Raw genomic sequence first — 72,089 nt, 5'->3', positions numbered from 1 at the left:
TGCTCCCAGGGGCTAACCCCGCCTCTGTCCATGGCTAGGCAATCTCATGGCTAACTATTCCTTTTGCATGGCCAGCTGTGGCCACATATATGGCTAGCCCCACCTCCTTGTGAAGCCACTCCCCACAGAGGGAGATCTCTGGGTGATGGCTGTAGGTACTCCCTGGAAGGAGGTTCGCATTGGACCCAGCTGGCCTAATAAACTCCGGGCAGATACATAGTCCTTTAATATTTATGGGGAAAACATTTCCTCCACTTCTACTGATCGGGGTCCTCTTATTATTGGGACAGGAGAGTTTGCTGAGGTTTACCCTGCCTTACAACTCTAGGCTATCTGGGACTAGACTCGCCCACGCTAAGCCGCTGTCTCGGAAGAGATCCAGATGGGGGAGGTTCCCAGGTACGGTTATGAAGAGCCAAACCAGCCCAGGGAGCTTCTACTGCAGGAAGAGCCAGACTGGCCCTGTATAATGTATAACTTAATTGTGTCTCCTCACACACCAAGCATTATACTGGTTCAGCTCAGAAACCAGCCAGTATAGGCCCTTGATAATGAACAGTGGCACGAGAGAGCTTAAACCCCAACTCTCCTTTTAGTAAATGTTTCTCCAGTATTCAAAGGGTTAAAACAACACAATGTGTTTTGTTAATTCATTTATCGCATCCCCAATCCTCAAGTTTTTTTCCATGCATATTGGAGTCCATCTTGCACGGAATCTAATGCAATTCTTGCATGTTATAGTAACTTACTACTTGGATCTGTCTTGCATGAACCATTTCATTTACAGGAAGCCCAATGAAATTAATAAGGACAAGCTGTACATTATATCATTCTGCTGTCAGCTCGGAGCAACGTGTAAACCCAACAAATTCCAATACATGCTTACTTTGGGGGAACCCACAGACTTAAGATTAACATAGAAGAAATGTTATAGTGCTATTAAAACATTAATTGTTTAGTGCCAATCAAGTATGATTGCTGATATAAAAGTACAAGTCAATAATAGGAATTCATTAAATGGAGCAATTATGTGACCAAACCTTAAAAAAAAAAAAAAAAAAAGAAAACGAATATACTCTTTCTATATGTTTTTTTATGAATCAACCCTTAAAAATGTATTTTTTTCGAGTAAATGAGAATTACGTACGGGGAGGATGATTTGTTTAAATAATGAAAGAAACTAGAGTTTCTATTCAGTTAGTCTTACTGTTCCTGGCGGTTCTTCAGAGCTTAAACATGCCAAAATATGTGAGGCCGGGGCTGTAATTGATGTAAGATGAATCTGTCACATTGACGAAGAGTTGATCGTTTTGCTTGAGAGTAAACACAGCTCCCTGTTGAAGTGAATGCAGAGAGCAGTCTCCCGTCTGAGAAGTTACTGCCTTTGCTCCTTTGAGCAGTAACTTGTCCATTTCATGTTGTCTGTGTAAATAAATGTATTGCAGGAACGGAGCTCGAGACGACCGTTTTGTATTCACACAAAAACTGACTTGTGAATACACATAATAAACCCCAGGTATTTCCACTTTTAATTTGCCATTGGAATAGGCTATCTGTTGGCGCATCGTTGCATATCCCTTCGACATCCATTGTAGAACTGTGAAAACAAATAAGAAATGACATCATTTTTCCATTAGAATAAGTGTATATATGGAAAAAAATCCCATTACTCTGTGGAATATACTGGTTTATGGCCATAGGGGTGATTAGGCTCCCCATTGTAGGGCTTCTTAAATTACCATTTGTATTTATGTCCATATGGACAACAAGGTGATTTGAGATTAAAGAATAACAATAACAACAACTGAAGCCTAAGCAAACCTCCATACTTTGCTAAAAGCCCTCAAAGCCTGCAATACACTCCTCCATCTTCCCCACAACAACTGAAGCCTAAGCAAACCTCCATACTTTGCTAAAAGCCCTCAAAGCCTGCAATACACTCCTCCATCTTCCCCACAACAACTGAAGCCTAAGCAAACCTCCATACTTTGCTGAAAGCCCTCAAAGCCTGCAATACACTCCTCCATCTTCCCCACAACAACTGAAGCCTAAGCAAACCTCCATACTTTGCTGAAAGCCCTCAAAGCCTGCAATACACTCCTCCATCTTCCCCACAACAACTGAAGCCTAAGCAAACCTCCATACTTTGCTGAAAGCCCTCAAAGCCTGCAATGCACTCCTCCATCTTTCCCACAACAACTGAAGCCTAAGCAAACCTCCATACTTTGCTGAAAGCCCTCAAAGCCTGCAATACACTCCTCCGTCTTCCCCACAACAACTGAAGCCTAAGCAAACCTCCATACTTTGCTGAAAGCCCTCAAAGCCTGCAATACACTCCTCCGTTTTCCCCACAACAACTGAAGCCTAAGCAAACCTCCATACTTTGCTAAAAGCCCTCAAAGCCTGCAATACACTCCTCCGTCTTCCCCACAACAACTGAAGCCTAAGCAAACCTCCATACTTTGCTAAAAGGTATACAGACTGGACCAAGAGATCTCCATAATTATCTGTTATTTGTTTTCTGTATTGTTATTATAATTTTCCTGTTTCTATACCCTTTTCTGTCTATCTGTGCTTGATAGCCTAGGAATGCCCATACTCCTCCATCTTCCCCACAACAACTGAATTTTTGCTCTCCCACCCGCCCCGTGTTGTCCTAATATATAGACAGTTAATTACCAGATCTATTTAAACATGCCAGTAGAGGGCACCAACTCTTTGGATCCCTTTAGTACCCACTTCTCCCCATTAAACCATTCCAAATACCATCCCTCTCCATCCCTCTGCCATCACAGCTATCCCAGTACCTCTGCTCTGCTACTTCTGTCCCCCACATATTCCTCCCTATTCCTATCACTCGCAACCACCAAACTTAACCAACATGGTCAACCTAACCAATTTTATTCCCATCATCTCCAACCATAAACTCCCTCCAGTCCTTAACTGTTTCCTAACAAAGGCTCTCCTCCTCACTTATCACCTCTTCCTTTTCCCGTCTACAAGATTTCACTCAAGCTGCCCCATATCTCTGGAATCTACTTCTACTGAACTTTCAGCTTTCACCCTCCCTCCCAACAGTCAACAAAAATCCCAAAACCCACTTCTTCAGAGAAGCATTCCACCTTAGCTGCTAAAACTTCCTTGTCATTGAGACAACCACCACACTACCTCTCACCCTTTCTCTGTGCCTTATACCCCCACACTACCTCTCACCCGTCACTGATAACCCCGCACTACCTCTCACCCTTTCTCTGTGCCTTATACCCCCCACACTACCTCTCACCCGTCACTGATACCCCCCGCACTACCTCTCACCCTTTCTCTGTGCCTTAGTTTGTCACCCATTTCCCTCTAGATTGTAAGCTTGCGAGCAGGGCTCTCTCCACCTAATGTATCGGTTTGTCTTAGTCTGTCAATTCTCGTCTTGTCATATCCCTTGAACTTATGTATTGTATTAAGCGCTGCGTAAATTGTTGGCGCTATATAAATAAAAGATAATAATAATAATAATAAACTCAAATCTAAGGAGCGGTTTTAAATAGTTAAATAATATCTTTTTTTATAGTATTATTTTAACTTTCTACGTTTTAAGCTGTAATCCGTGTATTCTCTGCCAATACTGATTATATCTCATAGGGACCTGAACTACACATCACATATTAAACTTTCTTGTTAGAAATATTATATTAGAATTTTCACAGTCCTCAAATGTCACTGAAATATTCATAACCGCAGGATTCCCGTACACAAAAAAATGTTTACTCAACAAACCACACAAAATGTCTGATCTGAGGTAGGAAGTCGGTATCATGCCATCATCTCAGGAAACAGAGCAAGCTTCTTAATTACCAGTAACTCAAGTTGTTGATTTCATTTTCACAAACAATGCTAACTGTACAATTCTTGGGGGTTTTTTTGTCCATAGACTCCTGAATGTCTTAAACCCAACAATAAGTTGAGACTGATGAGAAAGATGACTATCCTGCTTACTTAATTTTTCATTAATATACAAGATACCCCATAGTTCTTCATCAATAAAATATCATGTATACCTTCTGTATTGTTGCTTCTTTCTCCCACGAGGTGTATAGCAACCGAGACCTTCTCTGTCTCTGTAAACAACAAAATAATGAATGGTTAGCATTTTATATACACAGCATACATTATAGTGTACTAGCAATGGAATGGATAAAAGATGTTTGGCAGTCACTGGGTTCGGCCACCGATGGCTCATACGCCATGAGGTCTAATGCATGCTTCAGAGCAGAAGTAAACCTCAAGCTGATGTCTTTCAAGCTCAGCCTTCTCCAAGATGTTCCTAAATGGAACCGGGCTATCAATTCGGCTGGAAACTGCTGATAATCAGCCCTGGTATTTGGGGGGTTTCATAAAAAGCTGAAGTGAAATCAAGTCTGATAATGTAATGCACGTTCACACCACAAACAATATAGTGATCATACAACGCTCTACAAACGGAGGTGGTGAAGCACCATGGAGGCTTTCAAAAATACACTGGATTGGGTTTAGTTAAAAAAGGTAGTTGAGTAAACATCGTAATTTAAACTCTGTGAATTTTAAGATTATTCTAACTGCCCACAGAGTTATGAAGTTTTATTTTCTTTTCTGAGTAAAACCTGCACGCTTCTACAAGGGGTTTAAGCCTTTCATTGGATCAGTGCGAGAAGCGATATAGTAATTGCCACCCTCTTCTAGAGCGGGGCTACCTGAACATAGAAGTGGGGTTATCCCCGCTAAGACTTGAGTGGGTGGGAAGTAAGTGGAACCTGAGAAGCAGCATGTACAGGCACATTCATAAGTTCATGCATAACTAACATGTTTTTAATAAGATGTGTCACTTTAAATGACTGTGCGGCAGCGTTGTATGCTGTACTATATTTTAATAGACAGGATGCTATTTAAAATAACTTTTACCCTTCATCAAGTTTAGAAGGTTGCAAATCTGCACCACGGTTTCCTGTAGTTAAGTTTCAGCGGCACTTGCACTATTCGCAAAACACACTTTGCTTTTTATAGCTTAATCCTTACAGTCTGCTAGGCTTTCCACCTACTTTGAACTTGGTGATTTGTGTTTTGCTGCAACAAACAGGATGTTAGAACAAAATGGTAGTTAGAACCTATTACATTGCATTCCATCCAACTTCTGTGCACCTCTTGAAAGGAAACCAGCTTTTTCATGTTTTTATTTAAAGGTTCTGTTTTACATACCAATAATATCTTGGCTAGACTTTTCTCCAACTTGTTGAGCTGTTAATGTCATTTTTCCAGGTATGTTAGTTTCTGTGACCTAAACCAAAAAAAAAAAAAAATATCTGAATTAATGAACAGGAAAATATGTTTCTCCTTGGGCATAAAATGAAATGCCGTATATAATAGATTAAAATTGATTGACTGATGTGGAGCTCAGACCTTAATCAGTCCTTGTTCTTGCCTTAGATTCAGAATAACTTTATGTCTATCTCATGCATGTTTAGATTCTCTCGCTGTATTAACCTCTACCACTTCCGATGGGAGACTGTTCCATTTATCTGCCACCCTCTTGGTAAAGTATAACTTCCTACATTACATCTAAGACCCAGACCCTCCAGTTTTAGACTATGGCATTTTGTTGTCATCTGAAGTAAACCTCCCTCCTGTTAAATCCCTTTAAATATTTAAATGTTTCCATCACATCTCCCCTCTCTCTTTTCTCCAAGCTAAACATATTAAGATCCCTTAGTCTTTCCTGACGATTTGAATCCAACATGCCATTTATCACTATCATAGACTGCTCCTATTATTTTAGTTACCCTGTCAAACAAATTAAAAACACTATGAAAATATTTACCAGTATTTTAATTTACCATGGTTTCCGTTAATTTCCTAACTACTGATGTAAGACTTAATGGTCTGTAGTTGACTAAGTCTTCCCTGTTAGCTTTTTTGTAAGTGGTACTACAAATACCAACTTCCGGTCTTCTGGAAGTACTCCTAATAATAGTACCCGGTTAAAAAACTCTGCCCAAGGTTTTGCCAGGACATTTCTTTTAATAACGTTGGGTATCCCATCAAGTCTCATGGTTTTGTCTGTTTTTACTCTGGAGAGTTCAAGAAGGACATACTTTATAAGTTTCCAAGTTTCTCATTTCTGAGGTTCCCTCCTTTCCCTAGTCAGATTGTCTGACTGTGTGATTAAGGCTCAGCCATTCTACTGTTTCCAACAGGCGATATCATTAGGAATCAAAGTGTGTGTCTAGTAGATTAGGCTTGTAGGCTTGTAGGCCCTACGATTTCTGATGGTGGCCTTGCTCATACTAACATACTTTCCTGTAATAAACATGCCCCCAAAGTGCCACACGCCCATGTTTTCCAAAAAAAAAAAAAATGTAGTCGTATTTGCTATGTTTTCTAGTATTTTTATTATAAAACGATATTTTTTTCTCATTTTAAACTTCTATGATCTATAAAGGATTACAAGCACAATTATGTCATGTTTCATTTATCTAACATCTAAGAATGATAACTTCTGCAGGTTTATTTCTTAAACTATTTTTACATCCGAGGAAAGTGCGACAAAAAAATGTGTTTCAGCTTTTTTTCCACTTTCTTTCTTTCTTGTCTTTTATTTTTGAAGCTTTGTCCTTTTATGACAACGTTACGCTCGAGATGAAAGTTAAAATCTGTTGGAGTCGGAACTTCCACCTGAGAGGCTTTTTCTGTCAAATGCACTGGTTTGATTCTTTCCTAATAAGGTTGATATTTTTTTTTTGTGTTTCATGGAATGTTCCAGATTTTCAAAAGAAAAAGTTTTCCAGTGTTAATCACAAACCTGAAGAGATTCTATCACAGAATCAGCAATCAGGTTTGTAACAACGGTTATCTAAGGCCATTGTCCTAAAGGCATTGAAAAATGTATAAATTATACACTTACATCTGCGAAAAGTAATGTTAAAGTTAAATTGTGACAAAATCGTCTGTTTTTCCCCATGTTGTGCTGGGAACCTGCCCGATTATATTCTTTATCTTATTATGTACTGTTTGCACTCTACGCTAAATTTCGACTAATCCTTGGCTGATTACAAAGGGTTAATCCCCTGAGCAATTGAGTTTTCAGCGACAAAGTAATATCTCTACGACGGGAGCTACCCAGTCGGGTATGAGTCTCTGTCACATAACTTCTGTATATCCCACATCTTTTCTAGTTTGTTCAAACAGCTCAGAAAAAAATCAGTTACAGAGGTTTCTAGAATTTCTTGGGTACAAATGTATTAAAACTAGCCTGTTTCAGGAAAACTAAAACATCCCATACTTGCCATTTCTTTCTTTTAGAACCTTTTTTTCATTTTATAAGTTATTTTTACTTTATGTGTATATACTTTCTAATTTCCCTTAAAATTACCAATTTCAAGAAAAATCTCTAATTATTGGGCATGTTGAATAAATCTAATTTGCATATACAGGTAAAATTCAGTAATAGTTAAAAACAAAATTCAATAGTCTGGTTTAGAACTGTGGTTTCTAAAGTTACATTATATGACATGGATCCCCCCATCCGAATATCGAAGAATCCATCCTACACTCTTTCATTTAGACATCTAATCATTGGTTATTATAACTAAAATATGAATACTTGAGGAAAAATGTAAGCCAGCATTTATCTTTTTCTGTAGGAGAAACAGGAGAACACTGTGAAACGTGTTGGACGTACTTATTACAAACAATAATACAAAAATGGACACCGGGGTCTAGTAAATATATTCTTTGTGCACTTAGGTATTTGTTACACTAGAAGCACCCATTCACCCTTGGCTAAGGTGCTTTAACCACATTTTCATACCTGGAAACTACCAAGAGTTCTCCATCTTCTAGGGGATTGGTTTTAGGAGCCACATGTGAAGGTGTGGGTAGCCACACACCAGGGCAGGGCTAGCCCCAGATAGCCTTAAATCAAACCCACAGATGCCAATTTCTGGTTGCAAAACCCAGAGACACTTAGCATACTGGAGAATTTTCTACATGGGCTCATTCTGAAACTCTTGAATTAAAAAACCTCCATTAGTAGATACAAAAAATCTACTGTAGTGATTCCTCAATAATAAAATAGTTCTAATGGTTCTAGTAACATAGAACATACATTAATGAACATTATTACTTGTCATGATTTAAGGTACTTATATTCCAGCAGGGATTTCAGCTATGGTACACTACTCAGACTACAAAATGACATAGCTGGTCTCAAGAGAGGTTTGTTTTAGTACTTTAATATAACACAAGCTCTTTTTGGGATGAGATTGTCCCCGAGTGTATTTGTATTATACCAAAGAGTTAAGGAAAGGCTAATGAATGTTAGTAACATATGATGTCATTTTAGTAGCATGATTCTGAAGCAAAGTACTGAAACACTTCTTGGCCTTTTCAAAAGACACAAAAAATGTGAAAAGCCTAGAGAGTTAAATGATGGAATGTAATAGAGGAGCAAACTCATACTACTTTGCAGTACTTCATGAGCAAGAAAGAGCCAGCGACACATTCCCAATGGCTACGTTCCCAGAGGATAAACTAGTAAAATATTATGAAAATATCTCACACTTTACTCAGCTTTTCTCTTTCACTTGTCCTAATGCATGTTGTCATATATGTTACGATCTCTAAATGGGTTGCCCGAAAGGTCTTAATCATTAATACCCTGCATTGTAAAATATGTCTCTTGAAAGAGGCACATCTAAACCATCAAAGGCACCTCTATACCAGGGCATTAAGTGGAGGTTGTGTTGAGATGAGGCACCCAAATGCATTAACCTATATGCCTCCAGCAGTTTTAATTAAGAGTTTTCCATATGTGTGTAGTTGGAAAGCACTACTACTAAAGTCACAGGATTATTATACTGTCCACTGAAATCAAAATCTGAGTCACTCAAGAGAACACACAAAGAAGAATCAGTAGGAAGGTAAAGACTCCGTATGCCTCTTTACCTAAGATACTGCTAATGTACCGGGAACAACCGACAATCTCTAATGTTCGATTGATTTGATAACGCTATATTAACTAATACTCTAATTTTGAAGTAGATTCAGCAAATACAACAAACATTTTATGCCTAGTGCGAAGTCCATCTGTGTGACGTGATTCATAATGTGATGAAAACATTCAGAACCAGATCCTTCATAAGGCAAGGTGGTCATGCGTTTTCATAGCTCAGTGAGTGGAATCTGCTCTCAATTAGGCTTTTGCATTTTGACCATACTCTGTGTAGGCTCACATGACATATTTTTAGTGTGTTACACCCACATAGAATCTATACATTGGAAATAAAAGATGGGGGCGTTTTATTGTTGCTGTCAGTTACGCCCACCTTAAGTAATCTCGGTATGTTTTAGTTCATTGAGAGGTTTTGTTGGGCACAGAGAACTTCATAGTTACAGATGAAGGAAATCGCCACTTGCTGCCTACCTCCAACAGTAGTTCTTAGGGCTTGTTATTTGTATCCCCAACCCCCTCTATGGCTTTTACACCCCATCATTTTGAGACATTTTTATTTCTATATTTAATTCTCTCTTTTTTTTTTTTATTAATTCTTTGCCTTATATGGATTTTTGTCTCTTATTGTAACTCTGGCTACACTATACAATTTACACAAACTGTTAAACCCACAAGTGACACTATGAGCTTTGATCCTGCTGATGGGAACAATTCTTAAATAATGGCAACTTTGAGGGATGTTTGTGAATCTCTAGACAGTACATTTGCTTAAAGGGGGTACTAAGGGCCACATATTTTAAAAAAATAGTAAAGCAAACCGTATTTGTTGCAACATCCCTGTCTCTCTACTGCCTACCACCTAACAATACTTCCATGAAGCCTGGACCAGGCAAGGCTTAGCTGCTTAAAGTCTTTGTCATTTGCTTCTTCGTAGCTGCAACTATAAGTTCCAATTTATACAATTTTTGGGCACACAAATCAATAAATTGAAACAAACGCTCAGCAATCAAGACAGTGTACAAAGGAGGTGTTTATTGCAACACAGGTGGCAATGTTCCAACTCACCAGGAGCCTTTGTCAAGTCAAAGAAGAGGTGAAAAAGGCAAATGTTCTTATATGCAGACACATACATGACATCTTATAAGAATAGAGTCATGCCACCAATTAATTATAATTATGGATACAAGCAGCATCTCATAATAATACATTATATAATTAGCAATAATGTGCCAAAAATCATATATCAATTGTACATCTCACACTAAGATATTTTATAGTGAATAAAAATGTAACGCAAAAATATATTATCATATATCAAATACCAATAAAGCAACGTGTGAAAAGCCATGCTGCAGTGATTATTTTAAACTAGTCTCCTGGTGATTTGAAACATCGCCATCTGTGTAGCAATAAACACCTGCTTTCTACACTATCTGGAGCGCTGAGAGTACATTGTACTGGGGAACAGGTGGAGCCCCCGCGACGGCACCTAACTTGCAGGAAATGGGGACCCATATTCCAACGGGCATAATTTCCACCTATAACAGCCCAAGCCTACATATACATATAAGTTATATCACAGTCTCTAAATTAGAGAAACATTATTTTGCGAGAGGCAGCCATATTTTTTTTCCAGAAAATCTCACCAGAGTTCACAAAAGCACGGTATGCAATGTAAGCAGAAGAGAGAAAACAGGGATATGAACTAAAGCAGATAAAATGAAACAAATTAATAAAATAAATACATATAAAACACTTTAACTCATTAATTCATTATAAAACGCCAAACAATATAGCATCTACTTAACGGGACCCACCATGTTGATATGTTAATGCATACCGGTCAGCTCCAGGGTTGGCTCAGTGAGGGTGCAACCAATAGGCACACTTTCCTACAACTAATTGGCTGCGTGAAGCAACCAATCAGTGAGGCAAACACTGGACCATGCTGTGGAGCTGCAACATCCCCTAAAGATCATTGTCATCGTTTTAATGTTTCAAAAGATAATTACGCAATTATGAAGTGCCTTATTCGTCATTGAAACGCATGTGACTCTGGGGTATCCTTTTTGATCACATTGCCCAAAACGTCACATTTTCGTACTCTTTTCAAATCAACAAATTCAACTCGTCTACATTTACGCTAGGCTTAAGGATCTTCTAACTGGCTGCTAACATCTGCCTGGCTTAGGGTAGTGGAGTCTGCCTTACGGCAGGAGAATTACATTCCATGAAATAGCAGCTGCGACTTTAGAAAACAAAAAAACAGAGAGAAGCTGTTGGAACGCACGGTTCTCTCTCTGGAACTAAAAGGTTAAAGGAAGTAGAGTTGAAAATTGTCTCAATAGTGTGGAAATTATTAAACTTACATTTTAAGATACCAAAGGTGCATATGTGTAAATTCTGCAAACGGAAAAAAGATAAACCACGCATAACATGCCCTTTAAACCCAGCACAATATGCAATTTGCTCCTTTTCATACCTCAGATATCAGTTCCTGAAATTTAGCTACCACCTTTTTGCAGTCCAGCAATGTTGGATCTGGGTTTTCTCTTCTCTTGCATTTCTGTATCCTTCTCATGAGAACATAATCTTCATATAAATTTATTCCCTCTTCTATCTTTTAAAACAAAAGGGAAAGGATACAATTAAAAAAAAAGGAGTTTTTGTTTACAGGTGCATAAAAAATATATTTTTTCCTGAAAACCTGAAGCAAATAATACGTAATAGTATAACTGTGTGCACCGTGCCATTTATCATTTTTTGATGTTAGAAAATGTATTAACCACTCGTGAGTTCATAAACAGGCAGTCAGTGCAGAACAGTATCCCTCTCTGTGGCTTTTACAGCTGAGTTATGTTATCACCATAGAAGCAAATGGAATGACATCATCTTCAGGAAAATAGAATCTTCAGGAAAATGCTGGATGTGCCGGGCCAAAGGCTACATGAACACAAAACCGTAACGTGTGATGCGCATATCCAGCCGTCGGCCACACTTACATCATCACACGGCTGCTGGCCTTAAAGTGCCAGGGCTGCCTCATCATTGCCAGTCCAGCCCTGGTTGCTGTAGTAATAAGATCATGCTTTGTTACCTCTCTATCTGCTGAATAGTTTGGCAGGCAGTATCACACTCAAAAATAAAAATGCTAACATTTTTAAATATAATTATTTTCTTAATGTATATAAAGCCACATTTGCGTACAAGATGAGACAGATCATCACATTCTAACTATTCAGAGTTGTTGTGTGCCTTGCATTCAGGCTGGTTTTAGTAGCGCTTATATTGACAACTGTAACAGGCTTTTGGGTTTACATAAAGTGAGTTCCTTGTGCCTCGTATGCATCATTTAGTCTTATACACCACTGAGAGTTGCAGCTAGAAAGCTCAAGTGGACCAAGAGTTTAATCACTAATAGCTGAATTTACACATTGTGGTCCAATACAGTTTATTAATTAATTCGAGCTATAAAATCAACCAAGACAACAGAAATCATAAATCCCATGAGCATCTTTGATGATTTTATAATTTGGATAAATAAAGCTCGGATTTTTTAAAAATGTTATCATATGCCATATATGCCATATGACTTTTAAGAAATAACACAAACTTATATATGGTTTGTACGCAGCAGAAGCGCATTGTGGTTGGCCCTTTGTGATGCAAAGTGAAGTTCGCAAAATCTAACTACATCTCCTGCAAACTTTCCTGACAATTCTTTCTTTAGTGAATAATCTGTCTTTATTACTGTATTTTGTTAATTTTAATTAAGATATATAGAAATAGTTGCAGTGATATTAATTCTAACCAAGGTACAAATTCAGTAATGTGGATTTACCACATATTAAGAAACTGGTTCATGTTAATTTGTTTACTTACGTTAACAGATATTAATCCAGCAGAGAGACAGCTGCAATCTCAGAGTTTTAATTAAACTGCTATTATAGATAAATATGCTTGTGAAATATGCTACTATATCTTGCGTTTTTTCTTTATGGCAAAAATAGCAACACACTTTTAATGAGCTTCATCCTAATTAGCTGGTTTATTGCTAAAGTTGACAAAAGCAAACTATTAGATGGTCTCTAACTGTTTGCATAAAGTATCCGCTTAGATTCTGTAATCATTGTTTATGGTGTAAAGCTTCTGAGAAGGAGTGTAGTGATGGGGTGAAAATTAATGAAAAATTGTGGGTGCTGTTTAGGGAAAATAATCCTCAGTGAATAATGAACACAAATTTCCGGTGAACTTCAGTGGATGGGTTCTCAGAGTTATAGTCCATTTTAAAGATCATTTATTTATATCATTACACCGCTTGCCTTTGGATGAAAGCTGCTTTAGGTGCAACATGAGTCCGGTCTCACCTGTGAAAATGTTGGGGTTTTTTTGGATAATTTGACATTTATGGAAAAAGCTAACTTTAGAGAAAACAAATGAACAAAAAAACAATTCTTCTCTAAATTTCTCACTAATACAATTTTAATGAGATAAAATCTTCATATGCATAGTAGTCTTCTCACTAGTATTAATGTTGTATTTTCCTTACAATCTAATTGTTTTTAAGCGCAGTAAAGATGACTTTTATAAGTTTTATAAACTTCTGTGTTGGCCAAAGGAGATAAGAAAACTAAGTCTCACAATGTTAATCAAAAAAATATTTCACTTTACTACACAAAATTAGTGTATTCACTCCAAATACTTCCAACTTTACAAAAAGCCAATAGATAATGGAAGAATAATAAAAAATAATTCAAAGTATCTCTTGTTTTAAAACATAATTCAATGCAATCAGTCATATTTGGCAATTATCCTTGAGTGGCTTGAAGGAATCTGTCTATTATAAACTTTTATTAAACAAGATCATTTAAAGAAATGAAGCTGCTGTCTTTAAGATCCTAAAGACCTCTAATTTATTTTCAGCGCATATAACAAAACATTGTTTAATGACATGATATCTTACCTTATCTAGCCTCTTGTAGAAGTATACGCCAAAAAAACAGGTCCCAATAATCTGGGCCATGAAAAACAGAGTGAAAATCCACATGAACATTTTCATCATTGAAGTTGAAGATTCTTTTGGAGGCATTGGGGTTTGATTATAAGTGTTGATCATTATATTACTTCGCAGATAGGTCCTCGTGTAGGCTTGTGCTGTGTGTGCAACGTTAACACTAATGAAACTTTCACACACCGCAGATGTTAAGACCTCTCCCTACCTACACTTCCTGGAATATTTCCTTTTTATGTGATGGGTATTAAAGTCACCTATAGTGCATCATAATCAAAGCACTTCAAGAAATTCCATGATGGCACAAGTCTCTAACCATAACATGCCATCAGAGGTCCACTGTCCACTAACGTTAACTGTTGTATTGTATTTACGGTAACAATGGATAAGTTTAGTTAAATGAGAAGTTAAAGAGTCTGCGTTGTTAACGTCACATATTGATGACTAATGCCTCCGCTGGAAGACTGTTCCATGCAGGCATCACTCATTCTACAATGGTCTGATCTCTATTTTTAGCATTTTCTGTTGTTATCACTAAGGTTACCAAGATGTGAGACGATGCACTGACATAGTACAAGCTTAACCAGCTAAACCAAACAAGATACTAGAAGTCCTTGTAGAGCAAATATCATATTAATTCTTATAAAAAGTGTTTATCAGCACTGGAATACATCCATGATGTAAATCCATTGCTAGGTACAGTATCTCCTTGTTTGTTTTGCTGTACTGCTATTGATTATGTGTCTGCACCATCTTGGACCTGGTCTTAGTGGACCTGGTGGTGGAGGCAAATGTGTTGATTGTTATATTTAACTACTTATATGAATGTCAATTAATAGAACATGAGAGACCCACAATCTGTCTCTCTGTATAAACTGTCTTGTGGAACCTGTGGTGCTAGTGGCTTAGGTTAGCAGGCTAGTAACAGTGGAGTTTGCCACTTCATTGAAAATAACTTGTGGCTGCTGAAGCAATGGAAACACCCTACAATGATAACATATACATAGTCAAATTATTTTTGTGAATATACACTAATGAAAGGTGAACCTGGGGGACCCACATTTTTGGTTACCCATTTGGTTGCCTGTATAAATTATTATTATTAATTGTTATATAGCTAAATCATGTTCCACAGCACTGTGCAATGGGATCTTGAAAGGTAAAAGTAGTTGTGGGGGTGGTACTAGCACCCCTTAGCTAAGGCACTATATGATGAAAAACTGCTGAAAACTTAACAAATACATCTTTGTGAATTGCTTGCAGGGATTAGTGGTCACTGTCCCTCTAATATTCATTTAACAAATAATACGGACAGACCCCTCAGGCTTTACTGTGTTTAAACTAGGTGATCAGACTCGCATTTATTTCATAATTCCATCCCATAATACAACAAGAGAATAGAAGACTGTAAATCCTTCATAAATGGCATACATTAAAAAGGTGGTGATATCCCCTTATCTACCTCTTTCCAGTATTATATAATCCTATTACTGCTTACCATTGAATGCAGTTGTTGCCTAGCCAGTTACTGGCTGTTTTCAGTGTGAGCTTATAACATTGTTAAAAAAGGGAATTCAACAAAGATTTTCCCTAAATTAATGCATGGCACAAAACAAAAGGTAGTAATTCTGTGAACCTTTTTCAATATAGGAATCAAATTTTAATTCACATCACATATTTTAATTTGTTCCCTTTCCTTCTGTGTCTCATTGGATTTGTAACATTTCATTATTGTCTTTAAGCTATGGGCTCTACTAATTATTTTAATTTAATACTTCAGTTATTTCATGTTTTGTGAAGTAATGTTAACATTAATTAACTGTACTTTAAGGGCTGGTTTCAGATGGTGGCTAGCACACAGCTTGTGATGTTACAAAAAGACTACAAGAGAAGAAAGAAGAAAGAAAAAGAAATAGAAAGAAAGAAAGATGTGAAAAAAGAAAGTTCATTAAGGTAAAAAGGGTCAGAATTATGGCTTGTAGGAGGTTAGAGGAGGGGGGATCAGGACAAAAGAGTGTAGATTTCAAAAGGTAAATACCAACATTTTGCCAAAAAGAAACAATGCATAATTATACAAAATATGAATTAATAAACTTGCTCATAGATCTGGCAAAGTAGTCCAAATGTGGTTAAATACCTTTTGAATCCAGCAGGGGACTGGTTTCAGAATGTGGCTAGCACACAGCTTGGCATATTATGGAAAGGCTACAAGAGAACAATGACAACAAAAAAAAGACAAGGAAAGAGGGATTGTCCTTCCTAAAGAGGTGGAGGGTATGGTTTAGTGTTTGTAACAACATAGGATTTTGAATCATCTACTCCATACCCTCCAACATTCCAGTTTGGGGCACCTGTGCTGGTGGTGTTGTAAAGGGCAAACACAGTGAGCAGGGCCTGTCACAGAAGCGACCACTTGCTCGCCTTACCTGAACAAAGAGACTGTTTGTATGACTGTTGGTGCACTCTTTAGAATACCTCCCAATTGATCCAAAATACCAGCAGACGCACCTAGCAGCACTTAGGTTCCAGGATTATCACTCCATATTGTGAGGAGTTAGGGTAAGCAGTGTGTCATTGCTATATAATTCATATGCCATTGGAAAAGTCTTTGCTGCTCTCTGGGGACGTAATGCCTTTGAGTGTATTAAAAACTTTTGGATCATTGCACATATCAGCTCTAATAATATAGACCATATAGTCCCCTTAGAGACTGGCTTCCTAAGTGTAGTGTGACCTTTGTTTTTAGTTCCAGATAATTAAACTCGTGAAGGTGGCAATGTGAATATGGCATTTTGTCACACTCAATTTTTTTCAAAAAATTGTTTACTTCAGCTAATATTTCATTTTAGCCAATTCTTTGTAACAAATAACAATAAAAAATGATAAATTATAAACAATTGTAAACACATCTGTTTCATACTGTAATATTAATCAAACATGGTTTACCCTTTCAACCTTCAAAGATAATTATAACACATCTAAAGGCGTATAATTACCAATTTTGCCAATGCTCCACAGCGGCCACAATCTGCTAGGCCCCATTGCCAAGTGTCTTACATTTAAGTCCACAGGCGTGATCACCAGGAGACACCGTACCTAATGAGAGCCATCTCTAGTAGGCCACTGCCAAAATATGTGATACCATGCATGTTATTGGCCCCTCCATATCTTCAGTGCTTTCTCCAAGCCCGACTGAACTGCCAGGGTCAAGATAGGTAAGCCCACATCCATCAAGTGAACCCCGTCTCGGCAAAAAAACAGACAGGTCTACTACTATGCTACCACAAGATGATACAAAAGCAGTTCTTACTTCTTGTTGTACATTTTTTATGCATTTATGCCAGTTTGACCCCCTCTATGATATATACATCATGACATAATCTCTGACCAAATAATAATAATAATAATCTCTGACTTAATGAATGAATAAATTAGATTTCATGTTGTCCAGTAGATTCCAAATGGAAATCTGACAAAGCTCATTGCCTCCCATATGTAATAGCAATATTAGGGGTTACTGAATGGAATACTTACTTGGTGAGCCATCTCCCTGGTAGACCTCTCTCATTTTACATCAGAAGCCAAGCTTTTTCACTCCACAGGGTCCACATCAAGATGCATGCCTATAACTATTGTATGGCTGGACCATTACCCTTCTATAACCATACAATTTGTTCCTAAAAGCATATGGTAAGATCCACACAACTGCTAACCTTAAACCAAAAGCCAAAGCTGCCATCTTACAGTTAACCCCTGAAGAAGAAATACAGGTTGAGGTAAAAGTACCCCACACACCCCAACAAGCCAGATATCCTCTCCACAATGTCCTAAAGGTACAAAACCCTTCCTATTCACCCCATTTCCCAACCACTACTAGGATAGGGAACAGGTCCCAGTGGGTGGGAACCTATACACCAATTGCCCTGAACATGCATGGAACACAGGATTAGATTTGGTAATGTGGGGCCACATTTGGAAAATGTGTGGTTTCTATTTCACATTCATGCGTAAATCAGCATAAATGTGTATGGCATAAGTGGCTTCAAACGTCCAAGTGAAACACAAGGAATATGAACTTGAAGGAATGACATCAGCTTTGAAACATTATTTGGATGCTAATGACTTATTTTTTGTTACATGTGTTTGATATTTGCTACTAATATCACTTTAAATGACATATACGAAGTGAAAAAAACACATTTGCAAAGTAGGCAAGAATTATCAGATAGCTTTCTTTCAGCGTGCTTTAACTCTAAATAATGAAATTAAGCAGTGACTGCTTATGTCAATACGGTGTCTAGTGACCTTTTCAAGAGGCTGCTATTCAATTTCACTAATAAAACGATTTCTTCAGTTTTAAGAACAGGGTACCTTAAAAGGGAGCCTGTCAGCTGAACAACAATGCCCAATGTTTCTGAAAGTTTAAAAAAGAAGTGGTTTTGCATAACACGTAGTTATTTCAATGACTGACAGTATCTCCCCATGTGAACCGTGCTTTAATAATTATACCTGATCTTCCCATCTTCTGGGACTGTGGCTTCAATTAGGGGGCAACGCTAACCCCAGTTATACCTTTGTGGGTGAAACCTAGGCAGTGAGTGGGCATGACCAAATGCTCCTGTGACCGGAGGCCAAAGAAACTGACCCAGAGTCATGGGAAACATACAATTTAACAAAGTGGATAAGAACCATCTGCCCATGTTTCCTGATGTAAGATTCCCTCCTTGGTCTTGTCTTAGATTCAGGCTAGATTTATACCTATCCCATGCAGGTTAAATGACCTTACTGTATTAGGCCGTTCATCTACCAGCCTCTCAGCAAAATAAACTTACTTACATTACATCTAAACTTTTGACCCTCTAGCTTTAGATGATGACCTCTTGTTGCGTGTTGTGTCACAACTGGCGGTATGGTTCTTTAGGAGAGGAGGAGCTTTTCCCTACAAAAACAGTTGAGGTAGGGGCAAATGTTTAGAAATAGAGAGGAGAAGCATATAGAGGTAAAAGGGCAAATTCAGTCTGAGGTGTGCCAAAACCAACATACCAGGTAAGGCATGAGGAGGCAAAATCACAGGGTTCGCAAAAATGTATTAACAATGTCTCAACATAATAAATCCTACTTAGCTTATGGGACAAGCGATACAAATGCCTTACTTGCTCCAGTTGTTGGCTGGGAATATGGAGGGAAAAACAGGACATCTGCCTAACGTTTTAATGATATGTGCTGGATAGTTGATTTTGGAAGCTTGATTCAAAATGAGTGTCCTGAATATGCCAGTGGCTTAAGGCCTATGCTGGTCAGTAATAAATGCATGCATTTTATAAATGTGTTTCAAGAAAACGGTTTGCTTGGAAAGAGCAAAAGATGGCCACTACTGGGAATCTCAAACGCTGGTGTTTGAGGGAGAGGGGCTGGTTAAATAACCATTACATAACTGAAAACCTTCCACCTCATCTATTAATGTTAACAGAAAAGTGAAGATGATGAGGGGGATGAAAAATTTGTGTAACAAATCAGCAATTTACACTATGGGATCCAAAGCTAAACTCTAGAAATTTAATTAACTGCATATTGCTACTAAAAAAATACTGCAATGAATAATTGTGTTTCCTGCAATGATCTAGATAATGGTTGTGTTTCCTGTGTAAATATGACCTAGATATATTACAGAGCTCAGCTAACAACATAGCATGGCCTGCAAGCACATGGGAATATTGACGAGAATTAAAGTTTCCACTGTGCATCATGAGATAAACGCTTAGTAAACATCTAAATACAGAATCAGTAGGTGGACATATCTATTAAATAAATAATTGGAGTACACAGAAAATAAAAAATATTTCTCATTCTAGATTTATTCGTATTCCCTAAAATATGTGAATCGATAATCTCACGGGCCTTGAAAAAAAAACCACAACCCTTTCAGTCCACTTAGGACAAACCTGTTGGTTGGGAGCCCAGTGATGTCACCATGTGTGAGGCGGCAGAGGATGATGTCAGAAAATGCAGGTGGAGTCCCAGAATGCAGGCAACGCAACTGTATCAAAATCAATAACAAACGAATAATCGAGGTCTGGTACACGGAGAGTTAACAAGCCTTAGGAATAGCCGGGGTCTGGTACACGGAGAGTAAACAAGCCTTAGGAATAGCCGGGCTCTGATACACGGAGAGTTAACAAGCCTTAGGAATAGCCGGGGTCTGCTACACGGAGAGTAAACAAGCCTTAGGAATAGCCGGGCTCTGATACACGGAGAGTTAACAAGCCTTAGGAATAGCCGGGGTCTGGTACACGAAGAGTCAGCAAGCCTGAGGAATAGCCGGGGTCTGGTACACAGAGAGTTAACAAGCCTTAGGAATAGCTGGGGTCTGATACACGAAGAGTCAGCAAGGAAAAACAAGGGCAATAACGGCACAATAACTGAGCAATGAACGAACCGCTAGTGGGACGTCACTCGCACGTTCCCCGCCGTCTGTGTCGGGGAACGCATAAAGTTTGATGAGAACCCCCGCGTGCGCATGTGCCCAGAAGAGGCCATGCGGATAGTGGAGGAGGGAGCAGCGGATGCGACGCGGAGAGAGTGGGTATTCGGGTGAGTGGCAGGGCCGGACTGGCCCACCGGGATACCGGGAAATTTCCCGGTGGGCCGGAAGGTCCGTGGGCTGGGCGGCCGGCAGACTTACCATGAAGACAGCCGCTGAGCGGCTGCAAATGGCAATGAACGCCTCCCTCGGTGCCAGGGGCGGGCTGGGCAGGGGGGCAATTGCCCCCCAGGCTTCCCGAAATCTAATCAAAGCGGCCGCTGGGTGCTGATGCGGCCGGCCGGCATCAGCACCCAGCAGCCGTGTGCGATGGCCGTCTAGTGATGGGAGCAGTGTGAGGGGTGAAAGCTCCGCCCCCTCGCACTGACCTTTCACCCCTCACGCTGCTCCCATCGCTATGCGGCCATCAGATTGCTGGGAATGTAATCTAAACGGCCGGTGCGTGCTATGCCGCCGGCCGGCTCTGCTTTAATACTTTTTTTTTACTTTATATGGCAAGCCGATCCAGCTTACCATATAAATAAAAAAAAAGTGTTAAAGTAGCTCCGGCCGGCGGCATCAGCACGCACCGGCCGTTTAGATTACATTCCCAGCAGTCTGATGGCTGCATAGTGATGGGAGCAGCGGAAGCTCCGCCCCCTCGCACTCAGACTGCTGCAGCACCGGATGTCAGGTCAGTGGCATCCTGTCAGCATAGAGGAGAACAGTGTGCAGCTACCAGGAAGTCAAGAGAAGTAGAAGGTGAGTAAAATAATGTATTTTTTGTACTGTATAATGTTTTTTGTATTTGTTAAAAACAAAAAAAATCGGCATGTGTGTGTATGTAAGTGTGTCCCCCTGAATGCCACTCTGCCTCCAGAAATGCCTTATACCCCCCTATATGCCACTCTGTCCCATGATATGCCTTTTAACCCCCTATATGCCAGAGTTGCATATAGGGGTATAAGGCATTTCTGGATGCAGAGTGACATATAGGGGGTCAAAAGGCATATCTGGAGGCAGAGTGGGATAAAGGGGGTTAAAAGGTATATCATGGGGCAGAGGAGCATATAGGAGGGTATAAAGCATATCGGGGAGGCAGAGTGGCATATAGGGGGCATAAGGCTTTTCTGGAGGCAGAGTGCCCCATGATATGCCTTTTAACCCCCTTCATGCCACTCTGCCTCCAGAAATGCCTTATACCCCCTATATGCCACTCTGTCCCATGATATGCCTTTTAACCCCCTATATGGCAGAGTGGCATATAGGGGGTTAGAAGGCATATCATGGGACAGAGTGGCATATATTATTTTTTATTTAATATGGCAAGCTGGATCGGCTTGCCATATAAAGTAAACAAAAATGTCCCATGATATGCCTTTTAACCTCCTATATGGCAGAGTGGCATATAGGGGGTTAGAAGGCATATCATGGGACAGAGTGGCATATAGGAGGGTTGAGGCATATCAGGGAGGCAGAGTGGCATATAGGGGGGTATAAGGCTTTTCTGGAGGCAGAGTGCCCCATGATATGCCTTTTAACCCCCTTTATGCAACTCTGCCTCCAGAAATGCCTTATACCCCCCTATATGCCACTCTGTCCCATGATATGCCTTTTAACCCCCTATATGCCAGAGTGGCATATAGGGGTATAAGGCATTTTTGGATGCAGCGTGACATATAGGGGGTCAACGGCATATCTGGAGGCAGAGTGGCATAAAGGGAGTTAAAAGGGATGTCATGGGGCAGAGGGGCATATAGGAGGGTATAAAGCATATTGGGGAGGCAGAGTGGCATATAGGGGGCATAAGGCTTTTCTGTAGGCAGAGTGCCCCATGATATGCCTTTTAACCCCCTTTATGCCACTCTGCCTCCAGAAATGCCTTATACCCCCCTATATGCCACTCTGTCCCATGATATGCCTTTTAACCCCCTATATGGCAGAGTGGCATATAGGGGGTTAGAAGGCATATCATGGGACAGAGTGGCATATAGGGGTATAAGGCATTTCTGGATGCAGAGTGAGGGTATAAAGAGAGGGTATAAAGCATATCAGGGAGGCAGAGTGGCATATAGTGGGGCATAAGGCTTTTCTGGAGGCAGAGTGCCCCATGATATGCCTTTTAACCCCCTATATGGCAGAGTGGCATATAGGGGGTTAGAAGGCATATCATGGGACAGAGTGGCATATAGGGGGTATAAGGCATTTCTGGAGGCAGAGTGGCATATAGGGGGTTAGAAGGCATATCAGGGGGGCAGAGTGGCAAGCCTGGGGTCAGAGGTGCATAACTCGGGGGTAGGTTGTCAAATGAAAGGAAATAAAAACCAAATATGTCTCAATCATAGCTTTTATTAAATATGGAAAAAAATAGTCTACATGAATTAATAAAGAAATAAAAGTTTCTTACCAGAATATCGTGAAGAATAATGTGATCAGTGTTTTGTTCCACTAAATAAAATGGAACTCTTTCATCTAACAATGTTCGCAGTAGTAAATGTTTTGATCCTATTATGTGTAATGTATTTAATTTATTAGGGCCTTTTAACACTTTTGCTTTCTGGCATTTTAATACAAATAATGAGATAAAAAGAATTGCACATAGTGTGACTCGGGTGTGTATAAGGGGTGCGTGTGGGTATAAGAGCTTCACCGTGAGATAAACTATATGGGGCTGGTCTCCAAATTTTTCCAGGGCTGCTTTTCAGTCCCAGTCCGGCCCTGGTGAGTGGCTGTGCTGGGGATTCCTGCGGGGATTCTGGCACCATGACATAACTGGCATACAAAATGTATGAGGCATCTGGGAACAGCGCAAAACAAAACAAAACAAAAAAAATTGATAATAAAATGAATAAATAAAATATATTTAAAAAGAAGTGAAAAGTGCCCCTTACCCCTTCACTAGTCCTTTTTTCATGTATCATCTTCTATCTTATCCCTTCTCTTCTCTATTCAATCGGCTATCCTTGTCTGCATCTCCACAGACATAGCATGGCAAGAACTTCTGCCAAAATGGTGGAGCTTCCTGTGACATACTCTCCCTGATGCTCCAATCACCCAATAACGACGCTTTTGGTCATGTCCTCTCCTCCATTGGAGTTCCCTGCCGAGGTTATGTTCCCAGAGATGCGGACAAACTAGAAGATTGAAGATAGCAGATTGAAGATAGAAGAGAAGGTAGAAGCTAAAAAACAGAAAATGAAGAAGATGCAGCAGCAGAAGTGGCCGGCAGAAGGGGAAGTGGTCGGCAGAGAAAGTAGGGGAACATTAATAGAGTGAGCAAGAAAGAGTGAATGAGTTATGGGTTAACGGAAGCGCAAATCCGTAGGTTAGCCAGGGGAGACCAAAGACAAAGGGTGGTCACACCAAATATTGATTTGACTCAAATTTAAAGCTTTTTTACCTTACAGCATTTTACAGCAACTTTGCTGCCTTTAACTTTTGCACAGTACTGTAATACAGAATATAAAAATAGTCACTAGTGTGAACCCCCCCCCCAATATCCTTTACATATCTAATAAAGAGGACAGCTTTGGTTCTAATAATGCCACAGATATTTTGCAAATGATTTATTTAAGCTATTCCCCTGTTATCTGTCTTATAAGTGACTTTACAATAGAATACAGCCTTGCATTTACAATAGCGAGTGTCTCAATTAGGGTGCTGAGCGGAAAGCATCAAGCATTCACCATTCTCTGCAATAATTATAGAAACACAGTCCAAGGTGTCATTTAATGATTTTCAAGGGCCTGCTTTATTCACATAATTTCAAACACATCATTTGTGTATCCTTTTCAGATGCTGTTATTTGTATGTTCATGTTATTACAGTAATTAATCAGCTGGGGGTCGGACATTATGGTTTATTTATAATCTTTGTAGTGAACAAAAACTGCCATTGTTGCTTGTTTTTCAACTGTGGCTGCTGTGTCTTTTCTCATCCTCGCTTAATGTGAATGCTGATTGTTCTTCTGAGTTTTGACTTCCTCCACAGGATAGGCAGCCTTGATTTGATGTGAGTTAAAGGCGATATTGCTGTTCCGAGTGCCCACTTCACATTTGAGTAATAAGACCAAACACCTAAAAAACTGGGAAAACAAGTTGCAAACCACACATCATGTTACAGATAGTTGTGAAAAAAAATCTTTATTCTAATAAAACAAAAGAAAAATGCCTATGACAACACTGGTAATGTTGTACATGGGACACCCCAAACTGGTCTACATATATTTATTTCGGCAACCTGGGTAGATATTGTGCTCTAGGTACTCAACATAGAAGGACCAAGATCTCCTGAATCTGGTAGACACAGAAAGTCCTGCAATGGCAAACTTACACAATGGGAAAATGCATGGTGTCCTGCTGACATGCATGGGCGTAGGAACCGGGGGGGACAGATCCCCCCCAGTAACTCATGCGGGGGGGACCGATAATTAAGAAATCCCCCCCAGGGCCGTAGGAACCCCCCACCCAATAGAAACACCGCAAATGCGGCCCGCGAGACCTCGAGGTTCGGCCCGCGTAAGATTGGCAGCCAGGGCAACAGATCTTACGCGGTCCGCAGCTCGAGCCCTGCTACAACAAGAGCCCTGCTACTTACCTGTGGGAGGGTCTTCTGTACTGCACAGAGGAAGCGGAACCCAGCAGAGTTCACGTGACATCACATCACATCCTGCTTCCTCTGTGCAGTACCAGAGAACGCAGAGGGAGGCCGCGCCCTCTGCTGAAGTCTGTGAGCGGCATCGAGGAGCTGCAGTGCAGGTAAGGGGGTGGGGAGGGTGTTTGAATCAGTATGCGTGAGTGAGGGAATTAATCTGTGAATGAATGAGTATATGAATGAATGAGTGTGTGTGTGATAGCATGGATGTGCAAGTGCTGAAACCTAGGCATGATGGGACTGTGATTGCTGTTAGCAATCACACTCCTATCATGCCAAGTCAGCCAGTACATGCTGAAACCTAGCTAGCTGCCCCCCTTGTGTATTGATGCTGCCAGCAGTATGGGGTCTGCACATCACTTACAGCCACCCTGTACCAGCATGTACTGGCTGACTTGGCATGATAGGAGTGTGATTTCTAACAGCAATCACAGTCCCATCATGCCTAGGTTCCACCATTTACTGGTTGGATGTGTAAGTGCTGGAACCTAGGCATGATAGGACTGTGATTGCTGTTAGCAATCACACTCCTATCATGCCAAGTCAGCCAGTACATGCTGAAACCTAGCTAGCTGCCCCCCTTGTGTATTGATGCTGCCAGCAATATGGGGTCTGCACATCACTTACAGACACCCTGTACCAGCATGTACTGGCTGCCTGGGTATGATAGGAGTGTGATTGCTAGTGATTGATAGTGTGATAAGGGAGGGTAGGGAGGGGGGTAGATAGTAAGAAAGTGTGAGAGGGGGAGAGGGGGTAGATAGTGTGAGAAGGGGGAGAGGGGGTAGATAGTGTGAGAGATGGGGAGAAAGTGGGGATCTGATGGGGGAAAATGCTGTCCCCCCAGATTTTTAGGGGTTCCTACGCCCATGCTGACATGTCTACACACTGACCCAATCTGCGTCTCCAGGATCGGGTGTTGCAGTATGTGGCCATTGGCTGGATATGCCCGGCCACACGCTACATGTGTCAGGTTCAAAAACCTAGTGTGCAGATGCTCATCCAGTGCCATTTAGAAGCTGCTGGCCTTAAAGGCCCCAGTCCTGGACACAGGCAGGACAAGTTTCATTCAAGTTAGGGAAATAAAGCTCGAACTCTGTGAATATATGTGCACTTTCTTTAAACATGTGTTTCTCTCCCACCCAACAAAGTGATCTCTTTAAAAATCCTGATCTTACCTGTTTGTTCATAAAAATATAAATTAGTGGATTGATGAAAGTACTGCTTTTGGCCAGAATGGATGGTACAATGCTAACTGTTGGTGTTATCATTCCAGGTTTCCCAAAGGTTGTCATCAAGGAGACTAAACCATAAGGCATCCAGCACAGGAGGTAGCAGCTGACCATACAAACTACCATGAACAGTAATCGGTGATCCCTTTTCTGAGCAGTCGTCAGATTAATGCGAGTCATCTGCCAAAAACAAACACAAATATTTTTGGTGACTTAGCAGTTTAGGACATGACTGACCATCATAGGTCAACATTTTTCATAACTGAAATAAATTATTACATTTTTCATCCCAGCTCAAAACAGATATAGAAAGCCAAAGATTTGACCTTCTTGTCAAATTTTGTACTAAAGAATGTATTACCAAATATAACTTTCAAGAATTACGACTCCAGTGGAAACCCCATTAGCCTCCATTTTATTGGCAAAATAGTATAAAATAGAATATCAATTAATGAAAGAATGATCACTGGTCATTAAGTGTCCATTGAAGCGTCATTACCAGTATGACATTGGTATTTTGCTCAGAAACATCACTTCTGTCTGTTTTCATCACATCAGGCTGATGGCAAACAGGACATTTATTTTCTAAATAACTACTTCTATGTTGCTGGCTATGGATGCATAGAATAAAACTTCAATTGGAGATTTAAAATTGTGGATTATTTACGACTAGGTTTAGAGTACTTTTCACCCTTTATATATTTTTATTATATTAAAATGCTCCAGAAAATACAGTCTTTAAATATGGAAGTCAAAATTAATGGCATGCATATCAGAAGAGAAAAATGTATGGATAAAGATCTGATACTTGACTCCAGGCATATAATTCTATTGCCTAGTGCACAACCTTTGAAAAGCTGCCTTCCCATCTGAATGCTCATCACTGCTCTCCACGCCATCCTACAACCTCCATTCCACTTTAAGCATCCTACTCCTGGGTTCATATTACAAGGCTTCACCTTATTCTACAGAGCTCATCAAATATGTTATTGGACTTCTAGAAAAAAAATCTCCTTCATGTTTCAGATTTCTGAAAATGTCTGCCTCATTTCAGGTGTAATCTTTTAACAGTACTGTTGTGAAAGAAACTTCTATGTTTCCTGGTAAAATAAAAACATTATTGACTGGGACTAAAAGTCAGCTCAATGATTTACACAATTTTCCAGGGGGACGAGAGGTTAACAAGATGGTTCCCCTGGCCAATGAAGCCTATGGGGCATATGTACAGCAAAACAATCCCCAAAGCTTGGCCTGGCCCTGATATAATAAGAAAGAAAGTAACCTAAACTAACCTAAATCATACCACAGAACATAGGCAACAAAGTATTATGTATAAAAGCAGGTAGTAGATGAAGGAATCCCACACTGTACATTATTATTCTAACTTTATAGGCTTACCGGTTCAGATAGGTATTTAATTTATCCTATTAATATCCACAATCTACATCCTACATGCTGAAATCATTTATCTGGTTTCTCCATCTTAAGATCTCCAAGCCCCTGACTTCTCCACATGACCTTTGCAAGAATCAGTCCTTCCATACCCACTTTATGAATCATTCTAAATAGATTGTAAGCGCATCCTTCTGTACCAGTACATCTTAATGCGTATTCATGTTATAGCTAATTATTTATATTTTAAACAAAACAGCACTGAAAAAAGGGGAACTGGCAGCTAACAACAAAAAGGTTGGGAATACCAGGGAACAGAAAATTTTGGGCGGCCCAAGTGGGAAAAAGATAAAAAATTTGAAGACAGAAGGTCGTCATGGGCAAAACAAGAATGGTCATTAGCAGAGTATTTGGATATAGGAATGTACGTATACAGAGAACTGTGTTGTTAAGTACTCTATAGGCTATGGAAAGCAGTGGAAAGAGTGGAGCCAAGGCAGCAGATTTCAGAGTATGGAATTCTCAATAGTGGTGGAGATATCAGAAACTGGTGATTGAGGAGGGAAATCATCAAACGATGAAAGCCACCCAGGATGCAGTTTTAGGGAGGCAGTTTGTGAGAAGAGGTAGAAGAAAAGGCAAGAGGTCAGGAGAGATTAGTTTTTGTAATCTCTTTTTTTTAGAGGCATGCTATAAATGTAAAAAAGGAATTCTAGTGCTTGGGAAAATTGGAGCAATCAGAACTATATATTGGTTGTTACGGTGATTGTTCCACATTTATAGCAATGCTCCAGAAATGACCTTTATACATAACTTATAACATATTTATCGCAATCCGTGGAAAAATGTTAGGGTCGGTAGAAGGAAATACAAATTGAATGTGACCATTGTGGTCTTTCCTTACACTTTAAGGGAATTTATACATGTATGGGGTCTATGCACTAAGACGTTGAGCGGTCAGTTGAATTAATGGTCAGACTGACTGAATTGAATCAACTTAGTGCCCTTGCATGCTAACACAAATATAATCTAATATTCTAATAATATTCACTAATCTAAATATTAACACTAAATGTATACCTGGGTGCGTATGCATATCTGTCTACCCACCTATCTATCCAAATAGTAACAATTATCTTGAACAAGGCTTAAAGGTTAAGATTTATGAAAACTAAGTTTTCTGATGTTTCTATACACATATTGCAAATTTTGGGACTGTCAGAGGGACATCAGATGAGTAAAGAGGGATGGAAGGATTTAGAGCCAAAAGAGTTATTGTCCCTCCTAAAAAGGGATATTTGGGAGGAATGTATGACATCACTTGCTGTAAATGGAAAATAAGATTTTGTTTAATTTACCAGAATATAATCTGCTTCGCATTGTGGTTTATTTTCCACTAGAGAGTAAGCCATTGTATTTCTAGAAAAAAAGTAGCACACCTACTAAGACAACTATGTTTGATGTATAGCATAGGATCCTACCTGTAATGAAAAATATAACGTTTTAATAATCTTATTTTTTTCTTTAATAGAACAAACTTTGGTCAACTCTATAGATCAAGTTAGAATACAACTTACCCCTCGAATTACTCTAATTATGTGTCCATAGCAAAATACCATGATGAGCAGAGGTAACACAAGACAGAAAAGGAAGAGGCAAACTATATAGGATACATTGTTTGCAGACTTGGAGTGCCAGACAACCGAACATGTAGTACCGGAACTTTCGAGACCGTAGCGACTCCATCCGAAGAGAGGGAGTAAAGTCCAAAACACAGAGTAACTCCAGGATCCAACAATACATATCCAGGCATTTTTGTAGTTTGACACATCGGCTTTTGAACATTTAAGCACCGTGATGTAACGCTCATATGAGAGAGTAGACAAAGAAACAAGAGACACAATACCTAAAGTTAAAAGAAAATATATCACATGAGATTTTGAAATTCAAGACTGTCTGCAGAGAAGTTATTTTAGCCTTAGTCACTTATAGAATATGAGTATTCATGGTCTACATTAAAACTCCTTCTAGATCTGCAGGTAAATCAAGTTCTTTCTACTTTGGAAAAGGGACAACCCAAACATTTAAAGGGAACATGCAGCTAATTAAGCAATAAAGTGCATATCATAGCTGGAGTGTTCATTTAAACCGACAACCTCTGTATCTTTAGAGCTTGGTGGCCAAGGTTGCAATCAGTGGGGCAATGAATCTGTTCTTGCCAAGCCTCTAGATATCCTTGCATTGCAACACAGGTGCAGCTCCAGTTTCTGATGTGCAGCATGTCATTTTAACCAAAACCCGAGCCTTGCAATATATTCGTATTCTTAGTAAAAATAACCAATCTTATAAAATGTTTTTGAAACAGAATACCCATTACAATAACCAATAAAATATTTTTTGTTTAAATAAAAAGTGTACTATTAGTTATCAAGATATATGAAATTAGCTGTAAACTATGGATGAGGCTAAGGGGAGGACTGTCAAGGACAATAATTCACATGCGTAATTAGCCCATATGAGCCCTGTCATTATACAATAGGTATTACATAATGCAAACATGTAATTAGTCTCATATTACAGCTATTCTAATATCTTTTAAAAGAAACCTTTGGTAGTTTGGCCCAGTTACTACTTTCGTTATGCTTGTCTTGTGTGAACGAGTTGGTCGAATGACCCATAAAGCCCCACCAACAAAGAATGCATGTTAAAGTACTTTTATAATGTGCATTCTTTGCCCGTGAAATCAGTGGGAGTTCTTCCTCCTCATGCGCACGGGTGATCATTTTAGAGGACCTGGAGCTCTCCTTGGTACATTGTTGGCTTGTGCTGAGTATACCCATATCTTTTCCAAACGCATTTCCTAAAACGGCTGGAGGAAGGAAAAATGAGCAAATGCATAGAGTGGATTCTGGTGAATCTTCATGCATTTCCATGCAAATAAGTTAATTCAATGGTGGACGCTTGGCTATCATTGACATTAAAGAGAATATGAAGGCTGGAGTGCCCCTTTAAACATCGAAGGCTATACTTAAATATAACATTAGCAATATATTAAATACCACATTAGAAGACATTACATTACAATGCTATGTCAGAGCATTCAGTATATTGCACAGAACATACAGAAGTAATATAACATTTCACTACTTTTCCCTGTTATTTCAAGGGTCAATAAACATTTTGAGTGTAAGCTCTGGTGAGCAGGGCATTGAGCATATCTTCTGTTTCAATTTAAATACTATTAACAGCACAAAATCTGATGGCAATATATATATACATAATATTATTTATTATATTATAATTATTGATTGTAGAATCATTACTGAAAATGACAGTGATTAATAATGATTTATTATTATTATTATTATTATTTACCACTTACCGAACAGAGCGTTGCAGAAGCCATACCACTTGCAGCCCTGCGGACCGATCAGCCACCCTCCCGACACGCTGGCTGCGAAGCTGAACGGGGTACCGAACACACAGAGCAGCAGGTCGCTGACACAGACGTTAAGCAATATCATGTTAATGGGAGTCCGGATCGAGTCAAACTTCACGAAGATCACCAGCACCAGGGAGTTGTACAGAGATCCCAGCACCAGGATGCAGCCCAGGCACACGGCCACCACGCTGTGGCTAGTCCTGGTCAGTCCGGCCACCGGGAGCAGCGTGCCCGGCGAGTGCCCCCGGCTGATGTTAAGCACGGAGCTGTCATTCTGCATGTCCGGGGCAGCTGGTCTCTAGCGGCACCTCGCTCTCTCTATTAAGATGCCGTGGAGGCAAGAAGTATAGCCAGCCATAACTAGAGACCCACAACTTGTACGGTGCACCGAATCAAGCCCAGCAGTACTCCCCTTCTAGGACTAGGATCCTTGTGGGATCTCCATGAAGCTGGGTGGGTAATAAGACACGCACAGGGTGTTGCTGATGTGTAGCTGCAGGGAGGGGGCAGGGTCCTACACAATTCAGGCTTCAATAAACCATTAAGTAGTGGGCCTTATATCAGTGCTGAAATAATTCCCTGCCTGAAAAGGTTATTTATCACATGCCAACCTATGCAGTGTGCTATTATTCATACTTTCACTGGCATGCACTGATGACCATACCCCTGGATGTTGCCAGTATTCACAATTTATAATCAAAGGAAGTTCTTGTGCTTCAAAAAGATTTGATCACCTATAAAAGTCCACTTTAGGTTGTATCTCATGTCGAACCATTTCATGGGAAGCCTTTGTGGTCTCCCAGAGCCCTGTCCATCACCTGTGATAGGTAACCTATTCACCTAGTGAATCTGCAGCTCAACCTAATCATATTTAGATTTGACTTAAATCATACCCTCAAGTCTATTCACAAAAGATGTAGCAAATGTTTTTTTTTCTTTTTATTATTTGTTATTATTATACATTTTAGTTATTCTGGTTCTAAGAAAGCACAGCATTTCAATAATATATGAAAATGCATCTACTATGGTGCCTTTTGAATGTACTAGAAAAAAATAATTATATTTGCTTTCCGACACTCGAATTTAAAGGAATGGAAATTGCCTTTTTTTTTACCAGTGTCAAACAGGCATTATTATGAGAACAAAAGATGTAAAACCAGAAGGAGAAGTGGTTGTCTGAATGATAGCATATAATCAATGTTTTCAGAAAAGTCTCAATATTTGACAATAGCACAATAATAACTATTATTACAAAGCATTTTGATTATCACATCAAATGCAATTTATTGCGCCCATCTAAATCTAAAAATTCTATGTAGCTATTGAAACTCCACATGTGGATGATCAGAAGAAAGAAAACAAAGACTGGCAAGTATTTCAGGATCACCTGACATGGGCCCAGGTAGACATTACATAAGCAGAGACACCGAAAATCAAGCCTCTGATTGCTTCCCCAGTGTATAAAGCTGTTACCGTATTTTTCGCTCCATAAGACGCAGTTTTTTTCCTCCCAAAGTAGGATGAAAAATCAGCCGCGTCTTATGGAGCGAAGATGCAGGCAGGGAGGGGGGGGGGGGGCAACGATATACCGTATTTATCGGCGTATAACACGCACTTTTTTAACTAAAATCCGGAGCTTAAACCCTACCTGCGTGTTATACGCCGATAAATCCGGGGTCGCAACTGAGGCAGGCGGCGGCGGCGGCCGCCAGCAGAGGAGTCCTGGATTTCTGCCAGTCAGGGGGGCCCAAGGGGTGCCGAGCGGTTGCTGAAGACAACCGCTCGGCAACTCTCGGGCCCCCCTGCCTGACAGATATACAGGAATCCTTTGCTGGCGGCGGCCGCCGCCACTGCCGCCTGCCTCAGCGCTTCAACTCCTGTGTTGGAAGCGTTTGTCTCGGGTGCCGGCGCTTTACGCTGGGCGCCGGCATATGACGTCAGACGCCGGCGCTCAGCAGTGAAGCGCCGGCACCCGAGATAAACGCCTCACGCTTCCAACACAGGAGTTTAAGGTAAGTGACCGGGGCGGGGGGGGAGATCCTGAGAAGGGGGGGTTAGGGAGTTAGAGGGGAGATCCTGAGAAGGGGGGGTTAGGGAGTTAGAGGGGAGATCCTGAGAAGGGGGGGTTAGGGAGTTAGAGGGGAGATACTGAGAAAGGGGGTTAGGGAGGGAGGTCTTACTGTGTGTGTCTTACTGTGTTTGTGTGTGTGTCTTACTGTGTGTGTGTGTGTCTTACTGTGTGTGTGTGTGTGTGTGTCTCACTGTGTCTGTGTGTGTCTTACTGTGTCTGTGTGTGTCTTACTGTGTGTGTCTTACTGTGTTCATAGCTTATTCAGTTATTGTAATAAATATTTTAGCCCATTTTTTAGCTCAAAATATTTTTTCCTTTTTTTTCTCCTCTAAAATCTAGGTGCGTCTTATCAGCAGGTGCGTCTTATAGAGCGAAAAATACGGTAAGTATTTTTCATACTGTACAATTCATCATCTATGATTTGGACAAGGCATGCGTTCTATATAATATATATGCTTAAAGCAGGGCTTTTACCTTATATTGTTCTATTCCACTGTTTTCTTATTTAAGTTTTTGCCTGAGGTAATGTTTTAGGCAGCTGCCTATTAGCCATATGTACCGGTATGTGTTCTAGCTGTGTTATCTCAGCTCAATCTACTGGATTAGTCCTATAACCCATAATCAGGTTAATGAGAGGAAATTACTTAATTAGATGCAGGTATAAAAAAATACATGGTATATCCGTGAATGAAACGACAAAGGGGCTTCTTGTCTGGGTCACTATTAGGTTGAGAACCGACCCTGAGCGATATAAAAGGTGTGTAAGGGACCAGTTCTCATATCTCACAATGTGAAATGTGTAATGTAGCCAAGAAAGACTGTTTTAGGCTAGGTTTCCACTTGGGTTTTTGTCCTGCGTTATTTTCTTGATGAAAAACGCCAGGAAAAACGCCAAGAAAACTGCCACTGCATTCTCCTGCGTTTTGGCGTTTTTTTCTGGAGTTTTTTCTGGCGTTTTAGCCTTTCTGTGGAAATTGCTTTTTTGACCTTAGGCAGTTTTTCCAGCCTTTACAAGTTAGAAGTTTCACCCAGCTAAAAGGGATTAGGATAAATGGCAAGTATCTGCCCCCTCCTGATGTCATTTCCTTGGTAGAGTTCTACTTAAACGCCCCGGCGGACCCTTTTGTCTCTTTTCTGTGGTTTGTAAGGCATGCTTTATTCCGAATGTCTGCTCCTCTAGGAAGATTGGCCCCAAATGATGGTGCAAATTGTTTGCTGTTGCTTTTGGCACGCAGGATCCCGTTGGTTTGTTTGTAATGGCATGTTTGTTCCAAATGGTGTAAAATTCAATATGAACTTTGTTTTGTGTGAAACTGTTTGTTTCCAGCCTATTTCTCGTAGGACACACAGATACTGGGTCCATCCTCTGCATTGTAACTGTGGAAAAAAACCCACATGGCTTTTTCATGGCGTTTTTTCTCTCCCATAGACTTCTATTGGAGAAAAACGCCAAGATTTCCTTGCAAAAAACACCAGAGTGTCAACATGCTGCGATTTTGAAAAACTGCCAAAGAGCCCAAAAAAGCAGAAAAACGCCACAGAGGACCGAAAAAACGCCAAACAGAAAAACGCCAAGTGGATATGGCATTGTGCGATTTCCTATTGAAGAACAGCCAACATCTGGCCGCAGCGTTTTTTCACAAAAAAACCCGCCGTGTGGCTGAATTGGCGTTTTTATGGGCGTTTTTATCAAAAAAACAACCAAGTGGAAACCTAGCCTTAGACAATCGATGAATAATGTGAAGATAAATCAATGAAATCTGTTTAACATTAATAGGCTGGCAAACAGTAGAATCAATTAGTAATTACATTTGGGATATACAAAAAGGTTTGAGAAGAAATTATAATTAATCCACATGGAATTGTCGTTCACACAGTACTGAAATATCTAAAGCACATCCCCTGAAAGGAGGAAAGATATGGTCTGTTGAATAATCAATATTTCTATCACAGTGTGATAACTAATATACCACCGAGGATTTACTAGAGTTATTGAGTTTTATTAGTTTTAATGTATAGGTAAATGTATTGAAGGTTTCATCTCGAAAACAGGTATCCACAGTCTGTTATAGCTTGTGTATGAAATATACTATGATATTTTTTTAAATGCTGTTTTATTTAGATAAATAATTCCAAGCAGAGCTGTCATTTTATTATTTATTACAGTAAAAAAAAACCACACAAAAATATTTCTAGGCATACTGTGTATTCAGGAGTGCTAGGAATTATGTTTCTCCGGTGGACACAACAGTGTGTTCTAAAGTGTAAGGTCCAGGGGGCAACAGTCCCCATGCCACAAAACCAAGGGACACATTGTCAGAGGCTCCGTAATGGTGATGGTGGATGTGGAGGGGATGTTGCCCTTGGTCAAGCCTTAGGCAGCATTCAAGGTGAATATACCGCTCTGTGGATAATGAGCATTATTTTGTTTTGGTTTAAGATAATATATTTATTATGGAACATTTTAGTTCCATATATATAAACCAGTGACGGGAGCACTCTCATATGAGCAGTCCGTTGTCTTTGAATATAGATGTATTTAATGATGCTTTAGAGGGGCACTCAGGGCAAAAAGTTGGCAAAAAAAATTTCCTGATATTACTGGTATTCTAAGAGAAAGAAAATGCTACTAGCCTCGCAATGCCATCTAGCACGTATTGTATGCCATGTATGCCAATAACCATGAGACTGGTTTTTATTCTGTACTAATCTTGTTTGTTTTACTATTATTAATATTTTTATTATGATGTTTTATGGTTTTTTAACCTGCTTTGACGATAGTGACTTAATATATACAGATTTTATACCCCCTCGTTAGTATTTCTCCATAACTTCCCGTTATAAATAATACAAAAAAGTATTGTGTACCTAATTACGCACCGGTGTGTTTTATATTTTATTATACTGATAATGTCTTAAAGTAATAGCTAGGTAACATCGATATGACACAGCTGCTAATGATGATATTTCCCTATGGCTTGCCAGGTTTTAGACTTGTGATAGTAATATTGATTATTTTATATTAAGGAAATACAATGACTTTTTAATCTTTCAATCAAACACATCTCCTACAAGCCAATTAACTGGGAATGGGGAAACAGATGCATATAGGGAGATTCTGCAACCAGAGGGCTTGTACCTCCTAAACTTAAATGGTTTTTAATAAAGTAAAAGCTAACAGGCGATCTGACGTTTCGACTTAATGAATTCATTATGCATTTTGAAGGGTCATACCTGAGAAGTTATTCTTCCCAGATAGACTGAGCTCGCGTCAACTGGTAAGGTAACCTTCAAGAAATGTTGCTGGTTTAAGTTTACATTACACAGGGCCGCTCACATTAGTTTTGCAGGATAAACTGAAAGGGGAAATGATTGTATAGTTAAGCAAGTGTGTTCAAACAGTAGTTATGGTTTTTTTTTAATATTTCACATCAGCTACACCAGTACAGCCATCTGTGCGAGTTTCAGTATCTCCTAAGGTCAGCACGGATGGATCTGTCAGTCTCTCCAACATTTGCACCATAACAATCAGAAGTATCAACTAATAATTGTAAAGCAATTATAATTTTAACATGTTACATATTTAGCATTTTTATTATTACTTTAATAATGTCCTTAAATATACATACTTTGTTGAAAAGCTAACAGATAATCAGTATTGAGAGTACATAAGGTAAAATAAGAACTAATCAAAGTCCGCTTTGTTTTTACTTGTTTTCAATGTATTATGGTAGTTATATGGAACAACCATGACAATCTTTGAAATAGTCAACTACTGATTCAAAATGTACAAACCAACTTCTGAGGCGGTACTGATGAATGATAGTTAAAACTGTTTTGATAAAATCTTGGTAATGCCACACGAATGCCGTGTGCATACATCCAAACTGCTGCTACTAAGCAGCCTCCACCTCTTTAGGAGGCACAGTTGACTGGGTGCTGTCCCAAAAATGAAGAACATTGAAATCATCCTTGAGATTAGTCACTGATCAATCTTAAGAGGAGACTCCTCCATTGACATAGACACTAAGTTACAGACAGGAACAGTGTCTAAGGAGAGCACATGTCCCTGATTGCCCTGGACAGCCCCTAAATTAGCAGAGCTGTCCTGCCTCCTTGACCATGTTCTAGGACCATGCCTTGTCAAAGAATTAAAAAAAATGTAGCACAAGCTCTGAATTTGTCGTCTTTTTGGAATTCGTGTGCTGCCCTCATATCTCTACAAATGCCTGTAGCTCTAGTAACAAGTCTCATTGAAGACTTTCGACTTTCAGTATTTATGGAGGCTTCAAGGATCCTGTTGAACTCTTTAATAATTGAGGTGGCTGACAGTTTCATGCAAGAGCCTCACATTGCAGCCATTACTTACAATGTTAGGCAAGGACAGCATCTGATAAATGACATTTATGCAGCTGACCACTACAGTCGTACATCCAGCAGGTAGCCACATAGTAAAGGATAGGATCAGCGGACAGCAACATTGGAGCTAGCCGGCTAGGAATCTGTCCAGTGTGCCTGATAACCAAGACATTTGAGGTTCCTACTGAGTTTTGCATGGGAAGGGTATTTTCCACATTGGCTGGTTTATTCAGAAATAGCGAGGATAGCATCTGATTTACATGTTTTTTTGGAGAAAAACATGGTTACACTTGGTAGAAACCCTAAGATATTCTTCATTTGTTATCTACTTCAGTTTTTATATTTATAGTATCAATCATTTTGTGCTATAAAACATGTCTTGAATTAGACCCATAATAGGCATCCAACTTTAATTTACACATTTCAAGAAAATAAAAATAATATACATTGTATGTTACAGAAGGTCCAATAAAATCTCATTTAATGCTTGTAATGAAAACTGTACACTTAATAATAAAATATATCTTTCCTTCTTTCTTGGGGGTGGAAAAAATCTTTTCTTCTCTCTTGATGATGTAGACCTACAAACAGATATTAGTAAAGGTTAAATAGTTAAAATAGCTATATCGTTTGAAAAAAAGTAGCTATTTAGAGTTGTCCCACCATAATATCATAGTGATTTAATTTTTTCAAGTATATTTATTTTACAATTTAACCTTAACTACTGTGTTCACCGTAGACACATGTCCAAACTTCCGGCTAAACTGAGCAACCAATTAAAATAGGATACTCATACATGCACGAGGACCAAAGAAAGTTTTGAACAAGCTTGGGTTTGGCTTGCACTAAACTGCTCCACTACTGAAGAACTGGGCTGAGCCAAACCGAGCTCCTTAACCAAAACACATATGCCACACAGAATAATTTAGGATCATTGCACAAAGGCCAAACACCAACCAAAACCTCAAAGAGGGAGCTCTGAAAGAAATCACCTGTAAAGGAGCTGACTCTGAGACTCTTTAAAAATTAACCTATTGATGGCCCGATATGCAGATTCTATGTCGCAACCCCTCATATGTGTTAACCGAATGACTCTGAAACCTTGACTTGTTATTATTAAAAGATACACTTAATTGAGTAACAAACATTCAAACAAGAATATCAACCATGACATTGACAACCATAGCACAAATTACTAGTCTTAGATATCATTAGATCAATGTGGAGTAAGCTCTAGACTGAATGACCCTGAGATGTTGCCCCTTTTACCCTAAACAAAAACACATCCGATGGATTGTATTCTTGATTTTGATTCTTGTTATTGCTTGGCATCTTTTAAATATATATTTATGACCATCTTTTATTACAAATTAATTTTACCTGATTGTGAATTCATCCTTTGGTTCATGCTTTCTTGTTCAGAAGGCCCAGCTGCTGTGGATGTGATGGCATCAGGCTTCATCATTTGTTCTTGGACAGGTACTGGATATCTTTCATGTTGTAGAAGACTAAGAAGGGAACCATATTTTCCATCAGACCCTGTTCCCTGCACTGGGAATTCAGGTATTGTGGAATGATGATGATGATGATGATGATACACTGAATTAATTTGGCTGGGAGAGCTCATATGATGATAATGATATAGATCTGGAGGTGCAGCATGGGTTTGGAAAACAGATGGTGGGTAGTGATCTGAAGGAGGTATTAACGTTGTTAAAACAGGAGGTGTCATTGTAGAAGAAGGGTTTGATGTATAGGGCTTGATCCAGCCCATTTCACCTGAAGGCATGCTACTCACTGTAAAGAAAACAGAGCAAATATTTAAGATGTAAAGAATTATTACCTTGGGGCACTGATTTCACCAGAAACTACATTTCACTGATCCAACTACATATTTTGTTAATGATTATTTATTCTCAAATCATCTGTTATTTTTAATAATTTTCCCACCTTTCCATGCATTTTGGGAAACTTTACCCAGTGTCTAACTGTTGCCTTTGTAGATTTGGGCTAGCAAGCTTTTATTTCTGAACCCAGCTCAAAGTAGTAGACACAATAGCATGTAAGGATGTGAACGCAACAACAGCTTGTAGGCACACGTGCACAAGCATGCACGTATGCCCATCACCCATGATAATTTTGTCAAAATTGGAGCAAACAATTCCATTGTGATAAGTACACTAAGAATAGGCCCACAATGTACTATATTTAATCTATTTAAACTAAACCACATAACCATTAATGATTTGCCAATAATGGCTGTAGACATCATTAAAATGTATCCATGATACAAGATCTCAACAAATAATGCACCATAGATTTCTGCAGTCATTGTTGTTCATGCCATTCTCTATGTATGTCAGTAATATAGCTGCCAAAATGCTGAGGACTGTCAGAGTGGTTGAGCCATCATAGAGCATGCACATCTTTGTGATAATGGCATTCCATCGTATCTAAAAACCTCTCCTTTCCTCCTTGTGCATGATAAATCATTTATTTTGGCCATACAGACATGTGGAAGGAAGCGAGGAGGTCCAGCTTCAGCTAAGTTCCCTTGAACACAACAAGTCAGCTATAGCAAACATTTCAATGGAAGCTATATGCAAACAGTCCCCAGAGGCAGATTTCATGTTTAGCATATGGTCTACCAGCATCTTTATAAATACAGCATCAATTTTTAAACTCAGTTGGAATTTTTGGTTCAAATGTAATAAATATGCATAAGCAATGCGTTTGTACACTACTCTTTTTAGAGGTGTCCATTGCTGTCATAGAATTTGAGATTATTTCTACATTAGTGATGCCTTTTCCTCTACAGAAAATTGTCAAAAAGGGTTATCTAAGTATTAAAAAAACAATTAATTGTTTTCTGAAACGAACAAGTGATTGGCGTGCACCCGTTTTACCTATTACACATTTTAGTACATTTAAAAAAATGACTATCCCAATTTAGAAAACTAATTCCTAAAGGTGAATTGTTGCCTTCACAGCTTTAAGAATTATCTAAGTTAATGTAATGAACGATAGCTTGATGATGATGAATGATCATGCAAATCTTGAGAGTAGAATGGCTCCCATGATATACACATAAAATAAGTTTATAATCTATATTGTCATTAGCAATATGGCCATACATTAACTAAATCAAGTGTTTTGTTCCATAACTATAAATATTTTATGGTAAACTTACTGTTCTTTTGAACATAGTCATCAACTCTGTTTTTTGTCCTCAAGTCCTGGGGGTCTTTTGTATTCCTTAGAGCTCTAGAAAAGTGTTCATCTACGACACTGTTAATATCCCCCTGATAATAGGTAAAAACCACACAGCGTGATCCCAGTTCTGTCCTCACAGGCTGCTCTTTAGCACTGTACTCCACATGGTTCTTCAAATCTTCCATTTTTTATGACCAATCTCTACCTGTTAGTGAAATATAAGACTATTAGTTCTTCAGCTGAACTTTGCAATTAATTGTGTTAAAACTTTGATTTTAAACTGTAAATCATTGTCAATGAAGTATTTTTATCATTTTATTAAGCAGACACATTGTACAGGAACTGAAATGTACCTCTCCATCAGGTGGCAGCAAGGCCGGGCTAGAGAGGAGACCCTGGCACTTTATGGCCAGCGGCTGCCAAATGACATAAGTAATAATCTTGACGCACATTTTCTGCCTAAAAAGGTAGAGTCAATTTCCTAAAATTGGTGCAGCTAATATACTAGCCTACAATACCATATATACAAGGTCTACCAGAGTCATGGCGTGAGAGAACAGCTAAGACACTATATTCTAAACTATTCCTCTTAATTCCTCTCATAAAGGAAATTAACCTGCCTGACCCGTGTTTCCCTGCTTTTTGAAGGTTATGTTCATTTTGCCCTAGTATGGTTGGAATTAAATTCATGTTTGATTGTGTGGCCATAGTAAAGGAGTCAAGCTGTTGTTATTTGATTCAAGACTAAATAAGGAGAATCTCCTGTTATAGGGGTTTAAAGTTTAAAACCAGACTTAATAAGTGACGTTATAACGCAGACTCCGGGGCATCCCAAGGTGCGGGACATGGTGAATTTGGCAAGCAATATCTCACTTGGTGTTCATAATTTTCCTGGGTTGGATGCAGGAAGGAACCCGGGCATATTTGCACTTGAGAAGTACACTGAGCTGACACTTCAGATACTTTAGTGACTATGTCCTAATTAAAAATTACAAACTTGTCTAATCTCAGGCCAGTTCAGTCCCCGGATCAGGCCTAGACTGCACACCGGGCAAATGGCTGATAGGTCTGTGTATTTTCCGATACTGCCGTGACAGATTGGGTCCAGTGGTGAGTGGCCTCTGGCAGGAGAGTAAATAAACACACATCATTTTACAGCAACTATTCTTAAAATCATCCCAGGTATGGCCCTGCCCCGAATAGGCATGAAAATTCTTAGCACGATGCTTGGGAGTAGTTCATGTGCAAGGTTGATGGCATCTCCATGAGAGACTACTGCTGTCACAGTTATTGGCCGAACTAAATCATTTTATTAAAACTACCTTCCGCTTGTGCTGTTTGTTTTGGAGGTATTTAGTTGAGACTCTGGAAGTTGAGACTGGTGGCAGCCTGTGGCAGAAGCAACATTTTCAAATCAATTTTCAGCACAAATGTTCTTCCACTTCTCCTCGTCACACCATGACAGATCCAATCATTAACCATGAGTAACTTAATGATGTGGTGAGAGACAACATAATTGGAAGGAATAATAATGCAGAACCTCAGAAAAGGAAGATGCCTTTCCCTACTGTATACATAAAAGTCAAATTTTTAATACCTAAATGGATATGGATTAAATATTTGAATCCTTCAATACAGTTATGTTGGTTTAATTCATAATCCTGAGTGTAGGACTGATCATCACTAAAGGAACACTGAAATGATAGCTTAGTATTCACCACCACCCTATGCCCAAAACCGTAACTGCAGGTGTTAGCAAGTCTATAATTATTATTGCCATAAAATCATTAGGTCAACACTTTCTATATACTGATAGCAGCGCTTAGCCATAAACACTTATACACATGCAAAACAACCCTTACAAAGGACCTGATTATGGTCTGGCAATACACATAGGGGGCCTGTTCATAAGCAGGTATAACAAACTGCAATTCTCAAATGTCATCTTACATATCAACAGTGATTAATTATACAACATCTTACAAATAAATACAGATACAAATAAATGTCCTCTTGTATTAAGCAGAGTTTTGTAGTATTTCAAAAACAGTGCAGCTAAACGTGTCTGTTACACAAACCATGAGATAGTATGGATGTGTTTGTTTGCCAAGCCACGTTTCATTAACACCCCCCCATATATTTAATAAAATACATATGTGTATATTTTCAAACAAATATTATCAGTGAAAATATTACTTTACTAAACATTTCCTGTTAAGTGCCTGTAAACGCTGTAAAAGATAACAAAACAGAAGAGTTGGATCGTCAGAGTCATTCAGGTTTTGTTTAATGCTACCGGTCCCCCCCCCCCCCCCGGCCCCTAACAGTACAAAACCTTTTTTCGTAACAATGCCGCAAAACCCGTTGTGGGTGAGTCTGTCTATAGCAACTCGTCTGACCTTCCCTACAATAATCACTTGTCTAATGACTGTGTTTCAGCTACAGCGTTCGGCTTTAAACAAGAAAGAGAATATATTCTTACAACACATTTAGTGATTTCTTTTTGTATATTTATTATAAAATTTACAAGGACACCAATGCTTACGACAAAGGGTTTGGGGGCATTTAGCGATCTATGCAGTATGAAGTCACTTGCTGCTTATACCGGGGAAGTGCCTTGCCATGCCATTAATGGACAGACATTATTTCTAATCACATAAAAAGAACTAAAGTCCCTCAATGTTATACAAAATATATACAAAGAACAGCTCTCCTTCAATTAATGCCAATATTGCCTCAGAGTAAGAGAGGGCTGCCAAAGAGGGTAGGGAGAAAATGGCTCCCTGGGCGGCACTGATTTGAAGATTCTGCCTCATTACCTGAAGTATATTTGTGCATTTTACTTATAATTCCACATAAAATTACTATGGCTTCTGGTATATTAAGTATGGAATGTTCGTTCAATCCGTACTGGTTCCTTTTCTATGGAGAACGTATATTGGATAGGCCTCTTGGGCTCTTTTAGTATTGGGCCACTTGCCCAGCAGGCTGAATGTTGCTAGTCTCCTGTGCCTCAGAGGGTGGGAAAAAATCCTCCATAACTCCAATAGGCAGTTAGATTTCTCACTGGAAAATATCCTTAATAATATTAACCAGTGTGCTGACGAATGCCCCAAAATTAAATTAAACTCTTTCTTAAAAGTATCCACATTATCTGCAGTCACCACGTTCCACGGTAATACATTCTAGAGTTTTACTGCCCTCATTGTAGAGTACCTCCATCTATTTGAAAGTTGGGATGATGCCCTAGGCAGGGCCGGCCGAAGACTTAACGCCGCCTGGGGCGAAGTTTAAAATGCCGCCCCCCGCCGAGGGGGGGCGGCATTATCTACCCGCCCCCCACCGGTACTTACCCTTAAACAGTCCTGCGGCGAGTCTCCCTGTGCTGCCACGGTGCCGGCTTGTAATGCTGAGCGCCGGAAATTCACGTCACTTCCGGCGCTCTGCATTACAAGCCGGCACAGAGACCGAACAGGGAAACTCGCCGCAGAGGAGGGAGAGAGAGAGGGGCGCGGAGCGGGTAAGCGAAAACCACTCGGTGCCCCTCTCTCTCTCCTCCGCTTCAAAAAAAACAAAAAAAAAACCGCTTGGGGCGGCAAAGTGCCGCCCCTTCTGAAGTGCCGCCTGGGGCAATTGCCCCAGTCGGCTCCATTGTAGGGCCGACCCTGGCCCTAGGCCAAAATATCCCATGAGCTGTTGGGGCTTTCATAAAATATTTGGTTTCTGTTATTTTTTTTTTCAAATTTGTACTATTATATCATGTGACCTTGAATAATACAAAATAACCCAATATATAATATATATATATATATATATATATATATATATATATATATATATATATATGTATTATATATATATAGTAGGGGTACACTGAAAATGGAAAAATGGAATCATGGTTGAACAGGTGTATGGTGAAAACAGGAAAACAGCTCCAGGTTTGAGGGAATGATATACCCTAGTAAAGAAGGGATTAATAGCAGTTACGAGCCTGGCTTTGCCCAACAAAACTATGCCTCAGCACCACCCGGTCTCTAAATTCCATACCAAGTATTCACCTCAGTGCTAAAGTGGCATAATCATTTGTAATTAAGTATAACAGTAACTGAATTATAAGTTAGGTATGATTGCCATAATAACTTGTAATTTGGCTTCTGTCACAAGCCTTTGTCGGTATTTCAAAATAAATGTCCTGTGAGGAGCCCTGGTAGTCATAAAACCCTGATAAAATATGCCCAATAATTATCTTTATTATTTATATAGCACCAACTATTCTTACAGCACACACATTCAAAGGGTATGACAAAACTAGAAATTACACACCAACACAATCCGATACATTGGGTAATCAGGGCTCTGCGTGCAAGCTCACAATATAGAAGATATATCTATATCTATATATATATATGTATATACACTACTATTCAAAAGTTTGGGGTCAGAAATGTCCTTGTTTTTAAAAGAAAAGCAAATTTCGTCCATTAAAATAACATGAAATAGATCAGAAATACAGTGTAGACATTGTTATGTGGTCAATAACTATTATAAATAGCTATTGTAGCTATTTGTAATGGAATATCTTCATAGGCCCTTTATCACCCCCATCACTCTTGTGTTCCAATGGCACTTTGTGTTCGCTAATCCAAGTTTAAGTTCAAAAAAGGCTAATTGATCATCATTTAAACTGTTAAAAATATATTTGCATTTCAAGAAATAGTTAAGTGACCCCAAACGTTTGAATAGTAGTGTATATGTGTGCATGTGTGTGTATATGTATGAGTAGGGGGTAGAATAGAAGTTGAAAGAGGATGAAATATATATATATATATACACCTATGTCTTTAGGCAAGTTAGATGGTCAGAAAAAGATTATGCAGAAAGATGTATGGTATGCTGAAGACTCCTGCTAATTAACTCACCTAGTTAATTAACTCAATATATACAATTAAACTGATGGTATGGTGAAGCAAGACACTGACGCCACTCTAAGTTGTGTTACCTATGACAATGGCATCACAAAGCCTGCCTTGGGTAATGTCTACTACAAAAGCAAGATACCTGCATCCTTCTTGGTGTCTTAGCTTCATCTTTTCACTAAATTGTGTTTTTTGGGAAAACACAAATGTTCTGGGTGTTTTTTTATAGATCAGTTTTGGGGGCAAACTATTACACAAGATAGGAACATAGCATATTTTATAGCATATCTTTTGGATATATTTGGACAAATTTACTAAGCTAAGGAGTAAATAAATAAATTAATGAATTATGATGACACAGATTGTATCAAAAACTACCTTTGTGAAGAAAGACTCAAGGAAGGACTGGTAGAAAAAGGGTCAGGAAAGCGGAGAATGGTAAGATATCTTTGCAACAAAAAGAAAAAGAAGTGAACAGCCATGCCATTTGTCAAAGTGACCCCTCTTAGCACGTATAAATAACCTCATGTATTTTAGATACTAAAGTAATATGAAATACATTGTTTAAAAATTGTATAGTCTGTCTTTTTATGCTGCTGCTATGTTATTAAATATAAATAAAATCACAAAAAAGTGAACTGCCATTATTTCTTCCACTAGATCTTAGGTAAGTGCTCTTATTTAATGGTATCATAAACCAAACATGTATTTTCATATATTTTAAATTAAACATTTTAAAAAGATAATATGGATTATACCCTCCAAGAGCAGAGTCCTCTTCCCCTTCAGTAACGTGTGTTAATGTTATATTTAATTTTAAAGTTATTGCTAATTTTCACTCTCCCATTTAATAGTAGCGCTACAGTAACGGGAAATAGTTGCCACGCATTTTGGTACATGTGCCAGCATAATGCAGATTTTGCAATATTTCCAAATTATACTTTTTTTTACATTCACCACAAAATGCTCCTTGTCCCCACCATTCAAAAAATGTTGATGAAAGAAATTTGCCAGTGCTAGGGTTTGCTTAAACTACACAGAATTAGATCAATATGCCATCAGGGTTGAGCTCTTATATTTTTTAACTAGTTCAACAATGAGAAAAGCCAAAATCAGTGATTCCTTTTCCCCATTTTTATTCATCTTTCCCCTTTTATTTTATCCAGTGACTGCTGGCATTTGGCTTGCATGAAGCTTTGAAGATAAATGCTTGCAGGATGCTGTCTTTAGTTGGCAACGTTTACAGTGTTAACTTTTTTTTTTTGCAACTTTAGGGCAAAAAAATTAAATAAAAAAAAAAACCTTTTGGGATCAATATCATTTATTACACAACGTTTTAAATGTTACATAATCTATCTATGTTATTGTGGTATAACTGAAGTTCATGCTTGATTATTTAGTTAGCGATATATGTATCATATTATCTAACAGAAAAACACATTGTAAAATTACTATATATATATATTATTTTTTTTTTTTTATTTAGGTGGTCAAGTGAAATGTCTTGGAAGATGAGCAGTGGAGCAACCCCAGTTATCTTGGATGATCTCTTTATTTCTCTCTCCCGTTCTCTGCCTGTTTCTCTTTCTTTTTTTCTTTCTTTCTTTCTCTCTCTCTCTCTCTCTCTCTATATATATATATATAAGTATATAATTTTTGAGTTTTACCTTTTTTTTAGATTTACAGAGCTGAAGTTTGTTGCCATATGAAACCTCTTGTCATTGTCTTGGCTGAAATATTGCGGTGTGTGTCCAGGCTTGAGAAGTTTAGAATCCCAGGTGTAAAACGGTAATCAATTTGTTCCTCTGCCTTCCTCTTGTAGCAGCAAACAGAAATGCTTGGCCTGACAGCTTTGCCTCTGATCTTCCACCCTCAGAGCTAGTAGTGCTAAAGGCGTTTCCATTCCAGTGTCAAGGAATTTATAAAATGCACCCAAACTTGAAAACCAGGAACAAGAAACCTGGGTTCCATTGGGTTTAAGTTGCTTTTAACAATGAGTGAGCAACGTTTACTTCAAGAAATCTTTTGTTGTAAAGTCAACAAATAATCATAAGGCAACTGTTCGGCCAGAATAAAGCAAGTGTGAGCAGCCTAATCACAGGTCAATCACATAATACTGCAGACTAGCAGCAATAAATCTATGGGTAAAGCCAGGGTCTCTATAACATCGGCTATAGTAAAAGTATGAGTATGGATATATAAGGATGTTTGTAAAAACGGTGTATGATTTAAATAATAAATTGTATTGTGAAAGAGAGAATAAAAGAATCTGTGCTCATTAGAAGGGGTATAGAGAAACTTTAGAATATATTATAATAATAGTATTATCTAGACAGCTGATGTCACAATAGATGGCCCTTTTTAGATTTTGTTTAGCGTTGTTGCTTACCATGGTAGCAAGCAACTATATTGGTTGCCTACCTGATTTTTTTAATTCTAATATATTATCGGAGAAGCTGCCGATCGGTCACAGACCAACGAGTAAGCTTCATTTTCCCCCAGACATAGCCTGGCATTTACTTATCAGTCTTAAGCGGAAGTATTGCATGTATTCTTCAACACACAAGACCTCTGCTAGTGGACATAGGAGAAGACCACTTGTCAGCTCATCCTCCCCTATACTAGTGCAGAGCCTAAGCCCACTTTGCCTGCTACATATCTCCTACGCAGCTAGCACGCAGAGTCATTTGGCCCTCCAACTGCTCATGGACTGGCACATTTGCACATATGTGTAGTAGCTCTATTCTATATAGCCTAATCTACTATACAAACATCCTGACTCTTTATCATACCACCAGTGGTAAACAACAGAATGGCTCAGTCTTAATTACTCAGCCGGATACATGACTAATGGCAGTCTATGGAGGAACGGACTTCATTAGCATTGCCATAAAGAATCAACTCAGTGTGGTGCAAGGAAAATCAATAAAAATATCAGATGACTGACAACAGAAGCAGCCTCCAGGTGTGCAGCTGAAGGAAGCTTATTGGAATAGAATAGATAAACTAGGGTGCTAACCTGCATAACTGCGTATAGCACTGTATGTTATGCTCAAGGAGAAAAATATTTTCCATTGGATTTCCCCTTTAAAGCTTTCCCACAGGACATAATACCATACCAGGGAACTGTCTAAATCAACTGACCCTGAGATTCTGAGAATACCCTTTAATAACCAAATAGCTGCAATACCAGTCCTCTTGGAAAAAATGACTTGCCTTTATTTAAAAAATACATTCAACCGAGTCACCTGCATTCAAGCAGGGATATTAATGATAACATACTGGCAAAAGCAGCAATTGGGAATATTAGATATGATCCTGTCAGTATAGATAGGAAGGAATCGGCTCTAGACTGTGTGACCCTGAGATTGGGGCAAACACCCTGAGACAGAGGGGCAAACCCTGAGAGTCCCCTGCTATGCATAAGACACAAGCTTGACATTAATCTAATATTAATAGCAATATATCCTACAAGTGGACGCTGTTTTCTTAGAACACTAATGGTTAATTTGATCTTCCAAACGTAACTGATGATGCCACGCATCAGTGACCTCACCTGCCCATAAGTGTAACCTATTAATGTTGTGATACATTCATTGATTGTGGATAATTGAAGTGCCAATGGATACTTTTAATTCCTTACTGGAATTCTTCCATCCTTACTATTAGTTTCACGTCATTACATAACAAATTAATTAGTACACAGTGACAGATCTAAATTGCATCCACGCATCAGCTGAGTATTAAAAATAGGCTTTGGTCTTATGCTTAGTCATTGACAAAATATGTTGTCTGGATGCTGGATGGTGTCCATTTGATTTAAGAATACTTAGTGTTGGAATGTGGTAGATTAGTTAATGCCACACGGCGAAATCACAACCCTGGCTCCGGTATGCAATAGAGCTTTCACAATTTAAATATTTTAAATATTCCGAGAAATGACATTGATGTTGGCATTTTATTGGAATAAAATGTGGGTTTCAGTAAATGGAACTCCATTCATATAAAGGTTATATATAGGTTAGTCTATGGTCCAGCAGTTGTGAACTACCCATCATCTCCCGGTATTAAAGAATGGGGGTATAGCGGCTGTTGTCCATCAGTTATTGATGCCCCGGTTTTTATCCAAGTATATCCATGTTGCCTGCCATTTTCTTCATAGACTATTTATTTAAGCATCATAGGCACATGTAAGCATGAAATGTACTAGTGTGTTCAAAAGCCATAGAACAAGTGTGTCAGCGGTGCAGACAATCAGGTGGGACATGACAGTTAGCTAAGTGTTTCCTCTCTAACTGAAATTAAAGGGATACCCAAGCCACTTTAATGCATATGGTAGTTGGACAGCCCCTTTTATTTATTGTAGTGTCCTTCTTGCCTACATATTCTTGCCTTAAATGCCTACTTATTACCGAAAATTAGAAAAAACTATCTCTGCATATTAATGTTAAAGTTGTGGAAACGTTATTTTCTGTTGCACATTAGGGCTGGCGTGGCTATGTGTACATAATAGGGGTAGTAAGCCTTGTGTGATACCATTGATTTGATTTGGGTTCATTAGGCGAGATTGGAGTATCTTTGTCTGGTCTAATAATTAGGGCTTGAGGACACTGAATTATTTTTCAGGAAAGGGAGTTTGGCTATGAATGACCAGAAGTTCATATGATGAAGTTCCCCTATTTTGACCATGCTAGGCAAACCTGAATTCTTTTTCAGTTGTATTTATGCATACTTGAAAAAAAGTTATTTTAGACTTTACCCAAAGGGGAAATATCATACATTTCAACCAAACCTTTCCTGTTGACAAACTGACATTGAACTATCTTATACCTCAAAAAAGATTCTAAACTGAACAAATAAACTGTGTACCCTTAATTTATTTCCAACTGGAAGTATCTGTATTAAATAAGAGTCAGCCACAAATGTTTATACATTTGTCATCTTTAATTTGAGAGTGAGTAGCACTGTTTGATCAAAAATTTGCCATTGAGCTAAACATTTCATACTCGTGTTCTTTACTGTATGTGAGGCTTTCTACCAAGTTAGGAACTTGCAGGGGGATATTGCTAAACTAATCTAATTTATTTCTTTGTAAATAGATCATAGATAGGGGGAGCTGTTGATTTATCCTATCTAGATTTCAGTAAGACATTTGACATGGTCCCTCATAGGAGACATAAATAAATTGCACTGTTTTAATGTGAATGTTAAATAGTTGAATGGATAAAACGATAGGACAGGAGACAGAAGGTTGTAGTCATTGGTGTATCTTCAGAGGAAGATCTTGTTTCTAGTGGGTACCTTAGGGATTTGTATTGTGACCCGTCCCTTTAAATCATTTTGTCGGCAATATTACAATATCCCCAACAGGGTAGACATTACTGGGGAACAAGCCCCATTGCAAGTAATTTAGAAGAATGGTAGAGAGTGGGCAGCTGGAATTGATAATGTTGATAAATGTAAAATAATGCACTTGGGACATGAAAATCACGCATGTTAAAGTACACATGGAAAGGCAGAAAACTAAGAAGAGGTCAATCTAAAACTAGAGGGTCAGATGATTAGATGTAAGTTTGAACTTATTGAGTAGGTAAGTCGGAAGAGCCTCCCGTCATAAGTGGTTAATACAGCGAGGGAATTTAAACATGCATGGCATAGGCGTAAAGCTATCCAGAATCTAAGACAAGATCAAGGACTAAATTAAGACCTGGATCTTACTTCAGGAAAAATGGGCAGTCTAGATGGGCTCAATGATTCTTATCTGACCTGAAATGTGCTAAGTGTGTAGTTAATATGCCCTAAACAAGTCTTACCCTCATTGTGTACTTGACCTTTGACAGTAATGTACGTTGTACTGTACAGGCAGAAAGTGGTGGTGTTGCGTAAGATAAAGTTCTGCAGGGACCGTGTGGGAAAACTAAGTAAAAAGTGTCCGCACCAGTGATTTGGTGGAATACAGCCCAGATCCACTGATTTAAGGGTCTCCACAACTAAAAGTTTGCATCACTTACCTACATTCATCCATGATGTTTATAAAAATGCTATAGTTCCTTCTTTCGAGTCTCCTAGTATGCCCAACACACCATTTTTAGTACAATAATTATGATACATTAATAGTTTTCTTGAAAAGCTTTGTCCATAACTAATGAGAATTGCCCTCACACTGTATTCATTGGAGTGTGAGCTTCTATAGGCAAAACCAGTTTGCTTGAGCATGCATTCAACTTGTTTAAACATTTGCCTTCAGCATTTTGTCATGAGAGAGGTTACAGAGAAATAAATCTGCCTGCTCCAAATACCTGTGCTTGCACGGCAACATGCGAACCAACGCAACCCAATACCAATATAGCATGTGTTGCAAAACTGCGACAACACTGCAGGCACGTACAGATTGCAAAAATACCATTGGATCTGAGATGTGGCTTATAGGAGCATACCTTTGTAACCTCTGAAACTGTTAGGGACTTTTTTTTCAGGCTGGAGACATGAATGGTAGGTGGAACGAGACAAAAATTTTTATTGGAACAAAGCAATTTATGGAGCACTTACAGCAGTTAATATATATATATATATTATATATATATATATATATATATATACTACCCCATACATCAGTCTGACTGTTCATCCATAAAGTATGTGAGGTGCACAAAACCAGTTGTGTTATTTCTCGGACGCTGCTCAGTCTCGCATAATCCTGGACATGCGATTACCTAACAATAATACATTTTGTGCTTCTCCTTTTCATCTCCTTCCCTGACAAACTCCCTCTTCTGCGACTACCCTGCTAGCCTTTACATGGGCCACATTGTGATTACCTTGTGCATCTCTCAAACTAGATGTGTTGCATTGTTTCACTACTATCTTTGTAAACAGCATTTTGCATGCATTCTAAACATTAGCACAATAAAAGCAACAGCTGGCTGTAATGCTCCTACCAGAGATACGCAAGTTCATGATCCACAGGATAAGCACTATTTATTTCCCTGTGTGATGTGCCAATAAGCAAATCATACCCATGTTGCTAATTTAATTAAGATTTACATTTTAATGTAAGAAAACTGAAATCAACTACATTTTTATTTATTTATTTTTTAACAAAAACTTCCAATGCTTGAGGCTAAAACACAGAAGTGGCCCCTCATGTTATTTACATACAAGCCCATGTTAGGCACCAAGTATTTTCTTTGGATCTCTAAGAGATAAAACCAGGTTTCTGTAAATGCAGCCCTGCATTACTCTATAATGCTCAAGAGAAAAAAAAATAAAAAATAAAATATATATATATATATATATATATAAATTCTATTGGACTTCCCCTTTAATGCAGTTCCTTCTCAAGCCTATTAAATACAAATGTGTTACAAAGGAAAAGTTGTAAACAAAGCCCATTTTAATGATTTATTAAAGCTCCAACAACCGGTGCTAGATATAAATAATCAGTACCTATTCATTTTGAACAGGTATTTGTAGTTATACTTCATATCCTTACCCACTGTGTATGATGAATCAGCTCCTCTAATAACTTATGATAGATCGCTAAAGTTTGCAAATGTGTAATTTCTGTAAAAAGGAAGTTTACAAATTTTGAGTACCTTTTTAAAATTTCAGAAACCTGGGATGCAAACAAATTGAAATTTTAATACAAATACAATTTCATAAACACCAGTTCACAGCAGAATGTTAGCCTATAAAACATGGAACAGTTATTGAAAAATTATAAATCATGAAAACAATTGGTGGTATTTCACCCTAAAGGACACACGTTAATTGTTAAGCATTTGCCATGTCATTTTAGCATGTTTTGGTGCTATATCCAAACTGTATGATCAAAAAAACATAATTGCAAACTAGATGGACATAATTAGGTGTTATTTACCAGAGCAGAGGTTGGAAGGAATTTCACTGCCTAAAACATTTAAAACTACAAAAGTTTACACTTGAAATTATTCTAAAATGAATGACACTTTGTCATAGCCATGCTTGTATGAAATGAAACAGATCTCATCAACGTAAACATTCATATTGGGCCGACTATGGCTGTTTAGTATCATATAGATGAAATATTGCATGCACAAAACCTTGAAATCCAGCTTTAAAAGCGCCTGTTTTTGTTAGAAATATTTACAGTGTCATTTTATTGTGCTGACAAACGGGTGACGTTGATGAGAAGTCTTATACCAAACCCCTCATCCTCGATAACACCTTCATTTATTACTACACGGAGGGACTTAAATTCTAAATTAATAAAGTTTTAAAAGGAATCTTTAAATTCACTGCAATTTTCATCTACTTGATACCAACATTCAATTTTAAGCATAAAACAAATGCATTGGGATGGATTCACTTGAATTGGTTAAGAAGTGACTGTAGCAGAAACAAGTTTCTCCAGTTTTATGGGCTGCCGGCAAATGTTCAAAACACACAAGACATTCATTCCGACAGCTGTCTTTTCACCCTCAGTACTTCTTAATAAACATTGGTTATGAAGACTTCATGACAGCTCTTATTTAGGTATGCATCACCCTGGAGTCACGGGGGGGGGGGGCAACACACAAAGCAAGGTACTAGAGATGCATTTACAAAACTACAAGTGTCCTTTATCTGCTTCATCGTCACTGCTGCCAATGTTGCTATCTGTAGACTGAGAATCGTCTTCAGCATGATCCACTTTGTCAATATCATCGTCCTGAGAGTCATTGTCCTTGTTTTTTGAAGATGAGCTTTTATTATCCTGCTTCTCAACTGCCTGTCCATTATCACAGGGGACTGAGCTACCATGGCTGGCACCTTCTGTTGCGTTCTGTTCATTAGTTTGCAGGAAATTGTCCCATCCTTTGAGCCGCTCTTCTCTTTCTCGAGAGGTTTCTTCAATCTGTGATCGGAAAGAGTGGTTACATCCGTTAAATACTGCAGATACTGAAAATACCATGTGACAAAAAATGGATCTCAAATCTGTTCACACCCTTTAAGATTTGTTTTCTTTTTATATTACATTATTTCATATATCCTCTGTATGGATAAACTGACCGAGGCAGATTAACAAATACGTACTATGCGCACACAGTTTTCGTGTTAAGAGGGGAAGTACCATCATTAAGGTCTTATATTATGAAAAACAGCTTTTACAAATATGTTGGTTTGTTTGGGAATAAAGATGAAACTATTATAAAGCTTGCCTGGATACTGCCAGTGGTATTAACACATCTGCTCAAATATAAGACAAGGTTTTTTCATAGCAAATGCTCTGAAAAATGCCCCTCGTCTTATATTTGAGGTGATCTTACAATCCGACCCCAAACAGGAGGCCTGACTACAAGATTAAGATCCAGATCCCCTGCAGGGTCATATGTGGCGAACCCCTCTCTGGCAGACGGTAGACATCTACAGGATGTGTGCAGACATCCTCCGCTGCTGCTCGGCTCATGATCTTCCAGTGCTCCATCATAGAAGCCCCGGCGGAAATGCTGGGCAGCAGCATAGGTTGTCTATGCGCATCGTGCAGACATCCACCGGCTGCCACCACTAGACACCAGGGAGTCTGAAGCACGGAGGGCAGGTTTTACTATAGGGTAGTCTTATATTCGAGACTTTTCTTTTTTCCTAAATTAATGTTCAACTTTTGGGGTCTTCTTATAATCGAGCAAAGACGGTATAGCATTTGTTTCATATACTCTATCATTGTCATATATAAAACAGGTATATTTAATAAACAAATACAATTTAAAAATACTTTGGACAGCTACATATTTGCTATGTGTGTGTCTTTTTACCTATTATAGCTCAATCCAAGACCACTTTCGTAACCTTGCACCAGAATCTTTTTTGTACATAACCACTGACGACAAAGATTTGAAAGTTTGCATGGTATGAGTTAATTGTGCGATTGCCATTGAAATCAGTATAGTGATAATATAAGGCATGTTTTTTGGCACAACGGCACATACTGAATAAAAGTTGTCTGCATGCGATGATGCAATACTATACCTGGTAATCCGTCACTCCATCCCACGATTCAACCACAAGCTGGCGACCACCAAACCACCTCCCATTAAGAGCAAGAATACAAGCATCACTTTCTTCTGCCTCTTTAAAAGACACAGAAGCCACACCGTCTGGATGTCGCTAGAATAGTAAATATCATTTTGATGTAAACATGTTATTGCAACCTTATAATCTACACTTTGAGCTCAACTGAGTGCAAAACCAGGATACAACCTATTAAAAGTACCATCATGTCTTGTAGTTTAGTTACGTGCTAGACAGCCTTATGCGAAAAACCATTTCCCTGAAATATGAGAACATGAAGCATTTAACTAGTCATGAATTATACCACTCACGTCGAATATAAGGACCTTCTTCACTTGACCAAACTTTTCACACTCTGTTCGTAGATCTTCTCGAATCTCATTCAGTACCAAAGGATCTTCCTATCAGCACAAAATGCGAGGTGATTTTAATACAATATAAAAACAGGAATATCAAATAAAAAATGTAATTTGATAACACCGAAGATGCCCGCTCTTGTGCGTTTAGTTTGTGAGATGAGGCTCAAGGTGATAGAACCAGGACATAAGAGGGATGGTCTAGCCAAGGTGATTCAATGGTAATAAAGGTCAATGGGACAGATGCAAAGACTTCTGGAATGTAGGTTGTGGGGTATTAAAATCTAGATTGTAAAGCGAGAATTGGAAGAATAAAAAAAAAGTTAGGGTACAGTACAGTATTATGAGATAAGATCCGTGCTACAGTATCTCCAGTTAGAAGCAAAGTTGAATTTTAGTTTTGTAGGTACAGGGAGCACCCATTACGATGTAACAGACGAAGAGCAGTGGGCAAAGCACAAGACTCTAGCACAGGTATCCAGAATTGACTGGAGAGGATATAACATAACAATTAGATATAAAGAAACAACTGGTGAGGAGGGCCCTGCTCAAATGAACATACACGATAGAAATAAATAAATAAATATATATATATATATATATATATATATATATATATATATATATAAAAAAGGAAAATAGCATATAGTATTTACGTCCAGTGCACACAATTAAGACAGAAGTAACAGCCTCTGGCTCATTAGATGTTCATTTTTATTCAACGAAAGAGCGTAAAGGGAAAAAAACAAAACCATCCGCATGGTACCCATTCATGTCTAAACAGTCCTAAATCCCTTCCCATCTAAGTGAGCTAATCCTATTTTTTTGTGCTTCTTTGCAGCACCTGCGGTACCCACAAAAATTAGGAGTACAAATAACATGGGAAGTGACTATTGAGTGTCTGAGGTTCCTTTACAGGAGGTCAACGTTATACAGTTTCCAGGATCTGAAATTACCAGCCGCTCCAGACATAGCTGTGGAGGTTAAGCAAGCCGCCCTACCCACATTCTTTAAGCCCGTAAAAATAGAGAGAAATCTGGTTTGACTGGTACTTGCACATCCAGAAATTCCATTTAACTGTCGACAAACCATGCTGGGTTTTTTTGTTTTCTTTTAATGGCGCCCCAATTAATATAAATATGAAGAGTAAATTTAGGATAAGTTGTTACGTTACTTATGTAACACTCCAACAGTTACAGTTTATATTTGGTATAAGAGTTAGAGACACTCTAGTCAACATATGCACTTTAATGCATATGATATTTGAAAGGTCCCTTTAAATCAGGACTGGACAAAAACCATTGCGGGCTACCATTTCCTGCGGGTGCAACGCAATGCGACCCCACAGGAAGGATTCACAATGGCAGATGACGCGGCAGGCCTCTACGAGGTGAGAGGGGAAGAAGTGTATGTAAGTGTGTGTGTTTACACTACTGTCAGAGGCAGCGTGTATATGTGTCTGTCTACTGTATTGTAGAGCCAAACTTAATTTGTGTATATATATATATATATATACACACACACACACACACACACACACGTGTGTGTTGCTGGATAGTGTGTGCATGCGTATAAGCGGTGTTAGCGTGTACGATCTACAGAATTAGCATGAGAGTAAAACTAAAGTGGTGGGTGCTTCCAGTGAAAAGTATACATTTTTAAATAGTGGGGTTTTTTGTGTTTAAATCTTGCAGAAGAATGGCAGCCAAACAGAGGTAAGAATGGACAGACCATCGAAGAGGAAGGCAGCTCTAGACTTTGCCTCACAGTACTTTAAACTGTTCAGTATCCTGTGGATGTACCTGTATATGCTAAAAAGGCATTTGAAAAAGCCCTTTAGGACAAACACGTGCATCTTCCTGCTGCTGCACAGGGGGTCAGGCTGACCGATGTTACATAAGGCATACCCGATTGCATGATCGGGCATTCTCTGGCGGAAAACATTACTGCTAACATCAACCGGAGGGACAGCAGAGAGCATGATGTCCCCTGCGACCCTGCTGGGATATCCGATTGCTCACCCTTCTTGCCAATGATGTGCATTGCAATCCCCAATGCAAGTCTATGGAGATTTGCTAGGTGAGCACAGTGTGATCAGTGCAGCGGGCCGCATCGAAAGAGTGAGAAATATTGTTTCTCCTTCTACCCACAAGTGACGATAAGGTGCCTAGAGGGATCTCTATCCATACTAGGGCTGCAACTAACGATTATTTTAATAATCGATTAGTTGGCCGATTATATTTTTGATTAATCGGATAAAAAAAAAATGCAGTTTTTTTTTTAATTAAAATAATGTTATAAAAAACGTACAATTTACACTTTCATCTCTTTATTGCAATGGCCTTTCTCTATTCACCTTCTTATTTTACTGACATAATAAAAGCTACAAGAACTCAGACACAGTCTCTCTCAAACTAGGTTTTAATACAAAGTTATTAGTAAATATTAATTCATATGTTAACTATTTTTCATATTTAATAAAAACTATGAGAAAAAAGCCTTGTTTATATTTTCTTTTATTTACCAAACTGCCCCCCAGTTATGCACATCTGAGCCCCAGCTTGCCACTTTGCCCCCAGATATGCCTTATACCTCCTATATGCCAGAGATTCCACTGTGCCCCCTGATATGCCACTGTGCCCCCTGATATGCCTTATACTCCTTATATGCCAGTGATATGCAACTGAGCCCCCTGATATACCTTTTACCCCAAGATATGTCTTATGACCCTCCTGATATGCCTAATATCGATATGCCTTATACCCCCTATATGCCACTGTGCCCCCTGATATGCCTTATAACTTCCAATATGCCACTCGCCCCCATTTCTGCCTTACACCTCCCTATATGCCACTGTGCACCCTGATAAATGCCCTGCACCACCCTGAAATTCATTATACTCCCCGATTCACCACTCTGCCTCCCCAGATATGCCACACTGAAATTCATTATACCCCCCCATACACCACTCTAACCCCCCCAGATATGCCACTCTGCCTCCCTGAAATTCATTATAGCCCCCATACACCACTCTGCCTCCTCCCCCCCTCCCATACACCACTCTGCCTCCTCCCCCAGTCCCATACACCACTCTGCCCCCCCCTCCCATACACCACTCTGCCTCCTCCCCCCCCCTCCACCACTCTGCCTCCCCCCCCCCCTCCCATACACCACTCTGCCTCCTGGCATTTCTGGAGGCAGAGTGGCATTAAGGGGGTTAAAAGGCATTTCACACCTGATCAAGTGGGCTTTGTCCCTGGTAGGGAGGCCCCTGATAATATTCGCAGGACGCTGAACCTGCTCCACTCGTGTCGTAGGACCGGAACCCCATTAATGCTTCTGTCCCTAGACGCTGAGAAGGCCTTCGACCGCGTGGACTGGGGATACCTGTGGTCCACTATGCGAGCCTTCGGTTTCGCTGGTGCCTTTCTGCAGGGTGTACAGGCCCTCTATTCCCACCCCTCCGCTGTTGACATCGGCACCTTCAGGTCTAGGCCCTTTCCGATCCTTGGTGGGACCCGCCAGGGTTGTCCTTTGTCGCCCCTTTTATTTGCTCTGGCCATTGAGCCTCTGGTCCAAGCTGTTCGTATGCATCCTGACATTAGGGGACTCTCGGTGGGAAGTAACATTTATAAACTTAGCTTATTTGCTGATGATGTCCTATTATCCCTGACGTCTCCCCTTACTTCTCTGCCCAATTTATACCAACTGTTAGAGAGATTTGGGAAATTATCTGGTTACAAAATTAATTCCGATAAATGTGAAGCTTTGAATGTTACTCTTCCCGCCCCTACAGTAAAGCTTTTATCCCTTAACTTTGATTTCAAATGGCAGCCGACTTCTATTCGCTCTCTCGGCATATATATAACCCCTTCGCATTCGCAGATGTATGCAGCCAACTACCCACCTCTCCTCTTGCGCCTGAAGCGTGATCTAGCGACATGGTTGTCCTATGCCCTGTCTTTCATGGGACGGATTTATGCGGTGAAGATGACGCTCTTGTCCAGACTTCTATATCTTTTTCGCTCCATATCGTTACCTGTCCGGAGGAACGACATCACTAGCCTCCAAAGGGCAATTGAACTATTCGTCTGGCAGGGCCGTAGAAGTCGACTCGCTAAAGCCAATCTCTATCCGCTCTACGACTATTACGTCGCTGCACAACTGGCGATGCTGCTCTCCCTCTCCGTGGTCCACTCCCCTCCCCGCTGGGTCCAACTGGAGTCGGATCTCTGCTCCGGGATTTGCCCGGGGTGGCTTCTGTGGCATTCGTCCCTCGACAAGACGTTGATCTCCGCCAGCCCCACTCTATTGCATTCTCTTCTCCTGTGGTACTGCATGCGGTATAGATTTCGACTTACGAGCCAGGGCTCCAGGTTGACACCGCTCTTTCAGAATCCAGACTTTCCTGCTGGGTGTTGTATTCGCCCATTCCAGTGGTGGATCACGAAAGGAGTCGTCTCGGTGGGGGACATGCTCGTGCACAATAAACCCTGCTCCTATCTCGCTACGAACTCCCTGCTACAGAGATTTTCTGGTTTCACCAGCTCTCACACTTTGTCCGCACCTTTCTGCTGCGTCACCCGGATCACGTCCCAACGTTTTATGAACAAGCCACGTGGCGCGATTTCTCATCTGTATAACCACATGTTGGGGATCAAATTCCCGTCTTCGCCTCTGGATTCTAGTGTTATAGTCTGATCTCTGTTTGAGGTCGGATTATATAAAGAGAGGAGTTTTTCAGAGCATTATCGATTTTATCGATTAGTTGTTTCGACCCTAATCCATACTGCACCAATTACAGTACAAAAATAAAATAATTTAAAACAAACACCTTTCATCCCAATGCTCTAGCTCTACACATAAAAATTATAACCCGCACCGCTTTTCACCACACCTAAACTTATTAAGCCATAACTATTAAAATGACTACCCTACACAAACTACATCTAAATAACAGAACACGCAAAATAAAGATACCAACCATAGGTCAAACAATTTCAAGGAGGCAGACCACAAACGAGTCATGAGTTTGCTACACCTATAAACTTTATACCAGGGCTCGACAAATCCCAGGCGCCAGGTCGCCATGGCGACTGAGAATTTTGGCGCCTAGGTGTTTGTCAGACTGTTAAATCCCCCAAAAATGCCCCCACGGGCAGATCAGCACAGCCGCCCCCGAGCCTGTGATCACTCCCACGGAGAGATTCTGTAGGTTGAAAACGCGATTGCCGGCAAACCAGCAATTGCGTTTTCAGCTGCCACAGACAGCTTCAGGTAAGAGGGTTGTGTGTTGATTGGGTCCCCACACAAGCGTGGGGCCCTGACACAACATCCCCCTGCTGCCTGATCGCTCCATGACAGAGAAAGTGCAGCGTTAACCCCTTCAATTTTAGGTGTTAATTCCTGTTTTGTAGGGGCTCTGCTGCTGGTGGTCGGCCTGGAAGCTTCCATAACGAGCTTCCATAAGCCCTTTGATGACTCCTGTAGACAGAAGTCTATAGACCAGCAATTGCATCCCAGCTGCCAGAGGCAGCTTCAGGGACAGGGGAGAGGGTTCTTCGGTCTCCACTTGAGTGTGGAGACCAACCCCAACCCTCCCCTGCTGCCTGATCGCTCCATGAGAGCATATGACACATGTAGCATTGCAGGGGTTAACATTTGTCCCCACAAGCTTGTGGAGACTAAATATCAGTCAATGCTGTGCTCCAATGGAACATCAGTATCGAAATTTAAAAAAACAAACAAAAAAAAAACCAGCACTGACCTGAAAGTCCAGGGTGCTTCCAGGTCAAATGCTGTGAGTTTAGTAAGTGGGCTGATGATGATCAGATCACTCCTAACCAACTGTTAGTTTTAACAAAATCCTGGCTCCTAACTTTTTTAGCTGGCTCCTAGATTCACAACAAATTTGTCAAGCCCTGCTTTACACCATTGCTATAATGCACCGATTGCACAATATCCAATGCAGCATTGCACAACAAACAGGATAAAACAAATAGTGCATCACAAAAAATGGACTTAAAAATCAAGGCGGCTTTAATACAAAGTAATGGTCAGTGACACCATAATCTCTGAACTATAGTACACTAAATGGTATAAAAATAGATATTGCCAAACTAGCCTAATAGAAACAGTCTTTATTTGTAGTTTATACGTTTAACTTGGTCCAATACAGCAATATCTTTGTGTATACAACACTTTTTTCCCACAAAACCAATAATAACCATTAAATGTCCATCTCCCACAGGGAGAGAGAAGTTATGGCTCACCTCAAAATCTTTTGGGTGAAACATATTCCTAATGATAATAACACGCTCAAAACGTTTTCTCAGTTCACCAGCCTTCTTTTCTGGTCTCCAGTCCAACAGTCTGGAAAGAAAAAGGAAAAGTAGAGAAGACTGCATTGTTATTAAGTGCATAAACCTATTAGAAAATAATAAAAATATATGCCCACTGCCTTAAATGGGTATGGATTCTAAATAGATCTAATGAAAAACAACCATTACAGAGGTCATAATATTCTTGTAACCCCTTGCAATATCAGAACTTTATGTGCAAAGTGCTTGGAAGGACAGCATAGTCACTATGCACAATTTACCAAGAACTTGGAGCAGAGATTCTTTAGTTACTGGAGTTAGAAAAAGCAACCTGCCAGTACCCTAGAGACAGAATGAACTGTACACCGCTGGAGGACCAGGACTGGTTGGTGACATCATTGTCCTCCTTCTAACCCACCAAAAATGAAAGAAGCTTGAGTACTGTTCATAGGGAGCCCTGCGGTGGAGGTCTACAACAGCACATATAGCTTCAATGCTGAGCACCAGGATATGATGTCATACCCCAACCCTCAGCATCTGATCAAGTGTGAGGTTGCAGCCCACCAAAGGATAAGCAGGGGGTTAATGCAGGCAAGGAGAAAAACAAAAAAAAAAACACAGGAGAAAATGTGTTTTGAAAGTGTCTGTACGAAGGCCAGGAAGTATATGTCCATAAGGGCACGTGTATGCTAGGATATTTGTACGTAAGGGCAGGTGTGAACATGTGTGTATCTATTCTGATTTCTATTTCAGGACCTGATTTTAACAAATTTTGTAACAGTGGAACTATTTAGAAGTATTTTAAATTATACAAAAAATGTTAGTTTCCTGCATTGTAACTTTAGAAGTGTCTGCCATGAGCCATGTCCTTAACAATCCTTGGGGGTTATGCTAGAATTTCTATACTAAACAGCGACATTAATCCAACCAACATTTTTTTTTTTTAATCTTACCTTTCATAAGATAGACCAATGTTACTTACTTTTGCTGTTGAGATAGCTTTTTCCGGTAGTCTTTGGATTTTTTCTTCTTTTTGGAGGCATCATACTGCCCCTTGAGTTGAAATTTCGCACTTTCAACATGAAGTTTGTATCCCCTTATCTCGTAATCATCAAGAAGTTTCAATGCAAGATCCACAGATTCCTTCTACAAAGACATTAAGCTAAGAATCACGTAGACATCTACACACTGCCCTGGCTACACACCGGGGACTCAGAAGCACCGGTAAGTGGGGCGGGGGGTAGACCGGAGGTTCCAGGTCCCCTGTAGCTCTGCGGGGGATCTGGATCTTAGTCGTCTCATAGTCAGACCTATTTGAGGTCTGATTATAAGACGAGGGGTATTTTTCAGAGCTTCTGCTCTGACATTTAAAAAAATACATGACACGATGACAAAAGATGTATTTTTGTTGTTAATTTTATTAATCTGGATATTACTACGTAAACAGAATATACTAGAAGGGATGGAAAAATAACACGAAAACATGACAGCAGTTTAAATTTTGCAAATACAAGGTCATCCTATACAAACCTTGAGATAACAGCACAAGCCATCCCCCTTCAAGTTTCCTTCCCCATCCTTGTACAGCTTTATTTTATACTCTTCTGACACAGGATCTCGCATAATAATTCCATACTTGGACATGATCTGGACAAATTCATCATTGGTTATATCAAGCGGAAGTCCTGTAAAATACAGAAAAAGAAAACATTTATTTTTTAATGCAGTGCATAAATGTATAGGATTTAAACGTAAACTAATAATGTAACTTACCAGTCACGTAGACATTCGTATTTCTCTCTTGGTCTACGTTAAACCACCCTAATCAAGGAAATGCACAATTAAGACACATTAAGTCCTGGTTTTATACACACTTCTATATAATAAGACAGACTTGGGTAACTAGTTGATTAACGCAGTCATTGCATGAATTAATTGGTCATTTTAGATATGGGACAGACCAGGCGAGCCTCATAATGTGACATGGGGTCTGTCAATGGACCAAATTATAGGGGGCGAAAATCGGCAAGAAGGGTAAGACCCTGAGGTTATCAGATAAGGAAATTTTTTTCTTTTCCCCAAATTCTGGCTTTATATGATCGCATTCCAAAGTAGGGCTAGGAAAGCCATTAAAAAAATATTTAATCTTCTGTCTAAACACCCATCAATAACACGTCATTAAGTATATAAACCAAAGGCACCAACAAGGCGAGTAAGGCATTTTGCAAATTAAAACTGAGACTGTAAACCTGATTGCTGTGTTAAGAAGCAAGAATTTCCAAATGAATAATTACAGCAGATACCCAATGCCCAGCCCTCTGACAACGAAATAATACCTTTCCAACACTGATCTACACAAATACGTCTACAATTTATTTTGTAATAACACCTTCCAAAAAACTTTCAGTATTGAAGTCTTTCTGAATTAGCTTACACTCCATGCAGAATTATCCTGATTCAAGGATAATACCTGTAAGTGTTAACATACACAGACAGATGTATAGTGTTGCTTAATGGTTTCTCCACCAATTAAAGCTGAGATGTCCCTTTAAATTTCCATGGTGTCCCTTTTGCAACTACATTTGGGGGATTCTGCCAAAAACCCCCATATGCATTTGCCCATTCCTCCGCCTCTACCATTTATATTCCATGCAAGAGATATGTACTTACAGCTGGCCAGAATTAACACTGGATTGGCAAACGGTGAAGGCGAGGGTCTCTGTTCAGAACCACGTGTACACGCACAAAAGCCCTCCCATTGATTTCAACAGGAATGCTTCCCCTCCACTGAATAGCATCAAGCAGGCAATCAAAAGGCACGGACATAATACGGAGGAGTAGGGAAGATGCACAGCTGCAACTTCTTCCTCAAGTATTTTTTTTATTGTTTTCTATTTAAGAATGTATCGTCTGAGTAATAAAATATGCATTCCTTCTTGTGAGGGACAGTAAACTCTCCCCTTAAGCAGGCAAGCAGCTCTCATACTAGCAACTCAACCTCTCCTTACGACCAGTGCAGCGCCAACAACTCAAGTATACTCCATGTACTATTCCATGCCCTTAGCACATCCCCAGAAACTGAAATGGGCAACTAGCCACACACATGTGCAAACCTAAATATCTATATATGCAACATACTGTCAACATGTTTGATTCAGCCCGACAACCCAATAAACATTTCTGTCGTGTAATTTTGGAACGTAAACCATAATACGTGTAGAGCGTAGAGTCTCCATAAACTTATGACTGATCCCGGCACACTTTATGCTTAGTTGGAGCGCGAAGGAGTGGCACCACCTGTTGGCCGATTCAGCGATAGGGAAACGGAATCCCTGTACCATCTACTTTGATAAAAGCGGTGATAGAATCATTATATACAGAGCCTTGCTTTAAATCAGCATTTCCTTACCAGGGTCTGCTTTTCTTTTCTCACTCTTTGCCTTTTGTGATGACGAGTCAGAATGGCTTTTAGGATCGTTTGGTATTTCCTTAGGTTTTTCAGGACCTTTTGATTCCTGAGGCTTGGCGGATTCAGTGGAAGTTACGTTATCATTTTCTAGATTTAAGCCATAGTTTGCCTGGTACCTCACTAGAAGATCTTCTGTTATCTAAGAAAGAGGGGGGGGGGTAGAAAAAAAAATACTATGTACAATTTGAGTCAACGGAGGAAAAAAAAACCATTGTGGTCCATGGAAGAAACAAAAATGCAGAGTAGGAATAGTTCTGTTTGGATTAGTTGTCGGATAAAGTACAGGCACAGCATACAAACAGAATTACAAAATAACTGTATATAGATGTGATGTCCCAAAAATGCTATAAATTCCCTAAGATGTGTGCAGGCAGTGCGTAACGCTTGCTCAGGTTTTTTTGGGGATCAGACAAATTGCTGCCGCTTCTTTATCATTTGATCATTTTTGCGTCCATGACTGCGATTCAAATTCAAACATTAAAGGACTAGATAAGAAAGACAGCAATCAAATCCTAGTTTTGCATTTTTTTTATGTCCTGGTTCTTTTCTGCATGTACCCTGCATATGTCTTAGGTAAACAGCACACTGCTGTGATATCTTATTCGAAGCAAATGATTCCTGTTGGTTTATGAGTCTATGCCGGGGAAATAACTGCACTGGAAGTGATTTTATGCTCTTCAGTGGTGCCATTTGTGATACAGCATAGAATAAGCCCGAGGCCACAAGTTGCCACAGGTTATTTGAATGTGACCAGAATTTATGATATATGTATATACTCATATCTTCTCAATGTTATACTTGGATGATGGAACATATGTACCGAACCCCAAAACACCTAATAAAAGATAGATTCAATTAAGCCAGGCCTGATGGATCGAATCCTCTGAAGATAAAACAGAACAAAATAGGCATCTATTAAATGCTAAAATAAAAAAAAGTGGGAGAAGAGACGCTGCACGTCTTACACAATTATATACAATTCCCTGCCCCTTCCACGATAATTTTTAACCCGGGTTTCCACGGCTGTATTTCCACAGAACCCGCATTGTGAGTGATGGGAGTTGGTTGCACATTCATCCGACTTGGACGTGACAGGAAGCGCCAGAAACACATACTGCCTCTCACCTTAGGGAACCATGCCTTCTTTTCCTGGTCCCACTCATACTCAGTGCCATCCGTGGGGTCCTTGTAAGTGATGGGATCGTGCTCCCCCTCCCGACCCCGCGTCCCGTACAACTGATGGAGCCGCAACTGCTCGTAAAATTCATCGTTGCCATCCGCAGCTTTGCTCATGACGGGGGAAGCCCCGGCAGAAACTACGCTAAAACGAGCAGAGAAAAGCAAAGCAACTCAGATGCAAACAAGCACGCAAGCATCGAGCGTGAGGACGTCCAGACCCGGAAGTTGCGCAATTACGTGCCAGGAAAAATCACTCTACGCATACGTTAGTCACGCCAACCCAGTGCGCATACTCACTGCGGTTTGTTCTGAAAACAGTGCTGCCTTAGTTACGCCAACCCAGTGCGCATGCTCGCTGCGTTTTGTCAGTAAAATTTTGGCATGTAGTCTGCTGAAACATACCCAAATAAACCAACCAAGATTAAGCTGCTACAATTGTGGTCATATGTTTTTGCTCCCTGCTCACATCACTGTGCTGGTTTTTAAGGTCATGCTGATTAAGTAAGTTCCATAGACTTTAAAGAATTAGAGTGCCTGGTCTAAGATGAAGACCATACCCGAGAACTCTCCGGAAGCGCCGGGTTGACACCTGAAAATTGGGGGTCGCAAGAGCTTGGTCCTAACACACCCCACTCTTCACCCACGTCACCTTTAAATGGGAGCGTTTACCGCAACATAGACGGGAGCACCCATGTTGGTGGAAGTCATGGCTGCTCCTGCAAGGGTAGACCATGTTCATACCTGAGAACTTCTCGGCTCCGGCTACCCTTGCGGGACGCGGAGAAGCTCTCATCCAGCAATCTCCGGGTCAAACCCGTTTGGTAGGGTTAAAAAACCTGTTTGGTAGGCCTTGTATTATACATTTGTATTATTTGAGCCTGTGACTAGCGACATTTTTTCTTTTCCCTGTTTGCCCATATTTGAGGTTGTTGGCTCCTCATCAGTCTGGTTGCAGCTTGCTGTCCAGGGGTTCATAGGGAGGAGGTTTAATTGCACCTCCCCCAACACATTAATCTGGTTTTGGTAGCAGTATAAACTGCTTTGTGTGCCCACTATGTAGGAGGTGAGAGTAGGATCTCACCCTATTGAGAGTGTGCCTTGACGTGGCGGGTGAGCTTAATTATGCTTTGGCCAATTCATATAACCAAAACCTCTCATTTATATTATGTTTATATATTTGTTGCCAACTTTATTAGGGTAAGAAGCGCAGACAGTTTCTGTTTTTTGGATACATTGTACAGCCAATACACTGTTTTTGCAGCATGCTTACACCCGTTTGGTAGGCCTTGTATTATACATTTGTATTATTTGAGCCTGTGACTAGCTCAGCGCACCGACATTTTTTGTTTTCCAAACCCAAAGAGTTCCCAGGTATGACCATGGGTAGCCAGGGCCAACAAGTTCCCAGTCATGATTAAGACAGTATAATAAAAGGAGTCAAGATAATAGGATACCAGTACTGAAACACAAATGATTAATGTAAAACTGCGTAAAAAGAATATCTTTGAAAATATATTTCAATACTACTTATAAAAGAAAAATGAGAAGTATATACAACCCGACGCTGAACAAGGCTTGGGATAGGAAATAGGGCATACTATTAGCAAAACTAGCGAGCCATGCTCAAACTTTTAATACAACCAAAAGTTGATCGTTGTTTTGAAGGACATGGTTCAAGGTGTTTTGGGATCGCCTTTACGAAAACTTTAAATGTGTTAATTTATAAGGACATGTCTTTTAACGTTTAGCATGTTGTACGCTAAAAAAAATCCAATTTATCCAAATCCAAATATAAAAATATATATTTTGCTGAGCATAAAATCCAGTGTTGTATACGGTAATATAATTTGGCACAGACAAGAACCTTTTTTTGTCCAAATAAAAAAATGTACAAACTTTTTTTTTGTAAAAAAATTGTAGAAATTGGAAGTCACCAAGAATGATCACTAATGAGGAAGTGGTGGAAAAACTGAATAAGACAAACAGGGTAGAAGATATTTCACATGAACTACAATGATTAATCTCTTTCTGTGCTCCTTTATATCCATCTTCAGGTAATCAAATCAGTGGTAAATTCTCCATATAAGGTTATCAATTGTCCATAATTAGGTTCCTCGTTATGATCAAAGTATATGCATAAGGTTAATTAAACAAGATCACAGTATCAAATCATGTTAGAATAATCCTTCAGTATGTTTAAGGCGATCCTTAATTATATTTTAAATTTTAAAATATAGGTATCTATGATTAATAATGTAAAACATAAGTTAATTGATATCAATTGTAGTAAATATTGAATTTATAAAATGACAGCTGTGTAATAAACAGTATACACTGCAATACACTGTTTACAGTACATTTACCTTTTGATGTGGGCTTCAAGAGACTAAATTTGTATTTAAATAAAGGTTTCCTGTGCTTTCTGTGAGTATGTGAAATCAACTAGCTTAACTAGGTTAGTTAAGTCAGATCACTTTAACTCCTTTTACACCTATAATGACAGTAATATACTGTATATTTTAAATATAAATATGTGATCATGCTCCCTAAGGTGTCTAACATAGTCTGCACGCTACCTCCGCACAGGGTATTTCAAATTCTGGTATTTTAACTATTTAACTGGTATTTTAAGCATATTGCTTAACATTAGATCTCATTTTGTTCTTAAAGGTGCTAATTTGTGGCATTTTCACCATATGTGGATTAGAGTACCCTGGCAATCATTCCATCTCCAGCAATTAGTTGAGTTTTGGAATTTATTGATCCTAGTTGGATATTTGTACCATCTATGTATGACCTTTAGATATGTTTCTAAGGTATTAATGCCATGAATTGCTTTATCTGTGATATTGAATGCACTCTGCCAATCTTTCTATGGAAAATATATACTCATCTCATTTTCCCATTTAAGAATCAAATTCAGCCTTGTAATCTTCCTTTTTTGTTTCCAAACCTTAGTGATTCTAGATATTATTTTCTGTCCTGATGTTATTGCTCTTAACTCATTAAATGGAATCGCTTCCCTTATAGATCTTGTTTTCAACAAATGTCTGATCCATACTCTATTGTTAGTATGGAAGTGTCTTAAGAGGCAAACAACTGATACCAACGTTTGGTGAAGTTTGTTTTATTTTGACCTTAATGGTCACTGTTATAAACAACTATAATACAATATTCATTTAGTCACAATGCCTTGGTGTTAGAGGAACTTGCTGCGTGAGGTTGAACATGCTGGATGTAAAGCTGAAACAAAAAAATAAAGAAATATTAAAGGTGAAATAAATGTTTGATTCTTTTGTTCACAACAAGAAAACTTTTTCTAAGTGCTTTCGGTGAGTGTTTATGGAACTGAGTTCAACAGGGGGTCCCCCGCCAGTGCTGGAGTTGGACATCTGAGGTATGGCCAACTATAGAGCATTAGCCAGATGGCTAGATGCAGGACTCACCATGCGCTGGCCCTGGGGAGTACGCATCGGTTATGCTACTGTGGATGGAACACGGCAGTAGCAACTTCTTATCGGTGTTCCATTCTTCTCTTCTTTTTCTTTTCAGCCGCCAGCTCAGCTGTAACCTCCTTCAGGAGTTCTATGAAGAAGAAAGTGTTGAATTAATATTTGAAAATAAACATTGATTGCCAACAAACAATATGTATTTGTTTGAATGTGGTTAGCCACATTGCATGGCTATTATCAGTAGTTAAAAGCCAACAGATCTTACCATCTAGTTCTCCTCTTTCTAGATCCACCTCTAACAGTTCACCCAGTTCGTCTAGGGTGTCTTCGTGTTCTTTTTGCTTCTTTTTAATTTCTGCCACCTCTTTTGGTTGTCTTCTCAAGCAAGGAAGACACTGGCTGCAACATTAATAAACCATTAGTCTCACTCAACTCTACCCATGTTTATGCTATGTCTATATTATGTTAATTTTACCTTACAACTTATGACTTTGACATTGGCTCGCGTCTTCTATTATTGTTTAAGCTGTACATTTTTGTGGTGCCCACAACCATACCAAAATGAGAGGTTTTCTCAGATAACTATATACATACACACCCATATATAAAACAAAGTGAAACTTTGCCTTACCAGCATCTAATGCAGCAACAAGCAAAAAGTGGTACACAGCAGAGCAAGAAAAGGGCTGCCATCACTATAGCTGTTACACGAAGTGATAATTGGACATCTGTAAAAAAACAAATGGTGGATTTTGAAAGAATGTTATTCTATGTAAAGGCTCGTGTGCTACAATGATATAACACGGAAAGTATCCTTCTATGAGCAGGTTTTGGTAACCGAGGTAAATTACACTCAAAAGTTTGTACACATTTAATACATCTGAATGAATGGATGATATTGATTGATCACCCATTTCTCTCCAGCATCACTGTCCATATCTATAAAGCCATTTGTAGAGACAGTTAAGTTTGTTTCTACTCTCAATAAAATTCATTATGAAACTTTACTTATATTAGGAGTAAGTTATACAGGCTATAGCCAAAGACAATTACTACAAATATATATATAATGACTTACAGTGCTATCTTTCTACTGTGTGTTTTCATTCTGTCTCGATCATCACAGATCAGATGGCAGCAGTGTCAATATGCACTGCGGAATCCTCACTATTGGAACGGGATGTTATGATCCGATCCCTGTACTAACCATTCGTTTCTACAACTAAACTATAATCTAGGGGCAAGCCCTAAGGTTCTTTGGTACTTACAATGCAACCAATATAATTTAGATATAATACAATATATGGAGAGGCATATATTGCCAGAAACAATCTTTACTATCATCAACTGTAGTGGTCTCTATTACATATGAACACTGAAAACGATTGCATGTATGCATGTTCTAAAATACTTACCATCTGTAACAGTTTTGTAACATGCCCCAGGTGATGGACAACAGCCAACGCTCAAACACGTCTCTTTATCTAGCAGGTGTCCG

General features: G+C 39.3%; 4 protein-coding genes across 4 annotated transcripts; all 4 read right to left on the bottom strand.

The window, feature by feature from the left end:
• Nucleotides 1-1,223: 1,223 nt before the first annotated feature.
• LOC149298184 (CD40 ligand-like) lies at nt 1,224-14,093 on the bottom strand. Its single transcript, XM_089487654.1, has 5 exons — nt 13,941-14,093; nt 11,460-11,597; nt 5,227-5,305; nt 4,053-4,112; nt 1,224-1,597 (listed from the first exon to the last, which is right to left on the bottom strand). The coding sequence occupies exons 1-5, from the start codon at nt 14,091-14,093 to the stop codon at nt 1,224-1,226; spliced, it is 804 nt and encodes a 267-aa protein (XP_089343780.1).
• A 10,358-nt stretch (nt 14,094-24,451) lies between these two features.
• LOC149298183 (opsin-3-like) lies at nt 24,452-31,507 on the bottom strand. Its single transcript, XM_089487652.1, has 4 exons — nt 31,168-31,507; nt 29,363-29,691; nt 26,340-26,573; nt 24,452-24,592 (listed from the first exon to the last, which is right to left on the bottom strand). The coding sequence occupies exons 1-4, from the start codon at nt 31,505-31,507 to the stop codon at nt 24,452-24,454; spliced, it is 1,044 nt and encodes a 347-aa protein (XP_089343778.1).
• Nucleotides 31,508-38,164: 6,657 nt separating this feature from the next.
• Nucleotides 38,165-41,055, bottom strand: LOC149298182 (uncharacterized). Its single transcript, XM_089487739.1, has 3 exons — nt 40,848-41,055; nt 39,038-39,454; nt 38,165-38,238 (listed from the first exon to the last, which is right to left on the bottom strand). The coding sequence occupies exons 1-3, from the start codon at nt 41,053-41,055 to the stop codon at nt 38,165-38,167; spliced, it is 699 nt and encodes a 232-aa protein (XP_089343865.1).
• A 13,318-nt stretch (nt 41,056-54,373) lies between these two features.
• LOC149298181 (17S U2 SnRNP complex component HTATSF1-like) lies at nt 54,374-70,612 on the bottom strand. Its single transcript, XM_089487651.1, has 11 exons — nt 70,586-70,612; nt 70,327-70,382; nt 67,086-67,281; nt 65,901-66,099; nt 64,265-64,312; nt 64,022-64,176; nt 63,474-63,637; nt 62,444-62,543; nt 56,127-56,216; nt 55,774-55,911; nt 54,374-54,661 (listed from the first exon to the last, which is right to left on the bottom strand). Exons 1-11 carry the CDS (start codon nt 70,610-70,612, stop codon nt 54,374-54,376), a joined length of 1,461 nt encoding a protein of 486 aa, XP_089343777.1.
• Nucleotides 70,613-72,089: the final 1,477 nt, after the last annotated feature.

Source organism: Sceloporus occidentalis, unplaced genomic scaffold (genome assembly GCF_023333645.1).
Source record: "Sceloporus occidentalis isolate IW3139 unplaced genomic scaffold, rSceOcc1.0.p SCAF_34, whole genome shotgun sequence".
Lineage (NCBI taxonomy): Eukaryota > Metazoa > Chordata > Lepidosauria > Squamata > Phrynosomatidae > Sceloporus > Sceloporus occidentalis.
Note: the sequence above shows the minus strand (reverse complement) of the source record. Positions and strands in the feature narration are given on the sequence as shown.

Coding starts and splice junctions, on each gene's coding strand:
- LOC149298184 (XM_089487654.1), bottom strand. CDS start 14,093: ATGATCAACACTTATAATCAAACCCCAATGCCTCCAAAAGAATCTTCA. Junction 11,598..13,940: donor TCTACAAGAGGCTAGATAAG/GTAAGATATCAT, acceptor TTGTTTTAAAAG/ATAGAAGAGGGAATAAATTT. Junction 4,113..5,226: donor GTCTAGCCAAGATATTATTG/GTATGTAAAACA, acceptor TGTTGTTTACAG/AGACAGAGAAGGTCTCGGTT.
- LOC149298183 (XM_089487652.1), bottom strand. CDS start 31,507: ATGCAGAATGACAGCTCCGTGCTTAACATCAGCCGGGGGCACTCGCCG. Junction 29,692..31,167: donor CTTCTGCAACGCTCTGTTCG/GTAAGTGGTAAA, acceptor TTTTAACTTTAG/GTATTGTGTCTCTTGTTTCT. Junction 24,593..26,339: donor ATATTTTTATGAACAAACAG/GTAAGATCAGGA, acceptor TTGTTTTCCCAG/TTTTTTAGGTGTTTGGTCTT.
- LOC149298182 (XM_089487739.1), bottom strand. CDS start 41,055: ATGGAAGATTTGAAGAACCATGTGGAGTACAGTGCTAAAGAGCAGCCT. Junction 39,455..40,847: donor TGACTATGTTCAAAAGAACA/GTAAGTTTACCA, acceptor TTTTCTTTACAG/TGAGTAGCATGCCTTCAGGT. Junction 38,239..39,037: donor AAGGATGAATTCACAATCAG/GTAAAATTAATT, acceptor ATCTGTTTGTAG/GTCTACATCATCAAGAGAGA.
- LOC149298181 (XM_089487651.1), bottom strand. CDS start 70,612: ATGCGTACTCCCCAGGGCCAGCGCATG. Junction 64,177..64,264: donor TACGAATGTCTACGTGACTG/GTAAGTTACATT, acceptor TGTATTTTACAG/GACTTCCGCTTGATATAACC. Junction 62,544..63,473: donor AAGCTATCTCAACAGCAAAA/GTAAGTAACATT, acceptor TTTTCTTTCCAG/ACTGTTGGACTGGAGACCAG.